The sequence below is a fragment of the Ursus maritimus genome, unplaced genomic scaffold, assembly GCF_017311325.1.
Source record: "Ursus maritimus isolate PB19 unplaced genomic scaffold, ASM1731132v1 scaffold_1, whole genome shotgun sequence".
Lineage (NCBI taxonomy): Eukaryota > Metazoa > Chordata > Mammalia > Carnivora > Ursidae > Ursus > Ursus maritimus.
In genome coordinates, this window is record NW_024423343.1 from 97,005,259 (window position 1) to 97,075,509 (window position 70,251).

Here is a 70,251-nt window from a genome sequence, read left to right on the forward strand (position 1 = left end):
AACTTGGAAGTCTTTAACTTCCACAAAATGTGTGAGTAGTTTAAGGGTGGGAGCTTTGGCTAATTTAACTTTATATTGCCAGCCCCTGGCCAATCACTGGCCCATCATCCTTGATTAATGGTTGCTAGATTAATTCTTTGCCATTAAAGAATGAGTGAATGAATGGAAAGTTCTTCGTCTGGGTGGTCCCAGATGAATTCATCCCAGGTGAATAAAATAACAGTCCTGTTTTCAAGAAGGCAAAATTAGCTGAGGATTTAAGACCCAAACAAAAGATGGAATATGGACAGATAATTTGATAAATTGCATAAAATCAGTTGGTGAAGAATCAGACATTTTGCAGTTTTCACTGTCGTAAAATAGGTGAGTAGAAGGTTGAGGGGTGGCAGCTGCTTTCCTAAATTCATTCTCTAAAAGTAGTCCCTTTTCAAAAATGTTTATGGAAGTAAGTTGACCTGGTGGCGGTTAATATGACTACTAAGGGACTGTTATGTGAATCCCAACACTATTACTCTGGGAAATGCGGTGAGTCAGCCTGGGGAGACGGGAGATCTTGAGCTGTACACATATAAAATAATGAACTAGGGAACCTGCATGGCTCAGTCAGTTAAGTGTCTGCCTTCGGCTCAGGCCATGATCCCAGGGTCCTGGGATCGAGTCTCCCATTGTGTTCCCTGCTCAGCAGGGAGCCTGCTTCTCCCTCTGCCTGCTGCTCCCCCTGCTTGTGCTCTCTCTCTCTCTCTGACAAATAATCTCTAAAAAAAATAATAAAATAATGAACCAGTAAAAATGACATGTTGAGAACTACAGTGTGGACTTACCAGCTTCTGGATGATAGCCACTCCCCTCGTTTAAACCCTCACACAGAGTGTTTGGGAAACAGTCAAAATTACATTTCAGAAAATTCTCTGCATGTAATATAGTATCTTGATTAGGATCCTGGGACACAAAGGACATTAGTGGAGAGACTGATATTATCTGAATAAAGTTCAGTTAAAAGTAACTAGTTTATAGTTAATTGTAATTTATCAAAGTCAATGTCTTAATTTTGACCACTGTCTCACGGCTGAGTTGTTAACATTAGGACAAACCGGGTGTAGGACAGTATTTTTGCAATGTTCTTGTAAATCCAAAATCATGTCAAATAAAAGTGTATTAAAAATAAATCCCAATTCTGAAGTCTTATCTCCACAGTATACGGAGAAGCAAGGGTCAGTCTGTGATTCAATCACTAGTGGTCAGACTGGAGGACTTGGCAGGGTTGGTCAAAGGAAGTTGTCTTTTTGAAGTTCTCCCCTCCCCCATTCAAGACACATTCCCCAAGCCCAGCCGAGCCCTGGACACCCCCCTGCACAGCTGCTCCTGTGGTCCTGCATTGTTACTTAATGACATATAAGGCTGTCTTTGCCAGTCTTCTTTCTGACCCCAGGGCTTTGCTTGGCGGTTTCCACAAAAATACCTCTAATACTGAGTAGCATGCTGCCCTGCCCCCATCCATCTCTCTCTATTATACTACATCATCGTTTTAATGTCTTCTCAGATTTTAGCTCCGTGTAAGTTACCTCATTGACTTACTTGTGTACCTGATTAATATCTGTCTCCCTCTCTAGGCAGTAAGCTCCCCGGAAACTAAAATCTTGCCTATCTTGTTCACTGCCTGACCCCTGGGGGCCCAAAATAGCACCTGGCACAGAGTAGATCTTTTTAAAGTCATACATGAGTGTAGTTCTTATGGGAAAGGCTTTTGTGATGTACTTCTGTACCCTTTCTACCTTTTAGAAGTACTGCACCAATAATGCCATGGAGAATTATAGCAGTGCTCCCTGAAATCATCTCTCCTTTTCACATCCATCGGTTCACTGAAGAAGACATTTCTTAGGCACCTGCCATCTGCTTAGTACAATCCAGAGAACCAGAGTGAAGCCACCTGAAGGGAGCAACACCCACTTAGTTATAGTAATGCTGCACTTTTTAAGTTCCTACACAGGACAGAATGGTTAGCCTGTAGCCTGTCTCTGGAAAAAGACATCTGGGATGGGGACCCCAAGCAAGAAATGGTTAGCCTGTAGCAACTAGCATTTGAAAGTTCCCGGAAAATCACTTGAGTCTTAATGCAGCAGTTGGAGAGAGGGGGAGTCAGTTACTTCTTTTGCAAATTCTAAGGAGTCTGTGAAATAGACTTTTCTTTTCCAAGTGAAGTGCACTTTTTATTTTGTTTTGTTCTAGAGAAGAAGGGGGGGGGCGTTAAGGGCAGAGGGAGAGGGAGAGAGAGAATCTCAAGCAGGCTCCACAGCCATAGCAAAGCCTGAATTGGGTCCTGATCCCACAACCCCAAGATCATGACCTGAGCTGAAATCAAGAGTCAGATGCTTAACTGCCAGGTGACCCAAAGTGAGGCTTTTTAAAATTATTTGAATGAAAAGAAATTACACACAAATCTTCTTTTCATTATATAAACACTTGTCTAAGGTTTAAGGATCTCAAATTGTTACTGGACCGAAGGAGTCGGCTCCTTGGTAAGCTACAGACAGAAACTGCACCAGGGGATTGCCTCACAAGGACACTTTATTTGTTCCATAATTTCCAAAGCATGACTCCCTGAACAAGGGAAAGCAGGCTCCTTTAATTAGGGTTTGGAATGATGATCAGAGGTTATACCAAGGCTCAGGTTAACTGTTGGTCACTTCAGGCACTTTCTGATTCATCTGGGCTGGCCTCATCCTCAAATGTTTCTTTCTCTGCTTTAGCAGTTCGTTAGTTAGTTTCTAAAAAGTTAAGAATAAACTTCTAGGAGTGTCTTGGGTTCAGGAGGTCAGCCCTGAGTTCAGGGAGTCAGTCCTGAGGTCAGGGGGCCAAGGGGGCTCACAGGTGACAAAACAAAATTGAAAGAACAGGATGGGTGGGGCATGATCCATATTAGATGTAAATATTTAAATGAAGGGATCATCTTCATTCTCTGCTCTGCCTGCTGCTAGCACAGTGCATACACACAGGGGGTATGGAATGACAGATTCCATCCCCATCCCCACATGAGGGTGCTGAGCTGTCATGTGCTTCCCTCATCACTGTGTAGTTTACCACAGCTGTTTAATTTTCTATCCTCTCCATATGTCAACTCTGTAAGTTCCATGAACTGTGTGCATCTTATCCACCATTCTGTTCCCAGGACCGAGCACACACCTATCACATACCCCTAGCATAAATATGCTGAAAAAATAATTACTAAATGAGTGAATAATTGATGAATGAATATATTCTGGAAAAAGAGACATCTGGGATGGGGACCCCAAGCAAGAAATTCCAAATAGTTAAACATATATTGAACAGATAATAAGAGAGGCTCTAGGAGTGAGGGACAAAGGAATTTCAGAAGCACATACATGATTAATTTCCACTTCCTCAAACTCCCTAGGTGTTTTCTGAAATCTGATCTAATGATACTGATTTGTTTGCTAGACCTTGTCTTAGAAATTCACTCTGTTAAAAGTGTTGGACTTTGAACCGCAAAGGGGGAGTGCAAGTTTATAAAGGCAAAAGCCACAAGGTTACATAACTTGTTTCAAAAGAATTACCTTTACCCTGCAGAGTTAAACTATCTAATATACCATTGTCAATTCGGCAAGCAGACATTCCATTTGCTCTATTTCAGTGCAAAGTAGAAGAAAGTGTCCCAGGAGGTAGTTCCAACTGACCAGTTGCAACTGACAAAAGTCAAGAGTTCATGGTGTTCCAAGAATTGAAACAGGAGACATGCAGAGACCCCCACTTCTCAATATCTTCCCAACCCTACTTTGAATGACTTTTTCAGCAATGCTTAACTTCGGAATCTTCTTTCACAACGTATAGATGAAATTTAGATTTTATTCAATTTTCCAAATTGTCCAGGATACAAAGAGGCCAAGCACATAAAACTGGAGACTCCCTAAGGCTCCTTGCCCATCCTTGTCTCTTCAGCCTCCTCTGGGGAAGAAGCTCCCATTCCCAGGACCTGCAACGGCCCTAACACGCGCAGCAGCGACACACTGTGAACCTGGGTCGGTCTTCCACTCCTCTAGAGGGCACTGCATAGAGTCCGGTCGCCGGAAGCATTTCCATCCTGGACGCATTTTCCGGACGGCAGTCCTCCAAGGGTCCCTGTGACTATTTCCGGTTGGCCGAGCTACGCACGTGCGACCCAAGAGGAAGTCGCGTCAAGCCGGTAGCGGAGTAGTGGCGCCGCAGTGGAGGCGCTTCACCGACAACATGTCCCATCTACCCATGAAACTCCTGCGCAAGAAGATCGAGAAACGGAACCTGAAATTGCGCCAGCGAAACTTAAAGCTCCAGGGTGAGATGCGCGGAGCTTGGGGGCTGGGGGCCTCGGTAGCTGCGGGAGCCCGCCCCCGGGTCGCGGCGCCGCTCTGCTCGGGAGTCACTACCTCCCTGAAGTCGCGCGGCCGCTTCTCCCGTGGCACGTGTGCTTGTTGAGAGTGAAAGGCAGCCTGGCGCGGGTTCCAGTTGGTCCCGCGCGGGTGCCGCTCTCCGCGTGCTCCAGATCTGCCCCTGATCTTTCTGAGCCTCAGTTTCTCCGGACAGAGTCAGAGAGCAGGAGCGGGCCGCCTGAGTTTTCCTCCAAGGTCTCCAGCCGGGGCTTCCAGCTAAACCAGCTTTTTCTACGTCTCCCTCATTCAGAGTCCCTCCCACCTTTAGGTCCCATCTCATTCCCCATCCCAACCCCCTGGCCCATTTCCAATCAGACACGTGGAACTTGTCATCTCCACGCGCCTTCCTTTCACATCTATTTCATGCCTACATTGCTTCAAAAAATCTCATTGTCTCTCTTGTCGCAGAGTTTTCCTTGATACAGTTGCATTCCCCTGTCCACGTCCGCTCTCTCTCGACTCCTGGAGCATATCCTATCTTCAGTTCTAGAAGTGCCTTTTGCACGTGTCCAGTGCATGCCCTCTCTTCACATTGCTCCTGACTTTAAGTTATGAATTCCTCAAGCACTTCCAGTTATTTGCATGCTTAATAAATACGTACCTGAAAAGGCTGTTACCTGAATGTCCATCATTCTTACCCACCTGCTCTCGCAGTCCTTAAGTTCCTAACAGTGAGCCAGAGATCTTGAAGTTAGCTTATCCTTTTTTGGATCCTATGTAACATATCAATCCTCGAGGGCAATGTTGGAGGCATAATTCCTTACCCTAGTTGGATTCCAGCAGATGAGTTGCTTGCAAGTAATCCTGAAGAAGAGGACAGGTTTGTGGGTTTTAGAAATGGTTTTGAAGTTCCCTTGTATTTCCAGTTCCTAAGAATAATACAGCACTACTGACTACTTCTTGGTACTTAAAAGTAACAATTAAAATAAAAAAAAAAATTTAAGAGTTGTTCCTTTTTATTATATGTAAACAAGGAAACTTTTAAAGAAAACCCTAGGCATATATATATACACACACACACACACACACACATACATACATATATATGTGTGTGTGTATATATATATATATATATATATATAAAATACTGGGACCAGTAAGTGAATTTTCAATTCATCGCTGCTTAAGAAAGTTAGGTTGAGTGTTTTGAAGTTATAGGAAAGCAGTACAATGTGAATAGATGATAGTCTTTCCTAATTTATTGGTTAGCCATATATTTATCAAATGCTTGATACTAAAATGTGTATTTGTAGGTACCGTTGTCTGGCCCCATCTGTTTAAATGTTTAACTTCACTGAAGTTTTTCTGTCCCCGATTCTTAACTCCATATGGACAGAGATGTGGTTTTTTTTGAAGTTAAGAAATCAGTGTAGCTTTCCTTTTTCTTGCTTTTTTCATTAAAGGAAATTGACTTGTCCTGTAGTAGAATGCTATAAATTTAAGTGGTTTTAATAATGTGCATGAAACGTAATTAAAAGCTAAATCATTTCACTCATGGACACCCTGAGATTTCTCATCTGGGATTCCAGCGTTTTTAAGCAAACCTTCCTTTCTTTGTCACAATGTATGTTCTGTTTTTAAACAGGGGCCTCGGATGTGAGCTTATCAGAAACGCAAAATGGAGATGTGTCTGAAGAAACAGTGGGAGGTGGAAAGATTAAAAAATTCCTTAAACAGTCAATGAATGTGGGCTTGCCAGAAGCCCAGAATGGAGAGATAGCTAAAGAAACAGTGGAAACTGTACAAGTTAAAAAAAAAAAGAAGAAATCTACCATAATAATCAATGGAGAAGCAGCAACACAGCCTCCCAATTCAGAATCAAAAAAGAAGAAGAAGAAAAAGAGAAAAATGGTGGATGATGCTGGGCCTGGTAAGTGCTTCAGTTTCCTTGAACTTCAGGCAGTCAAACAATTTTCACAGTTTTACCTTTTTTCTATTATTATTGTATTAATACAACAGGCAAGAATCCCTGTGCTCACTAGTATATCAGAAAATAGTCTAGTAGCAAAAAGAAGCAACGTGGGGGCTGGGGTGTGACATTTTTATTTGTATTAAGACACTGAGAAATGTGTCGTGCTGTTACATTCCCTAATGACTGAAGAAAACCTCACGCTTCAATAAAAGCCTCCTTTGGATTCTAGAAATTTGCTCTTCTTGACAGTTGGCTAGGCTTTTAAACAGACTATATTATGGCAGAGGGTTTTAGGTTTATTACCTGTTTTCAAACAGAATTGTGGCATTACACTAAAGAGATCGAGGTCAGTATATTCCTGTCTTCTCAGGCCTTTATTTCAGGGGACTTTGCATTAATGATACTTTTTACTTACCCTTTTTTTGTCCCAATTTTTTTTCCTACTGTAAATTTCTCCTCTTAAAAGGAGACTTAGTATTAATTTGGATATGCAAAGTGTATAAAAATACCAGGTAACTTTTGTATAAATGGAACATTAATTCCCAGGTGAGCAGAATGGCCAGGAGGGGGAGGCCGGTTTCTTTTGGAGGATGGTTGGATTTGGATGGGCTTACATGAAGGATAGGCATTTTAACTGAGATGTGAGCAAGCAGCGATTTCAAGGGAGAATACAACAGCTGTCAACAAACTATTCAGCCCTCTGCCTACTTTTGGAAATAAAGCTTTATTAGAACACGGCAGTGCCCATTTGTTTACTTGGTCTTTATTGTGACAAACCCTGTGCCCTGCAAAACCTGTAATGTTTACTCTCTGGCCTTTATAGAAGTTTATTCTAATCTGGGTTAGAACCTCCTATTCATCTAACTTAACTGAAATGAAAGTTCCATTCAGAAAGGAGCTTTGAAGTTTTCCAAATATGCATAGCCAGTCTCATGCTGCGCGTAGGTTGACCATTTCCCAGAAGGGTGGTAGTCAGGTGCAAGGAAGAGGCCAGTCCTGGGCCACAGAGAGTCCTGAGTTCTGGTCCAGGTCGAGTTCTGTTCTAACTCACATAATTACCTGCCATGAATTTATAAAATCCCAGCGTAGTAGTTAACCCATTGGACCCCGAGTGGAGCATTCAAGAGTGTGATGGGAGGTAAGGCTGGAAGGGTAGTGGAGGGCCCTGTTACGAAAGCTGTATGTAGAAGTGAAATGCCAGGAGGCCTTCCCCCTGCCTCCCCTCGCCACTTGGTTTCCAGGAGCTGCCAGTTTCTGTCTCCCGCCTGAGGGAATTGTGCTTTGCACTGAGGTCTCTCTAGGAACATGAGGAACCTTTGGGATTTCTGCTCATCTTTGAACCAAAGCTAGTTTTTATGGAAAATTTATGTTTAATGGCATAGTAGGACAAATTAATGCTTTGTAAGAGTTCAAAAAACCATTAATCACAGCCCTTCTTTTCCCCCGTGGACTACATAAACTTGATGTAATTAGTGTACTTAAATTATTCAACTTTTCAAAAATGTCTTGGTCACTTAGGATGCTGCAATAGGCCTAAAAAATAAAGTTTTGTTTGCAAATCTGCATGTCCCCATGGGTTTTTACATATAATTAAATCTTTAGTCATGGAAAGGGACATTCTTAGCATATTGAAACTGGAAATGTGTTCAGCTTTCGGAAGAATGCCTCTGCATTATACATCTTTTTATTTTGTCATCCCATTTGGTATTTTATTTTAACAAAAAAATTCGGGGGGTGTTGTCCTTTAAAACCAAAGATACCAAAAAAGTGAGAGCTGAAGACAAAGGGGACGCTGAAGAAGGGGCCCAAGCTCCTGAGGAGACAGAAGACAGTGTGGAGAAGCCAGATGATGAGGAAGAGGACAGTGAAGTGCCCAGCCTACCCCTGGGACTGACAGGTAACTTTAGAAAGTTTTCCAGAGAGACCTTAAACATGGCATGCCTTCTGGATTATAGGATTTGAAGTTTCAGTTGGGATTTTTAATTTACCTAGAAAAAGTATTGACAAGAAATATTTTCTATCCAGCTGCTGCTTTATCCACTTCGTGTGCTTTAGTTCTAGCCGTTTCTCTCTCTTTTCCTTTTCTGCATTCCTAGCATTAAATATTTTGATAAACACACGAACAGCTTCTGGGGTCCTCTCTTCCTTTGGTTTGTTGTTTTCTAAAGCTCATTCCGTTTTGTAGTAGGGAAATCATTGGCCCAGAAGTCTGGAGATCAGAGGTTTAATACTGGCCCAGTTACTAGTAAGGAAGGATGGAATTCACATTATTGAGGGACTTTGGCCAGGGTAAATTCCTTTGGCCTCGGTTTCTTTATAAGGTCAAGAGTTTGGCCAGAATCACTTGCTCCAAACCAGAAATGTCTAGGAGTTCCTGGAGTTGTTCACTGTGGGTTTTTTATTTGTTACCATACTGAGGTCTAACCCCAGGCTTGCTTAATCAGAATTGCAGAAGTTACGGCAGTGGTTCCCAACCAGGGCAGTTTTGCTTCCTTGGAGGGGTGACCAGGTCATCCTGGTTTACCCAGAACTTGACCAGTTCTAGTTTTAGCATCCAAAGTCCTGCATCCCATACACCTCCTCTGTCCCAGGCAAACCGTGAAGGTTGGCTACCAACATGTTTGGTTGTCAGAACTGGGGGCACACTACTGTCATTTAGTGGGTGGAGGTCAGGGAGGCTACAGAACGTCCAGTAATGCATGGGACGGCCTCCCACAACACGGAAGTATCCCGCCCAAATGTCAGTAGTGCCCCGGTGGACCATAGCGGGCTGATGAGCAGGGCAGGTTTGGGGGGGGTTCCCCAGGTGAGTTTGATATCTTCCCCTGCTGAAGAACCACCGCACATGCGATGTGTGTTCCGTCTAATGGTGTGTGGCTGTGCCTGACCTTCTCAGTTGTCTTTTTGGGGTGAGATTAACAGCCCTTTTGATTGACTTTGCACTCATTTCTATTATACGGGATGCTTTCACTTTTTATTTCAGATTTCTTAAATATTTCATTTCTCTGTGCATCCCCCACACGCTTGACATTTTCATTTGACACAAGTCCCTTGATTATACCTACTCTCCGTCCTTTACTGTTTTGTTACCGTATAGGTCCTAGACTTCGCACAGCCGTTAGCAGGAGAAACTTCAAAAGTCGGGGTCTTCGTCTTAGTATTACGTAGGAATGGTGGGGGTCTAGTCTTTCTTACTGAAAGAAGCTCGTGTCAGCTCGATTCCCACCCAGTGTTTTCAAACAGCAAAACTAATTTACATAGCCATAGCAGTATTAACTACTAGAAAAAGACAAATCGGTAATGATAAACTGTCTTTTCTTTAGGAGCTTTTGAGGATACTTCATTTGCTTCTCTTTCTAATCTGGTCAATGAGCACACTCTGAGGGCAATAAAAGAAATGGGTTTTACAAACATGACTGAAATTCAGCATAAAAGTATCAGACCACTTCTGGAAGGCAGGTATGATTAACATTGATGTTTGGACATTAGTACCTATTTTTAGTGCTGGTCGTTTAGAAAGAAAATGCCAACGTGTTCTGTTGATGTTTGCACTGTGCTTTGGGTTGATAAATCCACACTTCATTAAAGGCTTTAAGTTACTGATGTTTGAAGAAGAGTGTTCATTTCTGTTTTATAGCATAATTCTTATATCTGAGTTAGATATTTAACCCCTGTGATTGATCCAGTAATAAAGAAGCTAGGGACTTTGTTTTTCTTACTCATGTTCTAGCCTTGCTGCCTGAAAGGTGGTAGTTCGTAGTAGGTATCCAGTAAATGCTGGTTGACTAAGTAGACTAAGTGTCTCTTTTCCTTTCCGTTTCTAATATTTAGGGATCTTCTAGCAGCCGCAAAAACAGGCAGTGGCAAAACGCTGGCATTTCTCATCCCTGCGGTCGAACTCATTGTCAAGTTAAAGTTCATGCCTAGGAATGGTGAGTCTCCGATCCGGGTGTTCTGGCCAGTAGCTCACTGGAAGTGTATCGTAGCTGTTACGGACTCATGGCGATAACTACACCTGGCCTTTTACCGTGTATCATTTTTTGCTTTTTAGGCACTGGAGTTCTCATTCTCTCACCTACTAGGGAACTGGCCATGCAGACTTTCGGTGTTCTTAAGGAGCTGATGACACACCACGTTCACACGTACGGGTTGATAATGGGCGGCAGCAACAGATCTGCGGAAGCACAGAAGCTCGGTAACGGGATCAACATCATCGTGGCCACCCCCGGCCGCCTCCTGGACCACATGCAGGTGAGGCAGCGCTGCCGTGGGCACCTGTCTCCTCGCCTCGTGGGAAGCCTAAACCGGAGCTAAGGAGTTCCTCTTGGCCTTTGTCTTGTCAGAATACCCCAGGGTTTATGTATAAGAATCTGCAGTGTCTGGTTATCGATGAGGCGGATCGTATCTTGGATGTTGGGTTTGAAGAGGAATTGAAACAAATTATTAAACTTCTGCCAAGTAAGTAAGCGTAATCCCTGCACGTGCTTTGCAAAGTAGCTGTTGGAAGTAGGTGAGGCTTGTCCCTCAATGGAAACGGTTCAGACTGGAATTTTCATCAAGCCAGACCAGTCAGCCCGAGAGGTGGTTTGCAACGCAAGTGTCAGACTTAGCAGTAACTTAATGCAGTGGTTTTGCCACTTCAGAGGTTATAATGCAAGTTAGTCCTAACATCGGTCTCACTCCCGTCTGCCCCCACCACCCCATCTTACTTTTTCTCACCCACCCTGCCATCTCCCGGGTAGCCGTGCATGTGTTGCCGGCCGTGTGCTCCTGAATGTACATACCTGGGCTGTAGTACTTGCAGCGTTGCAACCGTCGATGTCTCTGATAAGGCCGTGATTCCATTTATCATATGGTTTTCTAATGCTTTATTGAAGTATAATTGATACAGTCTGTACATAGTTTAAATATACAATTTGTAAAGTTTTGACATGTTTACACCTGTGAGACCCATCACCCCGATCAATAGAGAAAACAGTCTTCACCATTAAGTGTGGTGTTAGCTACAGGGGGTTTTTTGTAGCTGCCCTTTGGTAGACAAAGGATGAGAATGATCCCTCTTGTTCCTGGTTTGCTGAGGCGTTTTTGTTTTTGTTTTTTTTATCTGCACATACTAGCTGTTCTTACTGTTCCAGAATGGCATGCTGCAGATACCGGACAGTATGTACTTTTATTCATTACAAAATGGCTTCCAAACCATCAGCCATGAAATTGTAGTAACAGCATAAAACAGAACAGTAACATTACAATCAGAAGTAGATGTTAAATTCTATCACATGCTTTTACCGCGTCAGTTAAAACGATCAGATGTTTGTTTTTTCGTTAAATATTTCTTTAAATTTTAAATTTGTTAATATAGTAAGTTATATCGGTTAATTTTCAAATATTAAACAACTCTGCATTCCTGAAGTAAACCCCACTTGGTCATGGTGTATTATCCTTTCTATATGCTACATTCACCTTTGCTAAAATTTTGTTTAGAAATTTTGCATCTGTGCTTATAAATCATTATTGGGTTTTGGTATCAGGGTAATGGCTGGCTTCAAAGAATGAGTTGGGAACTAAAAACTCTCTTCAAATCCTGGAGAGATTGTGCAGACTGGGTAATATTTTTTTCCTTAAATGTTTGCTAGAATTCACCAGTGGGAAGTCTTTGGGGCTGGAGTTTTCTTTCCACGACGATTTTAACTACAATTTCTGTCATAGATACAAAGCTGTTCAGGATTTTGGTTTCATCTCAAGTAAGCTCTAGCCATTTGTCTTTCAAAGAAATTGTCCATTTTATCTAAGTTGTCAGATTTCTGGACATAAAGTTGTCCGTGATATTCCTTTCTTAATATCTGGTCTACTCAGTATTTCTAGTGGTGAGGCGATGCTAACGATTCCTTGAAATATTTGGGTTCTTCTTATGTGTATCTGTTTCAGCCCGCAGGCAGACCATGCTCTTTTCCGCCACACAAACTCGAAAAGTGGAAGACTTGGCGAGGATTTCTCTGAAAAAGGAGCCGCTGTATGTTGGTGTCGATGACGATAAAGCTAACGCAACCGTGGACGGTCTCGAGCAGGTACTTTGTGGAGATCTCACACTCACGGGTCGTCTCGGGCGTGTCCCTGTAATAGTTCGGAGGCTCATCCCGAGAGCAGGTGGATTAGTGAACTTTTAACCCAGATACAGTGAGTGTGGGTATTGGCTGTCTGGCGTCACGAATCCTGAATTCCGAATAATGTGATCAGCTCTCTTTTCTGTCTCTTGATACTGCTTGCCACATGGGAGACGTTAGTCACTACGGATTGTAAATGCAGTACGAAACAAAAGGTGTTATTTAGTGATCTTTTGCTGTAATATGCAAGGTGAGTTAGCAGATGGAGAGGCTGGTTTCAGGCACATTGCTGTGAAAAATTGGAAATGAGGTGACAGATCCAAACTAGGTGGATTGAAAATAGGACTCTTGAGTCTTTTGATGAATAAAATATTTCAGATAACGATCTTGCTTAAAAATTCCGTTCGTTGTGTATTTTAAGACATGTATTCCCTTGGCTTTGTTATCTTGTTGAGGACACCGCACTTAGGCTGTAGTTATCTGAGATCTTGCTATCGAGGACCTTTGGAAAAATGAAGCATTGCTGTGCTTTGAGGGTTCCAGCGCATAGAGTTGTTACTTTATGATGACTGCACAAACTGGGTAGCGAGAAGTCTGTAACCTCAGAAATATGAAAAGTATTTAGTGATTGCATCCAGTAAAAGGAACCAGAAGAGCTAAAATCCGTCTCGGGGTAGGGATGCTTTGTTGTAACGAAGGCAGTAATTTTGTTATAGGTGAGTGGCACGATGGGGCATATGCGGTGTGTATCTGTGCCCTCCATCAAATTATATTGGTTCATGAAGCTGAAGACGTCTGATTATTTTTCTGTTCACTTGAACGACTTCTAGGGATATGTTGTCTGTCCCTCGGAGAAGCGATTCCTCCTGCTCTTTACATTCCTTAAGAAGAACCGGAAGAAGAAACTGATGGTCTTCTTTTCATCCTGTAAGTCCGTGAAGTACCATTACGAGTTGCTGAACTACATCGATCTGCCTGTCTTGGCCATTCACGTAAGTGATTATCATGAGTTTATTAAAAAACCGTGAACACTTACCAAGTATACGGATTGTGGGGTTTGCAGTATCGCGCTCTCTAAATGGAGAATGATCCGTGTGGAGGGAGCTTTGCTGGGTTTGGAAGGGTGAGGACCACAAGGGGGTAAGAGATACCATCCACTTAGGAAATGAGATCTAGGCCAGGGAGTGAAATGGAAATGAAGCAGGTTAACAGCTCCGCAGCTGGGGGGTCGTACACCCAGACCTCCCAGAAGTGACCTCACGTTTCCAGCTCTGAGGCATGCTTTGGTCTGATTCTAGGGAAGGCAGAAGCAGAATAAGCGCACGACCACGTTCTTCCAGTTCTGCAATGCAGATTCGGGGATATTGTTGTGTACCGACGTGGCAGCTCGAGGCCTGGATATTCCTGAAGTCGACTGGATTGTTCAGTATGACCCTCCTGATGACCCCAAGGTAACCGGCATCCTCGGAACTTCTCCACAAGGGCTCTGCCTTCAGGAATGAGCTTTCCGGTTTCCCTGAGACCCAGCAGATTTCCTGTTCAGAGGTTGATCGCGTAGTTTCCGCACGCTGACCGCAGTTGTTCTCTGGCCCTGCTAGTAGCTGGGGCTTTTACTGGACCAGAGGGGGTGTGCTGAGTTTGAGAGGCCTCAGTGAGGATGAAGTTAGGGCTGTCATGTGCTTGGAATGGTCTGTGAAGAGTAGTAGGTGTTAGAAGAAAATAAAATTTACTTTCAGTAATAGGTAAGATTCTGTACCATATGTAATAAAATAAGTTTTATTAAATATTGTCAACAAGCAATAGATGACGAAAATTGTCAGCTAGCATGAAAACCTGTTCGAAAAAGTTATTTTGAAGACGAAGCACACTTAGTCGTTAATGCGAATATCACGTCGAGCGGCTGTCAGGCCTCGGTCCCTGCCCTGTTAACCTCTCTGGTCACGGTCCATGCAGAAGCAGGGGGCGTGGCCAGCAGGTGTGTGGCACGGCCCTGGGGGAGGAGCACCATGTCATCCAGATGTGCTGACACGCTTCTGTCCACCGTGCAGCTCCTCGAAAGGCAGGTTCCCATGCAAGTTGGTCTGTTAATTCAGGTTTTCTCTCTCCACCAAAGGAATATATTCATCGTGTGGGAAGAACAGCCAGAGGCCTAAACGGGAGAGGGCATGCCTTGCTCATTTTACGCCCTGAAGAATTGGGTTTCCTTCGTTACTTAAAGCAATCCAAGGTAAAGATCTTGGTTTAGAAAATCTGAAGCTGGGAACAGATTCCTCTTGGTTGGAATTGTGTGCCAGTGCCGATGGCCTTAAGCACCATTTCTGGATGGCTCTGGGTGTCGGGTGTCGTTGCCGTGCTCCGGGAACAGTTAGAACAGTTAAGTTGGGCAAGGGAGATTAGATGCGGGTCTGGCCTGAACCGTGAACAGCCCTTGGCCCCTCTGGCTCAGCAGTGTATCTCAGTGTCCCTAGGCACTGTCCCTTTCCCTAGCCATTTGAAACCACCTCTGCCCCTTCTAAGCTCCCTCACACCTGGTCGCCTCCACATGCCCCCTTGCTGCAGCCTTGTTTTCACGAGGACTCCATTCACTCCTGTCTCTCCCTCCTCCTCCTCCCGTCCTGTACTCCTTGACTCTGTTTTGCCTCCTTTCTCTCCCAGTACCGTCTCAAGTCTCCTACTAAAAAAACAACTTCGACCCTGAACCCATTTGCCTTCCTCTCCCGTCGTGGCTGCTGCTGATTGCCTTTCTTCCTTCTACTGTTTTGGAAAGGAGTTTTTCTTTTCTCTTTTTACTGTCCACTTACCCTGATCCCCAGCCTACCCTCCTCTGGCTCTGGCCTCACTCCATCTACCAAACCTGAATTCATTAGAATCCTGACTGGCCTCCGATCCTGTGCACACCTGTCAGGCCTTCTCTTGACATTTGCCCCCTCTCTGGCCTCCCTTGGCACAGTCTTACCAAGTGGATTTTCCCCTACCCTGCAAGTTCCCGGAAATGGCCTTTATGCCTTTTCTCTAGAATACCCTTTTCTGCATCTTACAGAATGATTACGGTTTCAGTGAACTGCTCTGTCTCGTGGGACGCCATCACTGATCTCCTGTCGTTGGCGTTCCCGCAGCACGAGTGTTCATCCAGCTGCCTTCTTACCCGCTCCCTGTCTGCTCTGCAAGACTGCAGACTCTGAGAGTGGGGTCCAGGACTTGGGCAGCTGGTTTTCCAGCACCTCTCCGAGCTCTGGCATTTTTGCACTTATCTAATACGTGATGACTGGTGAGAGATCCTTCCTGTAGTGGGGTGTGGTCATCATGAGTTCTGGTATCACAGACCCTAGTCACAGGGCAGGGTGGCTGTGGGCCAGCTCTCCTGACACGGAGGGAGGGGCTAGTGGTCCTTCTGACTAGAAGCATCGGGCTGCCTTATGTTGTATCTATAGAGATCCTTCTGTAGAGAAAAGGGCTTCGTTGACTTACTGTCCCTGTCTAGTCCCTCGCCTTTCCTTTCAGGAAGGGTCCTCAGCACAATGCATGTCAAGGTAGCCGAAGTAAGCTAAGACTTTTCCGTTGGTTGCGGGAGACCAGAGGAGCAGCTGTCTGTCCTGAGGGAGTCGCACAGGCCTGGCTGTCCTCCTGGTTCTTCATGGGACGGGATGCTTGTCACCGCTCAATCATCTGCATGTCCGAATATCAATCCATCCTGGTCTGCTGATTTTCATGTTTTTGTTTTCTAGGTTCCATTAAGTGAATTTGAGTTTTCCTGGTCCAAAATTTCTGACATTCAGTCTCAGGTGTGTTTGGTATTTTATTTGTATGTTTTTTGGTCTTTTGAAACACTTGTGAGGAAGAGTTGGCCTCAGTTGGTAATCGTCCTCTGACTCTCCCCTTCCGTGAACCAGGTTTGGACTGTGTCATCTCTTAGGGTTCTTGCCATGCTGCTTACCGTGTTCCTGTGTTTCCTGCCTTGTTCCAGTTGGTACCTTATAAGAACTTTGACATTCTTCTTCCTGCACCCTGCGCTTGCAAATATTACAAAACTTGGAGCAAGTGTACTGGAACCAACGTCTTTTTACATAGGGTGGTTTTGTTCTGATACATGTGAAGTCTGCTTTTGTATTTTATTGAGACCAGTGTCTTTCATTCCAGCTTGAAAAATTGATTGAAAAGAACTACTTCCTTCATAAGTCAGCCCAGGAAGCATATAAGTCCTACATTCGGGCATATGATTCCCATTCTCTGAAACAGATCTTCAATGTTAATAACTTAAATTTGCCTCAGGTGGCTCTGTCGTTTGGTTTCAAGGTGCCTCCTTTTGTTGATCTGAGTATCCTTTTCTTTGTTGTCAGGAATTCATCTGGGAACCGAGGGACAGAAGGTTGACAGAGGGGCACTTGGGCTTAGCACTTGGTTTGGTGTGTGCTCTGGCTGCGGTCTGGAAGCCGGAGAATTCATTCTGGTCACTGTCTCTCTGTCAGTGCTGGCACATGGTAGGCACGGGTTAACTGTCACTGTGGGGGTTACAGACACAAGACAGCCTGTGCTTTAGGCCTTTGGGAATTTGACAGGCAGTGCGAGCCAGAGAGTCGTGCGTTCCGGAGAGAAGCCCGTAGGGTTACAGTTGCAGGGCTCGGGCGGTCGTGAGGCTTCCCCGTACGAGGTCATGGAGAGCAGCTTGCCCTGGAGCTGAAGAGAGAAGATGGGACCTCAGAGTTTTTATCCCCCCAAAGCCATGGAAGGATTTCGTGCAAGGAAGTTTTAAGACTAGCAACAGAAAATAACACTTCAGTGCTACTCAGGCTAAAAGGCCAAGGAAACGCCTCCAGTTGCTTCTGTTGCAGTTGATAATCTGTACTTTATCCTCGTGTTTTCCACCAAGGAAACAAACAGCGCAAGTGAGGCCTGTGAGTTAGCACGAGACGGGGGGTCACTGTCCGCATCGTGGGCAGTGAGTAAACGTCTGTTGTGATGAACACTTATGAACTGTGAGGAGGGAAGAGCACCTCCTTCAGTTGGTTAAGCATTCCTGAATCCACTCTGAGCCTCGGTGAAGGTCCTTTGTTTTGACATTGAGGGTGGTTTCTAATGTGGTTCTATAGACATGCTGATGTGCCTCTCAACTTGTAAATAACCGTCTTCAGTTTCATTCGGCAGAGAAAACAATATGGCTGTTACATTGGGCTTACAAGTCACACCTGCTCATTTTAGTCCATGATCACGTGACCACTCCAGACTTCCTGGAAATGGGTCACATTTATGGTCGCATTTTCGTGGTGCGGGAAGGGGTTGTGGGAGCAGAGCAGCAGAGGACATACTGGTTTGTTCTCTGTATGGATATTAGAGCTCATGGTCTTTGAGTTGCTTGATTTCCTTAACCTTCGCCTGTAGACGTGAATAGCAACGACGGCAAGCTTAAAAAGAGAGGAGGCGGCGGCGGCTTTGGCTACCAGAAAGCCAAGAAAGTCGAGAAGTCCAAAATCTTCAAACATATCAGCAAGAAATCCTCCGACACCAGGCAGTTCTCCCACTGAAAACACGCCTTCCTTCGTCTTAAAATGCTTTGTCCTGAAATGGATTTTTTTTCCCTTTCTCTAACAAAGGAATTGTTGTGGCTTCAGGATTGGGACTGACGGAACAGGAGTATGAATTGATGTGGTTGCAAGCACTGGACACTGATACTTCCAGGGCATACTGCTCTTACTTGGGGATGTAAAACAGAGTTCAGTTCTTCTAGGTTGTTCAAGGGCAAAGCAAGGGATCTTTTGGATTCTGTTGTGACGATAGAGTATTTTAAATCTTTTACTTCTAAATTTGTTATTGTTTGGGGGTGGGGGCATTTTTTTATTTAAAATCAATTAACATGTATTACTGGTTTCAGAGGTGGAGTTCGGTGACTCATCAGTCTTGTATAACACCCATGCTCATTACATCACATGCCCTCCTTAATGTCCGTCGCCCAGTTCAACCCGCCTTAGAAGGCAGTGGCCTGGTACACTGAACGGGTGCTGGGGTGGCGATGCAGCAGATGGTCTCAGGTTTTTTATTTTTGTTTTGGGGTTTGGGGGTGGGTTTTTTTTTGAGGGGGGGGGTTTCGGTTGTTTCTTGGACCTTAACCATAGTTCTTGACCTCCCCTGAAAACGCTACTGTGGCCAGGAAGCACGTTACATTAAAGGTGGCGTTGGCTTTTATATACTCCAGATTTTAAAGCAGTGAGCCTTTCCCATTTTTTTTTTAAGAGCACAAAGTGTGGGTTATTTGTCATTGTTATTTGAATAAAGCACTCTTAGCATTCCGAACATTTGTTGGGAACAGTGGGAATCTGAGAATTTTTTGAGTCTCATTTACACCAATATAGGTGTAATAATCCGCTGTTGTCCATTTAATAACTTAGGAAAACCTTTTTGAAAAAGGCACAAAGTGATGACACAGCTCGTTCAACTTTGTCTCAAGTGGTTTGGATTTTGATGAACTCTTCCAACCCTGCAGAGTACTCAGGAGGCAAAGACCTTTTTGAGAAAAATTGCCCCCCTTCCAGATCTGTGAAACAAAAATAGGTTTATGATGAAAATTGGAAATGAACAGGGGTCAAAAAGAGCAGCAAAAGATGGGGGTTTCGTCCCGTGGGGTTTTTGTTGTAGGAACTCTTTTGACTTTGGAGTATTTCGTGTGTCTTATTTCCAGTGCATTTTATAACTATAAAATGGCCATTAACTTTTGGTCAGTTGGAAACCAGAGTTGCTGGCATCCTTTTGCTGTTGTGCCAGTTAATATTCATAGTTTCCTGTTCAATATAAATACACTGAGAACATCAAATGTGGAGGAAACAGCCTGATATAAATAGCATGCCAGTAGTAAAGAAAACGTGATCCTCTGTGTCTGGGCTCAACCACTGTCCCCCTGGCCAGACCTGTCCTAGGGTTCTGGCCTGACTGCTGGACTCCTGGCATTTAAGAACGCTTCATCTGAGACATCCAGTAACTTGTTTTTCTTTTTTGTTTCAGAAATAATCACGTCTCAAAAAATACACAAAAACAAAGGGAAGACTATTTAATCACAGAGCAGGAGTAAAAACTGTCGATATTTTCATACATAGCCAGGAGGGGTTTTGTAGACAGACTTTTAAATTTTCTATCAGAAGTGAAGTCATCCTTTACCCCCTACTTGTAACCAACTTGTTTCATAACGTGTTATTTTTCTGTGTCATTAAATAATTATGTCCATTTTATATTTCACTTATGACTACGTTTTGTTAATGACCCTTGCTTGGTCTGCCTAGACCAAGGTTCTAGGTCCCTGCTCATGACAGAGGGGTGCTCTTGTTTGACCTGCCGTGGTTCATGTCCAGTAGGAGTAGAAGTCAGTCTTGCAGAGATTTTATGAGTTAAGTATATAAAAAGAAGGTAGAAAGATTGTGCTTTCTATAGTAATGGCTCATTCCAGGGACTTGCTGAGCCCAGAGGTTCTGCGGGCAGGATGGCCCGACGAGGGACCTCCAGCCAGCCAGTCTTGACCAACCTGGCCAGGATTCACATGTGAGGGAGCCAGTGACTAGAATCAGATACAGGTCAGGGCAGCACCGTGATCCTTAGGCTTCTGTGCCGAGAGCACAGCTGCTGGTGGCAAGTGTCGGGGCCGTTAACTTGACAAATGGGATTAGGTGGCTTCAGCCAGGAAGGGTAGGCAGCGTGGGCAGGGAGCCAGGCAGGTCACTCCGTGCCAGTGGAAACCTCTGGGTCCTCTGGGATGCGAGGGACAGTGAGTCATTGCTTATCTAAGTTTGTTTTTGTCTTAACTGGCCATGTTGGTGTGAGTAAAGCCAAATTCAAGATCCGCATAAAGGGTCTGTTGACTGAAAAATAGGTAGTGGTTAAGAGTGAGCGCTCTGGAGCCAGACTGCCGGCCTTCACATTCCAGCTGGGCCCCTTTTCCAGGTCTCCTAAATGAGTAAAGCCAAGGAATCAAACCTGCAGCATGAGGTGGTGAGAATTGACTGAGCTAGCGGAAGCACGTGGGGGAGTGCCTGGTGCGCAGCTCCGGACCCGTCGACTCTCTGGGCTCTGTCGGGGAGCGCATCCCCGGGAAAGCTTTCCCGTTCCATAGCAGCGGGTACAGCGACCCATCGAAAATCCGGAGCTAGCCTGGCCTTTTGGAGGACAGACAGGATTTCTGGCCGTTCAGTCCCCTGTGATCTGCCCCAGGTTTTAGAAAGGGCTCCAGTTCGGCATCTTCCTGGGACAACTGTCCGATAGATGAAAGCAGTTTTCAGGGCTGCTCTCCGTTGTGCTAGGTGTTAGGTGGAGGCAGTGTTCGTGCCTTTGGATAATCCTAGGTCGTCATGAATCGAAAGCCTGCTAGATGCCAGAGGACAGGAGAAAGGACGGCCAAGCTCCTCTTAGGAACCCGGTTACGGTATAGAGGAGGGAAAGGCGTGTCATACACAACTGCAGTATGGTTTTCCAAGTCATGCAATGGATGCAGATACAGATTCCAGCCATTTCTAAGCCTGGGAAATCTGCGTTCTTGGATTCTGGTAGACATTAACTGGTGGAAAAAAAAGGGAACCTTCTCTGCCTGTAGAAGTTAGCCTTCTGTTCTGGAACGGGAGTTCCCAAATGCTGGTTGTGCCAGACTGGCTACTTAAGAAACAATGACGTGTTTTAAGATTTTCGTGCTTGGAGATTGTGATTTACACCTTAGGTGGGGCAGAAGGACCTTCTGGGTAGTTCTCACATACGGGTAGGTTTGGGAACATCCATACGCATACAACCTCTTATTAAACCTTGTATGTTCTCTCATCTTGCAGGGTGAGAATGCCCAGTACAGGAAATGGTGTTAGGATGGTTAGTCATCCACAAACAGGTGGCCCAGAGGAGGCAGGAGGCACACAGACCCGGGCTTTCCAGAGGGAACAACTATGAGTTCGTTTGAATGGCTTACATGGAAAGAGGCACAGTGTAGGTCAGCCTAACAACCATGGCTCCCTGCCTCCTCCAGCCGAAGCCTCCAGATCCCCCCACGGCGCGCCATTCATTGGAACGCAGTTGATGGGTGTTGGCACAGGAGAGGGAACGGATTTGCCTTGGCCACTTGTCTAGTACTCTGTGTCCTCATCTGTGTTTAAGGGGGAGTGTGACCATTTTTACTGGATGACACTCGTGGACAATTTTTGTTGGAGGCGCTGCCCGGTGTCTAGCCTTCCTGCATTTGGAGACCATGCCATTTAAACCCTGCTGGGTCTTCAAAGCACTTCCCGTCAGAAAAGTCCCCTGCAGCCAGGACTGGCCTGTGGCCTCGCTTTGACAGATGAGCTCCGCCTGCCCCGCCTCGGAAGGAGGTACTGGTGAAGCAGGTGGCAGCTTGGCCAGCCCGCTCCAGAGGCCACTGCGTCGGGAGCAGACGGGCTCTTGCTGAGCCACCCAGGCGGCAGGGCTGGAGGTCAGCCTGACTGTGGGGCGTGACCTGCTCCCCCAGCCATCTACGATTGCCAGTGTTTCAGTTCGCTCCTTTTTAGTGAATCCAGAGTAGCTCTCTGCTGCTCGTGACTGAGAAGCCAAGGCTCCTCTAACATGTAGTGATTCTCAGACTGGGTTTCTGTGTCTCCATCTGTGGGTAAGATGTCTGGGTTGCTTCCCATCCTTCAAGTTCTCCTTGCCCAGAGCTGCCCTGTTCCAGCACTCAGGGGAATGGCGGGTTTGGAGTGAGGCGGGGACTGGAAACATGCAAGGATGTGTAAAAGGAAGAACGTGTGGTAAGCTCACCAGCTCTCGGGACCCATCCTGGAAAAGCTGGTGTGGAGCTGGGGGTGTCGGAGGCAGGAGAAAGTGGTACCCCTGGCATCGGTCAGTCCACGGGGAAATACTGGCCCTGGAAAGGGGCACGCTGACAGTCCTTGGATGGCCCTGGGCAGCAGTTTCTGGAGGGAGGCAGAACTGGGTGCGATCTCAGTTCCACTGCTCACTGAGGCCTTGAACAAGTGACTTCCCTCTCTGTGCCGTTTCCTCAGCTGCAGAGGGAAGCAGTGGTGTCCACGGGAGTAAATGCAGGCATGCTGGAGAAGCATTCAGCAGAGTGAAGCAGTCAGCTATTAGAAATGACAGCTGTTGCGGCACCTGGGTGGCTCAGTCGTTAAGCGTCTGCCTTCGGCTCAGGGCGTGATCCCGGCATTCTGGGATCGAGCCCCACATCGGGCTCCTCCGCTGGGAGCCTGCTTCTTCCTCTCCCGCTCCCCATGCTTGTGTTCCCTCTCTCGCTGGCTGTCTCTCTCTCTCTGTCAAATAAATAAAATCTTTAAAAAAAAATTGTTTAAAAAAAATGGTAGCTGTCGATAACACTTCCAAGAACATCAGGAAAGGGGGTAGACGGTCAGAAAGACTGTCACGACTCCAATGGCTTTAGGCTAAGAGACTGGCGGTTCTCCCTGTTCTGATTCTCGAAGCTCCCCAGCAGAGGGCCCTTAGCCAGGGCTGGATGGGACAAGGCTTGGCAGGCCTGCTGCTCTCCCCCTACACCTCTGCATAAATTCCTGGGGGTGGGGGTTGACTAGGCTCGGATCTGTGGTAGAGGAGGGCTGCAGGGGCCTCCTCTCCCGCTAGAGAAAGGGGGACAGCGTGGGGGAGAGCAGGGACAAACGCTTGCCAGGCTCTATCATCCTCCAAGAATGCGTTCAGGACGCTGAGCTAAGTGACCCCCGAGGAGGCCAGGCTCTGACCTAAGAGCTCCATAGACTTGAACTCCTTTACACCACTCTCGACAGCCCCGAGGAAGGACGGGTATCCTCCCCACGTTACAAAGAGGAAAAGGAAGCTCAGAGAGGGTCACTAATAGTGGCCTAGCCACGTAGGTCCGGCACTACCTCTGTGCTGTCCCGCTCAGCCTGAAGCCAGGGCACCGTCCTTCCCCGACTCCTAGGCCGGCTGAGCTGGGCTTTCCTCCTGCGGGAGAGGGAACGCGGGTGTCCGCGGCTGCAGACGGGAGAGACGGGTCAGGGCCCGAGAGCCCGGGGCCTCACAGCGCGGCCGGTCCGGCCTGCAGCCCCGACACTGGTCCTCACGGCCACCAGGGCTCCGGCTCTGAGAACAAGCAAGGTCAGAAACCACGCGAGCGGCGGCCTCGAGTTCGTTCTGTGTACCGTCTCCCCCGCCCCCATTGCCAGTTGAAGGACTTATTTGTGACTTATTTGTCGGTGTGCACGTTTCTCAGGATTCTTGGCAACCATCAGAAAGAAGCTGCCACCACCCGGGCTCCTGTACTCAGCCTTGGACCGTGTTTCACAGCCATGAAAACTGGGGTCGAATGCGAACGGAAGTCCCCATGATGGAAGAATCTTTAAGACAAGCTATGTGTCGACCCCCAGTTAGACATTCAGCGGCCTCATGACAGATGATTCTACAAACCCCGATGTGGCCCGGAATTAAATTCACCCCCACTCCCTGCCTTAGAGAATTGTCCTCTGACAAATCTGATTGGGGTACCCCTTCCTCATCCACCACGGAAAGCACGGCAACTTCCCTTTACGTGTGCGTCTCCCTTAACGCTTTCCAGGGCCCGGGGGCCACAAACGGGGAGCGAATGGCTGGAGGACGCTGCTCTCGTCCATCTTCCTCCTCCGTCTAAGGACCCCCCTCACGGCCCGAATAGGTTTCCATAGCAATATTTTCTGAGCAATAGGTGAACTGAATTGCACTATGGAAGAAGCCCAGGAGAAAATATTAATAGCCTGAGAAAGTCCAAATTGTTCCACAAGCCTCGAGGCTGTTAAAAATGGGAGGGGGGTGGAAATGGATGCTTTCCCCGGGGGACTGGAAAGTGCTGGCCTCCCGCTCACACCGCACACAGCGTGGAAAGCCACAGATCACCCCCATTTCCCCACCTCCTCGCCTCCAAGCCACCCATCCCCAAAGCTCCGATGACAGAAGACAAATGTAAACGGGGAGGGAGGGAGATAGCTGAAATTCCTATCCAAGAGAAGTGCTGCGCAAAGGCCTCCTGCAGGAATTCTGGGAAGATGGTGCCAGCGATGCCAGGACCATTTGGGGATTTTTCTGAACCCCCACATAAAAGTGGAGCACCGAGAGAGCAAAGCTAAAAAGCCAAAGACAATAATTACAACAAACGTAGGTGATCAGTGTTCCCAGAATCCAAGCGGGAGGGACAAAGCACCGAACAGCCACGAGACCTACTTGTTCTCGGCAAAGGGCAGGAGGAAATAATGTAGCAGCTGATGGACCCGAGGACAGGAGAAGCCCCAGAATCCCCACCCAAGTGGGGCCAGCTGGAGGACAGCAGCCGAAAGGGGGGTCCCACTCTAGGGTGAGCGAGGGCACAGGCCCACCAGACGGTCTGAGGGGCCGGAGGAGTCGCCTCCCTTTGAACTCTTTCCAGTACTTTCGTTGAGGTCTGTGTTACGATGTAGCTCACATACCATACCATTCACACATTTCAAGTGGTTTTCACACGCAGACTTGGGCAACCCCATCGCAATCAGTGCGAGAACACTTCCCCTGCCTGTAAGAAACCCGGCACCTATTAGTAGGTCCCCCTGCCCCAGGCCCTGGCAGCCACTATCCACATTCCTGTTATCGATTTGCCTGTTCTGGATCTTTCACCAAAGTGAAATCACACAATAGGAGGCCCAGTGTGTCTGGCTTTTTTTCACCTAGCGTGTTTTCAAGGTTCATGCATATTATCATACAGATCAGTACTTCATTCCTCCTTGTGGCCAAATAATAGTCCATGGTGTGAAGATAATATTTCGTTTATCCAGTTCTCCACTGATGGACACTTGGATGGTTTCCATGTTTTGATTATTATAACAATGCTGCGATGTCCACAAGTTTCTGTGTGGACATAGGTTTTCATTTCTCTTGGGAATACACGTGGGGGTCGAATTGCTGGACTGAGATAGGTAGAGCTATCCCTCTACCTGCCTACGTATCTCGAGAGGCAGATTTATTACAGAAATTGGCTCACCCGAGTGTGGGGGCTGAGAAGTCCCCCATACGCCATCTGCAAAGTGGAAACCCAGGAAAGCCAGTGGTGTGGTTCGGTCCCGTTCCTGAGGTTGGAGGACCTGGAGGCGATCCAGTGGTGTTTGTCCCAGGCCACGTCGGAAGGGCCGAGAACCAGAAGCACCAAGGTCCAAGGGCAGGAGAAGATGAATGTCCCAACTCAGAGGGGGAGAGAGGATTCACTCTACTGCCCTCCTGTTCTCTTTGGGCCTTCAGTGGATTCAATATATGTTTTAAATTTTTTAGTTTCAGATATCCTTGGAAGGGAACGCCACCAAAGTATTGTGGAATATTTTAAGTTTTATGTTGTCTTAATGAAAATAAATGTATTGGGCTAAGAATGTGGGGTCCATCTGCTCAGGCCAACGCAACCTGCGGAGAGAGACTAGGTTTTCTGCACCGTGAGTCCATGGAGGGGACGGAGTCGAGACAGCACCACTGATGAGAGGAAGCAGACAAACGCAAATATCATCAGGAGCCGAGCCCCATCTGCTTGTTTTCACACCTGAAGGAGGACCCGGGAGAAGAACACTGACTGGAGAAGTCTCACCTCCTCCTCCAGAGCCTCCGGTAGTGCGCATGCGCCCTGCTTTGGTAACTGCTCCGTCCTGGAAACCCAGCGTGGCTGCATCCGGGTGGCCACCCGCGGTCGGCCCGTCGCGGCTACGGCCTTAAAGGGACTTCGGGGCTGGAAGCTCATCCTCAGGCGGACGCAGGCCGGGCGGCCCCTCCGGGCAAGGGCAGCGCCCTGCTGGGCAGGTGGGGAGAGCCGAGCCAGTGCCCCATGCTTGATGCGTCAAATGCTGAGTGTCCCGGAGTTTGTATTTATTTACTTACTAGGGAGTTAAAAGAACAATTTTTCATTATCTTCTTTAGCCATCTGTCTGCTTTTTTCTAACCCTTTATTTTGAAAAAATTCGAACATATGGCAAAGTTCCAAAAAAAAAAAGTTTCAGTAATACCCATCAATTTACCACCTATATAGTACCGCTAATATTTAATTATACCTTCGGTCTGCTTTTATTCAGAATTTCGCTTTCTTATTTGTTGCATCACTTTATCGATTAGCATTAACCCTTTATTTATGATCACATGTTCTAGCTCCTTCTTGATGGAAGGACTTCCTGTAGTTTGTTGACTCCATTCCATACTTCTGCATATGTTCCTCTCTTCGCCTTCTATGTTGGTTCACTTTCCTGCCGACCAAAATTCAGGGCCCGGTGGTCTGTCTGCAATTGTAACTGCTTCTTTATCATTAGAAAATTTGTATTTTAAGTGAGGCGATATACCAAAAATGCAGTAATAACTTCATCTACTTATGAAGCAAGGCACTGGGCTGGGCATCAGGAGTTGTGGACTAGTGTGATTTGGGGTTTCACCATTTTGGCCTCCAGTTCACTCATCTACAAAGTAAAGAAAGAGGATAAAGTAGACTTTCTAGATCTGCCTTTTCATTTTATGGAAAAAATAGAGTCAGAGTGGGATTACATTTTAAATAGAAATTAGATTCCAAATTCAGGCCATAATGTGGAAAATTTATATAGTTAAAATTTCCCTAGAAAATTCATTGAATCACCCCAAAACTACAGCATCAGTGTCTCTTGAGTGACCACTGATGGCCGTCAATGCTACGTTCATTTTGGCCATATTTGCGTGCCTGATTAGAGATTTGACATAATACTTCTCAGTAAATCCAAACAAAACTGTTTCTCCAGAAACAGATTTCTTTTCTAAGAGGACGGGTGAAGTGATTGTCTTTTTTTTTTTTTTTTTTTTTGAAGATGACAAGTGAAATGACTGTCTTGACTTTAGAAGTCATTTCCAATGGGGGAAATGCTACTTTCACAGTCAAGTGAGATCCTCACTGTGTGATAGAAACATGGAACCTGACACCAGCTTCAGATGCAGCAGGTGGACAGCTCCCATGTCACTCCCTCTTCCTCCAGGGAGCACACTCAGTGGAGAGTGGAACTGTGTCTGTTAGGGGGCTTTCATCTGTGATAGGACACTCAACCCCCAAAAAGGCCTAAAATATAAAGGGCTTTTCTCTGTCATCTAACGAGAAATCTAGGGCTTGGGAATTCAGGGTTGGTCATTAAGGGCTCTGTATCATATTCTCTGTGATTTCCTTTGTATTCTCCTCATGGTGGCAAGAAGGTTACAGCAGCTCCAGAAATCACAGCTTCACGTGACAATCTCCAAAGGCAAGAAGGAAGGCAAGTTTCTCTTTCAGTCTCTCTCTCTCTTTTTTTCCTCTGAGAGGTAAATATCTTCCTAGATTACCCTAGCAGTTTATCATTCAATGTGTGGACCATGGACCAACAACACTTGAGAGCTTTTTGAAATGAGAAATTCAGACTCCACCCCAGACCTATTGAACCATGATCATTTTCCACAGCAGCTGGACCATTTTACGTTCTGGCAGAAGAGTGTAAGAGTTCCAATTTCTCCACATCCTTGTAATACTTGTTATTTTTCGTTTTTTAAATTATCGCCATCCTTGTGGGTGTAAAAGGGTATCTTGTGAGTTTGATTAGCATTTCCCTGGTGACTAATGTCTTTAAGCCTCTTTTCATGTGCTTGTTAGCATGTGTGTATCTTCTTTGGAAAAATGGCCATTCAGATCATTGCCCTTTTAAAAAGGGGGTTGTTGGGACACCTGGGTGGCTCAGTCATTAAGCCTCTGCCTTCAGCTCAGGGCGTGATCCTGGCGTTCTGGGATCAAGCCCCACATCGGGCTCCTCCCCTGGGAGCCTGCTTCTTCCTCTCCCACTCCCCCCGCTTGTGTTCCCTCTCTCGCTGGCTGTCTCTCTCTCGCTGTCAAATAAATAAATAAAATCTTAAAAAAAAAAAAGTGGGTTGTTTTGTGGTTGGTTGTTGTTGAGTTGAAAGAGTTCTTTATTTTAGAATCTAGCCCCTTATCAAATATGTCATTTGCAAAGATTTTCTCCCATTTTGTAGGTTGTCTTTTACTAGTGTTCTTTGATGGACAAAGAACACTAATTTTTAATTTTGATCAAGTTTAATTTACAGATTTTTTCTTTTGTTGCTGGCCCCTTTTGTGTTATATTTAAGAATGCGTAGATCATGAAGATTTTCCTTTATGTTGTCTTCTAAAAGTTTTATAGCTTTAGCTCTAATTTAGTTAATTTTTGTATATGGTGTGAGGTAAGGATGTAACATTTCTTTTATGTGTGGAGACTTAATTGTCCCAGCTTGATTTGTTGAAGACGATGCTTTCTTCCCCATTGAACGGTCTTGGCGTTGTTGTCAGAATCACTTGGCCATAGATATATGGGTCTACTTCTGTACTTTCTATTTTAATGGTCTATTGTCCATCCTCCTGCTGGTACCACACTATTTTGATTATTGTGACTTTGTAGTAACTTTGAACTTGAGAATTAGGAGTCCTTCAGCTTTGCTCTTTTTCAAAATTGCTACAGCTATTTAGGATCCCTTAGATTCAGTATGAATTTTAGGATTAGGTTTTCCATTTCTGCAAAAAGGTCATTGTGATTTTCACAGGGATTGCATTGAAACTGTAGATCACATCGGGAAGAAGTTCTATCTTAACAATATTGTCTTCTAATACATGAACACAAGATGTCTTTCCATTTATTTAGTCTCTTAAAATTTCTTTCAGAATGTTTTGTAGTTTTCATTTACAAGTCTCACACCTCTTTGGTTAACTTTATTCCTAAATATTTTATTCTTTTTGATGCTATTGTAAATGGAATTTTTCTTAATTTCCTTTTTGAATCACCCAGTTGTTTGTATATGGAAATGTAACTGGACGACTGGGTAACCTCAGCAGGTTATATGCCTGCCTTCATCTCAGGTCATGATCCCAGGGTCCTGGGATCGAGCCCCACATGGGGCTCCCTGCTCAGCAGGGAGTCTGCTTCTCCTTCTGCCCTTCCACCCTGCTCATGTGCTCGTGTGCTCTCTCTTGCAAAAATAAATAAATAAAAATCTTTAAAAAAAGAAATATAACTCATTTCTGCATGTTGATATTATAACCTGCAACTTTGATGATTCATTTATTAGCTCTCAATGGTCTTTTTGTGGATTCTTTAGAGTTTTTTACATGTAAGATCATGTCATCTGTGACTTACTTCTTTTCTAATATGGATGCCTTTCATTTCTTTTTCTCACCTAATTGCAGTGGTTATAACTATGGTGAACAGAAGTCGTGACAGTGAGCATCTTTGTCTTTCTTAATCTTAGGGGGAAAGCTTTCAGATTCTCACCATTAGCCGTGGGTTTTTTTCATCTCTATCCTTGATTATGTTGAGGAAGTTCCCTTCTAATTCTAGTTGATTGTTTTATCTTGAAAGGGTGTTAGATTTGTCAAATGCTTTTTTTAAAATTACATGCTGGTATAATTTTTTAAAGGTTTGGAAACAGCACCCAAAGGTCATCTTTCCCCCATTTAATATTCAAATATTCAAAACATGCAAGAAAGAGAAAGAAATGAAAGCATGTTTTATTTTCTTTTGTGATTAACTGCCATTCCTGAAGTCCTTAGTGGAAATAATGGCTCGTATTGGGGGAAGTTTTTAAAAAAAGACATTCTGAGAATTTCTAGAATTTGTCATGGAGTCAATCATGGCGGGATGAGGGTGGGTCTGGTTATAGTGATCTCCATAGCCCTGTATCATTTCATCCTCAATAAAGAACACTGTGATCCTGTGAGTTTCATATCTGGCCAACAGAATATAAATGTTACCTCAAAAAGACAACAAGATCTAGCAGCCTTCTTGGCTAGATGAGTTCAAACTATCTGATTGCTCAGGAACCAGAAAAATCTCCATTGGACCTTACAGGCATAACATAAGACACTCAAAAGAGAAAAACAGAGAAAGTAAGAAAATCTTCCAAGACAAGATCATCTGGGAAATGAAAAATGAATTTTTAAATAGATTTTATTTATTTGAGAGAGGGAGATCGAGAGAGAGAGCACAAGCAGAAGGAGGGGCAGAGTCAGAGGGAGAAGCAGATTCCCCGCTGAGCAGGGAGCCCAATGAAGGGCTCCATCCCAGGACCCTGGGACCACGACCTGAGCCGAAGGCTGACACTTAGCCAATTGAGCCACCCAGGTGCCCTGAGTGAAAAGCAATTTGAATGGGGAGCTGCATATCACGAAATGTGAGCTCCTTGAAAGCAATTAAGTCTTTTTGTATTTTTTTTACTTTGCTCCTTTGTGTGTTATTTAAATTTTATCTATTTCCAAAAAGATATACCCTAAAAAACCAACAAGACCATGAGTAAAAGAAACAGAGCTAGTTTATTGAAATTATTGTAAAGAAAGGAAAAAGAAATATGCAAAAAATAATTTCTGCAATTAAGAATTAAATATTAGCTACAATGAGATACCACTTCACATCTACTAGGATGTGATTTATAGTTTAAAAAATGGGAAATATCAAGTGTTGATGAGGATGTGGAGAAACTAACTCATATACCTTGTTGCTGGAGAGCGAAAGGGTGCAGGGCCTGTGGACCGCAGGTTGGTGGCTTCTCGGTGGGTTACACACAGGATTACCACATGACCCAGCAGGTGTATATTCCACCCCCAGGTGTATATCCAAAGGAATTGAAGACAGAGACTCAAACACTCACTCACATGCCTATGTTCACTGCAGCGTTAGTCACAACAGCCAAGAGGTGGAAACAACCCAGCATCTGCCAACAGATGAGTGGTTAAACAAAATGGGGTTTACACATTTCAACTGCATATTATCCAGCCATAAAGAGGAATGAGATTTTTTTATAAGATTTTATTTATTTATCTGACAGAGAGACAGCCAGCTAGAGAGGAAACACAGCAGGGGAGTGGGAGAGAAAGAAGCAGGCTCATAGCAGAGAAGCCTGATGTGGGGCTCGATCCCGAACGCGGGGATCACGCCCTGAGCCGAAGGCAGACGCCTAACAACTGCGCTACCCAGGCGCCCCAAAAGGAATGAGATTTTGATCCATGTTGCAACACTTGCTCCAGCCTCAGTCCCAGCTCCCTTTACCCCCCACTTACATCAGGGAAATGGTCACCCATCTCGTTTCTTCCCGCCAACCTTGTCCCAACGCTAACCCATCGTATAAACCGCTGGCAAAATAATCTCCCTAAACACACACCCAGGAGGGGGCAAGCTCGGTGGCTCATGCCCGCTGCTCTCTCTCAGACGCCCATCATAATGTGCCCACAGCCCAGGAGGGGGAAGTGTACTTGTAATGGAATGGTCAGAAGTTCAAGACCAGCCACACATGTCATGAAATTTGGGTCATTGTCCTCCTTTACAACAACTTAAAAATTAGTGAATTTTTGTTAAAATTAAGGCAAATTGGGAGTGATTTTCAACTGCTGGCGTCAAGTATTACGAAATCTCTGCCCACCCGGAGCCAACAGTCAGGGTCACCTGTACCTAAGGAGGCTTCATGTGTCCCGATCCCACTCCGGCATGCCTGCTTCTTCCTCACCACTTGTGAGCATTGGGTGTCTCTGTCTGGTGCCCAGAGTTCCTCCAAACCTGATGTCTAACCACGGCCGAGCTTATCCAAGCCATATACCCAGCTGCCTCCCACCCACAGCAAATGGTGTCCGATTTGCTCATTACAACTCCTGTTTCACAAACTAGGGATGTTCCTTCTCAAATCACTCGAGCAATTTCCTCTACCTAAAGCCTCCTGTACCATTCCTGGTCCATTTCAAATCCTACCCCTGGGCAAGTCCCAGCTCTTACTACGCCTCCTCCAGGAAGCTTCCCCTCATGCCTTGCAGCCCAGGAGTGCTTTCCTGCAAATGTGTTGTTGGAATGGTAGCTCATGATTCTGTATTAGTTATCATCTTGTGAGGCTACCCACCTGTTTCCTGTGTATTTCTTTTTTGTCCATCAAATCGTGTCTTCCGCACCCTACCTCCTCACGGCTGCTGCAGGTGGGGTCCCCGAGACACAGGCACTGAGGTGGCGATTAGTGTGCAGGGGGTTAATCGGGTGTGACATGGGGGAAACATCTCCTTTGGGGATGAACAAAGGTTTGGGCTGAGGGAGCCGCTGAACCTTGATCTCCGCTAACGTCATAGCTAAGCCTATGGCGAGGTTCGGAAGCTGTGGTGGCCCTCCCGAGTCTCAAGTTGGGCAACGGCGGCCAGGACTCGAGAGTCTGTGTTGATCGGCGCTGAAGGCTGCTCCCGGAGGGGGCTGCGGCTTCGGGCAAGGGACTCCCTTCAGCAGAGACAACTCCAGAAGGAGCTGGGGGTGGAGGCCCATCTGTGGCAGCAGCCCCAGGGGAGGGAACAAGTCCGTCAGGCCAACAAGGGGACCTGGGCATCAACTCTGATAGCTTAAAGAGGAAGTGAGGGAAGAAAGGGGGGGAATGGAGGGGGACAGGAAGGGGAAAGGAGTCCACCGCACTAACTTGTCAGGTGTGTCCTTTGGAGCAGACAGTGACGAGGCGGTCACTCCCTTATTAGGGGTGCAGGACGATTGCTGGGCAGAGCAGTGAGGTGTCCTGACAAAAGGGTCCTCTCCTGCCCACCACTGAGCCGACGCCGGTGCCCACATCTCCAGGCTCCAGAGATCCCACTTCGTTCTTCGCTCAGTTGGCAAACCGAGCCTCAGGTCAATGTCATTGCTCAAGAAGTATGTGGAGAGGCTGCAGGAAAAGTGGGTGCCAAACAAAGAAAGAGAGCCTTGAAAGCCCTCTGCTTTCTCTGTAACCCAGAGAGAGGGAGAGAAAGATTTCATACATGGAAAATGATCCAGTGCATAAACTGTGTTTTTCAAGGTAAAAGTCAAGTTTGCCTAAAGTTTAAGAGTATCCAGAGACCAGACTCTCTGTAAAGGCCAGAAAAAAAGTTCAGACTACAGGAGATTAAAGTGTGCCTGAAATGTGTTGGAATCAGAAATTATCACCATCAGGGGCGCCTGGGTGGCACAGAGGTTAAGCATCTGCCTTCGGCTCAGGACGTGATCCCGGTGTTCTGGGATCGAGCCCCATATCAGGCTCCTCCGCTGTGAGCCTGCTTCTTCCTCTCCCACTCCCCCTGCTTGTGCTCCCTCTCTTGCTGGCTGTCTCTATTCTGTCGAATAAATAAATAAAATCTTAAAAAAAAAAAAAAGAAATTATCACCATCAAAGGAGGTCCGTGGAGGAGGTGTGATAATGACTCTTGCACCACCCACAGGAAGTTGCATTCCAGCAAAGAGAGGGATCAAAATGAGAGGGGGGGGGGGGGGGGTGGACACAGCAGGGGGGCCAGAGGAGGCCGGTCAGTGTGATCCCAGTGACTTGAAAGCATTTTTCCCTGTTTCCCACTTTGGACATTCATTGAGGCAACTTCCCCCTCTTGCCACCCCCACCCCCCACTTCCTCCCCTGCTTCCTGCCCCACTTCCCCACTACCCCCTACCTCCTCACAGCGGGAACATAGGAACTACAGGGGCCTCTACTGTGGCAGGAGTCTGAGGTCATCTCAGAAACAGCCACTGCCCCCCCCCCAATGAAAGTCTAGGGCTTCCAGAAATCATAATACCTCTGCCCTCAAGGATCATGAGCAGAACTGGGATTTTCATCCAGGAGTGTGATGCAGAACAGGGAGTGAGATTTTTCTGAGAGTCTGTGCTTTTTCCAAATAATTCCTGCTTTTCAAAACTGTACAGCTTAAATTCACCAACAAGGGGCATCTGGGTGGCTCAGGCACAGTTGGTGAAGCGTCCAACTCTTGGTTTCGGCTCAGCTCATGGTCTCCGGGTGGTGGGAGGGAGCCCCAAGTCTGGCTGTCTTCTGGGCACGGACGGAGTCTGCTGGAGATTCTTTCTCCCTCTGCCCTTCCCCCGCTCGGGCCCTCTCTCTCTTTTTTTCTCTCAAATAAATGAGTAAAATCTTTAAAAAGATAAAAAAGAAAATTCACCAATAAGCAACAAAATTGGTAGGACATTTCCTTATGGCTCTCTGTATTCATCCTATAAATCGATATATTAAACTTTCCAGGTGTCATCTTGTCTTGATCTGTTTTTCTCATCTATGCTTCATGCCATTTCCTAATTCACCTTTCCACACTAAGAGCCGTGAAGTTCTTGGATTCATTTTGTGTTTAAAGCGCTTTTCTCTTTTGCTCCTGGGCAGTTCAAAATTGCCACCATTGGCCCTTCTAGAGCTGAGGGCTCAGTTACAGGATCTGAGGCGCAGGGTGTGGTATGTAAATTAGCCTACGGGGGAATGGAGGTGATTCCAGACCTCATTACAGCCCTCCTTCTCGATTTTGCCTTCCTGTGGACTGCTTACCACTCTCTTTCATGCCTGCCTCTGCTGCCCCGCCTTATTCTGCTTCTATCCCTTCTTCTGATGAAGGGCCCAACGAGGGGCAAGATGAGTCAGAGGGAATAAGACTCAGGTGGGAACAGACCCACGAGCCCCGAGACTGTTCAGCTGCCTGTCCGCGGCGGATCCAAGCTGAGATGAGAACGGTGTGCACGGGGTCCTGGGGGTACTCGGTGGTCTTTATTCTCATCATTGACTCTGGAGAACTTCCAGCTCCAGACCAAGGGTCTTTGCCAGAAGCCTTTGCTTTAGCGAGAGCGGTGGGATTTTAAGGGTTGAGGTTTGAATGCATGGAAACGTAAAAACAAAAAACAAAAGCACCTACCTTTGGTCCTGTAAAAGAAAGTAGCTGGGGGAAAAAAAAGGAGCCCATCTGCTAATTATGACTCCAAGAGTAGTGGGAGGAACAATTATTCTAAGGCACCGCCTCTCCCCACATTCCTGCAAACAAATTAGCTCCGACACCCACACAATGGAAAAACAAACGCCAATTATGCCTAGATGTTTCCTGGAACATGTTTTCTTTTCCCCATCACCATCTGATTATTAACATTATTTTGATAGTGGGTTGGAGATAAGCCCATTGCTTATGCGGAGAAATCATTTTCGCCCACTTTCATTCAAAAGCAAAGCCACAGTGGTGGGGAGGCTGGGGCCAACACAGAAGCCAGGGCAATTTCTCCGTGGGTGGGAGGTGGGAAAGACCACCATCTCCAGCCCCACGGAGAACGCCGGTGTGGAGGGCTGAGGACCAACGGTGGTGGTTAATAGCAGAGAAGAGGCTGTGCTTTTTTAAAAAGTATTCAGTTTCAATGTAAGATGTAAATGAAAAAATGTGGTTAACAATCGTTTTCTAAAGGCCGATGACACTATGGTTGATGTTAACATAGAGAGGATATGTTTCTGGATTTATTTCCAACTCTCGATGTAACAGGGTACCTGGCTGAGACTAGCTTCGCTTTTTAAAACCTTGATAAAGGCAAGCAGTGGGCGTGAGGGGGAGAGGCGGCTATTTTAAAGTTGCAGGCAGCTCTTTGGTGTTTCTGGAGGTGGAGGCCTGAATTTCACCTTTGTTGGCAGGCAGCTCTTTTGAGTATTTTGGTTATGCCAAGGCAAAGGGCAATCCTTTCTGGAGCAAGAGGTTCTGGAAGCACAAGGAGAAGATTTTCCCTCTGTGTGGCTGTTCTTCTCTGCTGATCATGTTCCCTCAGGGGAAAAACATTCCTCCAAACGTGGATTTAGACTATAATGTCCCTAAAATATTTGTGTTTGTTCCTGAGAGGTGTGTGTGTGTATGCAAAAGCATGCTTGTTTGAAAACTTAACCATCTGTGACAGGGGCAAAATGGCGCTGGGACTGTCGCAGGGAGCAGGCAGCGTCTGTCTTCGTTTCATCCTGTCTTCTTAACGCTTCACATCAAGCATTGCTGCAAATAGAATCACTCTGATTGCAGGGAATGTACCTCTTCTGGGGTTTCAGCTAGTATCTGTCTCGCCGACGGAAGGACTCAGGCAAGGCCTGGGGAGGAACATTATTCTGGGTGGGAGTAGACATTCTGGGAGCTGGACACCCCAGAAATGGGCTACGGGGTGTGAGGACTGAGGGGTTGAAGCTGGACCTCTAGAGAGGGGAGAAATGCTCGAAGGCCGTCACGTGGAGGGAGGTGGCTAACCCTTGCAACATGGTGATTCCCAACAACTATATCCGGCACCTGATGGTTTCCTCAGTGTGATTCCTTGTAAAGAATGTAAGCTATCACGTGGACACCATGCCAATGTTGGGAACCTTTCTCTGGGAAACCACAGGAGGGGTACCTAGAAGGACTCAGAATTCCTGTGGTCAAGCAGGACATTCCAGAAGGGAGATGCCAGCTAGAGAGAGACATCCGATTGGCCTAAGTCAGTGGTTCTCAACTGCAGGGGACATTTGGCAATGTCTGGAGACATTTTTGATCGTCACAGTTGGGGAGTGGCTACTGGCTTCTAGTGGGTAGAGACCAAAATGCTGCTAAACATCCTAGAACAACAGCCGCCCCGCCCCCACCACCCTACACACAGCAAACAATCATCTCGCCCAAAATGTCAATAGTTCTTCCGTTGAGAAACCCTGACCTAGACGGAGGTAGTAACTGCATTTAGATATTTATATGCAAACGTAATAAAAGCTGAATCTCCAAAATACGAATAATGTTGATTTTAAAAGTAAAGGTTGTCTGGCAAAGACAACACAAGATGTATTTATTGAGGGTCAAGCGTGTGTCAGGTTTCGTTCTGGGGTCCCAGCAGCCAACAGAACACATTTCTTGTCCTCATGGAATCTGTGTTCTAGTTGGGTAAGTAGACCCTTAAGAATCGTGTACATTTCAGATCATAATTCTAGTGATAGTCCTTGTGAAATAACTCATTTAATCCAACGATCCTCCGAGATATGTGCTACTCTAATCCCCACTTATTAAGACCCTGGGGCATCGAAGTAACAGCTTGTCCATGACCCCACAGTTGACAGTCAGACCCAGCCTGGCTTCTTGATAGCACTGAACATTGCTTACAGTCAAACAGACTTTGGAGCTTAACGAGGGACATGATTCTGGTACAAAAACTTCCTCTGTTTTGCTGCTTCCTGCACGTGTAGAATGGACGTAGTAAGAGTATCTCATAAGATCCTCGTCAACATTAAATGTGTTAATGTACAGAAAGTGCTTGGCATTCAGTGAGGGTTAATGAATTACATAGAGCAGATGGCGAGCAGACAGAGAATGGCTGGAAACCTACTTTAGCCCAGTGTTTCTCAAAGTGTGGTCCCCGGACCGGCAGCATCAGCTGCTTATAAATGCAAACTCTTGGTGCCCAGCTCAGACCTAACCCCAGGGCAGGGGGGTTGGTGTCCCAGCAGTCTGGGTTTTAACAGGCTCTCCAGATGCACGCTCAAGTTTGAGAACTAAGGAAGCAGACCATTCTGAGGCGGTGATGTTTGAGCTGTAACGCGGGAATCCTTCTAGACCCTGCCCTGACTTCCTCCCTGGCTACAAACTGGTTTGCTTTTCTTCTTTCAGTCGTTTGGAAATTCTATATCGTTTTTCTTTTTTTGTTGTTTCTTTACTTCCTCTTAGCTTCGTGCTTAGCAGACGCTTTCTCTTCACCTTCTACGATAAGATATTTTCCCTGATATCCTTAAGCACCCCCAACTGTTCTCCATCTTCAGTGAAATGGCCCTCCCTCCCTCCCTCCCTCCCTCCCTCCCTCCCTCCCTCCTTCCTTCCTCCTTCCTCCCTCCCTCCATCCTTCCTTCCTTCCTTCCTTCCTTCCTTCCTTCCTTCCTTCCTTCCTTCTCTGGTCCCAGGACGGGCTCCCAGGGCCAGCCAGAGCAAGGGCAGCAGTGGGGTCTAGGGGTGCAGCAGAGGCGGGATCAGGACAGCTTCTCAAGGGAGGTAACGCTTGGCTGAGACTTCATGAACAAATAGGAAAAAAGCCTGATACGATGATATTAAAGAATCATCTGGAAGAACACAAGGGCAATAATATCAAAGAATGAATGCTTTTTAATAACAGCACAACAATCCAGAAACAAAATCATGGGAGAGGCATGAAAGTAGTAAAGAGAAATAGAAGGATCAGCTGACTCAAGATGATAGAAATGTTCTCCCTGCGTTTTCATTAAAAACAAAAACTGACAAGCCAGCACTGAATAAACTCTCATTTAGTCAATGTTGGGCACTTCCTGATCATTCTCTGCTGGTGTGTTTGGTACATTGTTGCTCTTTGTTTGACTCCAAGCCTTGGCCCACCCTCCTCCTCCACCTACCCAGCATTCCCTTCTCCTCCTCCCTCACCTCTGTCTGTAAAAATCCTCTAGGCTCTTAGTGCCCAGGTCAGAACCTGTCTCCTTCAAGAGACCTTCTCTGCTCTTCCTCATTGGCGGTGATTTCTCTCCTCCAGCAAGCCCAGAAACCCTTGTTTATACTTCTAATCAGCTGTTGGCACACTTTGCTGTATTCAGGGGATCAGATTTTCTTCTCCGGTAGCTGGAAGGGATCCAGGATCAGGACAGCATCTTACCTGCCTTTGTACCAACACCATGTCTTGCTCTCAAGAACCCAGTCTGGGCTCCCTCGGACAGGATTACACACAGCCTGGGGAGGAGATGGCCCGGACCCGATTGCCTGCTGGGTCCCACATGACTCCAGTGGAATTAGAGTAACATTTCCAAATCTATTCATAAACTTTAATAGCAGAAGTCGAGAGCAGGAAAGCCACTTATGATTACAGAATAAATTAAGGACATTGATGAAGGCAGGATCGACGTGTCCTACTATATAAAAGAAAAACTTGTTCAACAAAATGTAATAGAATAAATGCAAAGAGAGGAATGACAGAGGAAAAAGTATGTGACAACAACACTGATGAAAATCTGCTCCCTAATTACATTGCAATTAATCGATACTCATAGGTTCAGTACCCAGATTCCTGCATTAAGTAGTTAAAATGGGATGAAGAGTTCTACGCAGCTAGATGATAAATCACCATATGGAAAATGCAGGATTTTCAGCCATTGAGGAAACGCAAATTAAAGCATGTCATAATACACCAATTAAACATTTTTCTTCTAATGATGAAACATTGATCTTGCCTGGGTTGTCACTCTCTCTCCCATTTCTCCAAAGCCCGGGCCTAGAACAATAAATCCATTAAATGTCTCTGAGGTACAATTTGGAAATATGTAAAAAGAACAATCATACTGTTCCTTTGTTTCAGCTCAGTTATTAAATTTGGGAGAAAAAAATGCATCAAAGAAAAGTCCCAAAGGGGCAAAAGAATTCTGCTCATTGTAATTTGAAACTCAGCAAATGAACTGCCTGTCAGGTGCTGTGCACGGCCGGGGGTCTGACGGTGCCTGGTACTTGCAAGCAACCAGCGACCCGCTAACTGTTCGCAGATGCTGGCGGAAGACATGACACAACGGGTCAGAGACAAAAGACGTTATATTTCCCAAGTCCCACGGGGGTTACGGAAGGACCCGTGATGGACACCTGGACCTGAACGGGATGGGGGAGGGATGATTATGTTATAGGAGCCGAGTGCTGGGCTTGGGGGATCCTCGGCCTTCTATGGGGAGCAGAAGCAAGCTTGCCCTGTGCCGAGGGGGAGAGTCGCCTCATCCCTTAAGGCCACCTGCTGCAAACCCAGCCCTGTCAAGCGGCCTGTGTGGGGAGCAGTCAGGGCCCCGTATTCTTGGCGGCCCTACAGGACCGTGTGGGAGTGCTTGGGGCCCATGGATCACCTCTCCCAACAGGGCCTCTTTCGTTCGTTCAACACATCCATTCAAATGTATCCAATCACTTTCTGCGTGCACAGAATTCGACGTTAAGAGCAGCAGTGAGAAGATTCTCTGCCTGGGAAGAGCCTAGATGTTAGTGGGGGAGGCAGGTAAGGAAAAGGAATGAAATTAAACAACAGGATGTCACGTAGTGAAGTGCTGTGAGGACAAAGAAAGCAGAATAGTGGCAGAGAGAACACCTTAGTAATTAATTTAGCTTTCTGATAAATTAGATTTATTCATTCCCCCCAAAAGCTTCTGCTATTAACATTGCAAAATCTGAAGACATTTGGTTTATTTTTTATATCTTTATTCAAAAGGCAAAATTAGGGTATTTAGAATCTCCTTTTTTAACGATGAGCCTCTTTCCTGTTGGAACGGATAGTTTGATCCAGAGAATCTCCGTTGCGTGTTTTTCCTTTTATTTATTGTCTTCATCAAAAGTGTGTTCCTGTGTGTTGTCCGAGCTTTACATTCGTCCACCATATTTCAGAGTTACTTTCTCACTTTGGTTTAAGCAGAGAGAACACCTCTAGAGAGAGTGAGAGACTGTCAGTTGATGGTCACGGGAGGCCGGAGCAGGGACACTGAAGCTGACATCAGAATGGAGTCAGCAAATGAACCTGGCCTGAGGGAAGAGCATCTGGGGAGAGGGAACAGCATACCCACTGAAGCGCTGAGAATGGAACGTGCTTGCCCTGTTCAAGAAACCTGAGGCCAGCATGGCTGGAGTGGCGTGAGCAGGACGAGAGGATCTGAGATAAGGGTGGAGAAGCCCAAGCCGACCTGTAACTGAGACAATAGACTTTTCTTTCTTTTTTTCTTATATAGAGAGAAAGCATGAGACTGCCCTCGCGTCGGGGAGGGGCAGAGGGAGAGGGAGAGGGAGAGAGAGAATCTTAAGCAGGCTCCCCACCCAGCAGGGTATGGGGCTCGATCTCATGACCCTGACATCATGACCCGAGCCAAAATCAAGAGTCGGACCCGTAACCGACCGCACCACTCAGGCAACCCAGAGAAAATACAGTTTTCTAACAGAACAAACTGGCTTTTTATAGAGAGAAATTTCTATGAAAGACTTAAAGGAAAAAATCAGACTGCCCCCCAGTGCAGTGTAGAGAGGGCAGCTTGGCTTCATGCACACACGGGGTTGGGGGGTGGGGGGGAAGCTGAGTCCCAGCTGTGAGGCACTAAGCAGGTCCACAGACCTCTCCGTCCTCCATCTGCAAACGGGAATGAGGCCTAAGGGATGTGGGTCAAGCCAAGTGAAATAAAATGTGTGCAAGGGTTTTCTTGTTACAAATGTTCTAGAGATTGCAATTGTAAAAACAGAATCTATGTCAAAAGATCAAAAGAGAACTGAATGGAAGGCTTAAACTCAAAGTTAAATAGTAGCAACTAGTCACCATGTACTTAACACTTCCTCATTTCTGGGCTACTGGCTTCCTCTGTATACGTATATATAGTTCTTTTTTTTTTTTTTTAAGACTTTATTTATTTGACAGAGAGAGAGGCAGCCAGCGAGAGAGGGAACACAAGCAGGGGGAGTGGGAGAGGAAGAAGCAGGCTCATAGCAGAGTAGGGAGCCCGATGCAGGGCTCGATCCCAGAACCCCGGGATCATAACCTGAGCTGAAGGCAGACGCTTAGCAACTGAGCCACCCAGGTGCCCCATAACTCTACAGTTCTATAAACAGCTCCTGACATGTAATTAGCCTCATTTTTGAAATGAGGAAACAGAGTCTAAGTTCTTCAAAGTCTCTCAAGTAATAATGGTACAATATAAAAAGTGCAACTATGAAGAGAATATGTAGCAACATGGAAAGTGTTAAGCGAAATCTGCAGAAGAAAAATATTGATTTTAGGTTTAAAAAATGTATGTGGCTGGGAGCAAAGGCAAGAGACCAACAGCGAGCCAGGCATCTGACTGGGCAATATGAGTGCTTTTACATTTTTGATTTTCATTGTTCTTGTTACAATTTTGTCCAATAAAGTGAGGAAACATTATTGTGAAACTATTTCAAAGGCTAGTCCCCGTTTTCTCTTAAAAGACTGCCCTCAGGGCGCCTGGGTGGCTCAGTCTTTAAGCATCTACCTTCAGCTCCTGTCATGATCTCCGCGTCCTGGGATCGAGCCCCGTGTCAGGCTCCCTGCTCAGCGGGAAGCCTGCTTCTCCCTCTCCAGCTCCCCCCTGCTTGTGTTCCCTCTCTCACTGTCTCTGTCAAATAAATATATAAAAAATCTTTAAAATAAATAAAGGACTGCCCTCATCATGTGAGTTTCCTCAAAACTATTAAACATCCAGCATTTTCCAAGACCAAATGCAAAAACCCTGCACTGGCATTTACACCTGCATGTTTGTCTCCTTGACCCCAGGCTTTCATGCCAGGTGCCACCCTCCATTTGGTTTCTACCTTTGCCCAAGGGTAAAAAAAAAAATAACGGCCCCTTTAACCTGGATGTGAAGACCTGGAAGATACAGAATAGGGTCAGGGCTGTGCAACTGCACAGGGGGCCGCGGTGGGAAGGACAGGTGCAGCGGCAGGGTTAGGGATGGGCAGACAGGTTGTAAATGCTCCCTCTTTCTCTTTCGGGACCTCTGCCAAACCGCCTAGAGGCAGCGTTCTCTCCTCCCAGAGCCAGAGTGAACTTCTCAAGGCCCCGCGGAGCCCCTGCCAGACAGAAGTGTCGCGGGTGAAGCGGCGGGTTGGAGCCGGCTCTCGGAGCTTCCTGTTCGGTGTGCCTCAGTACCTGAACCTCCTCGTTCAGGTATACGGAGGATCCTGATTCAAGGAAACCAGAACTCCTCCGTCCCGGAAAGGGGGCGCGCGCCTCTGTTTCTCGATGTCAAACCGTGCCACCAGGCGGGTCCGAGGGATCCGCGAAGGTGGCGGCTACGGAATGGCTGCGCGATCGTGAACCTTCTCCGGAGACAACCGCTGGGTTCTCTCCGCAGGGCGGAGGCGGGGAGACAGGGGGGGCGGCGTGAAGGCCTGGCTGGAGTCGTGGCAGGTCCTCAGGCCACCCCCGCCTGCCCTCCCCGGTGCAGCCCTGCTCCTGCGGCCGCCCGCTGGGGGTGGCGGCACCTCTCCAAGCCCGCCCCTGCGCGCGGACACTCCGCGGCGCTCCCGGATTCCCAGCCCTGTGACAGCGCGTTGCCCCGGGGACGGCGCGGAGAGGTGGGAGGGACCGGCGCGCCGAGCCCAGCTGGACTCCCGAGGGGTCCCACTCTCTTTTTTCCCTCCACTGGAAAGGAGGTCCACGAGGGCTCCGGGCAGAGGAGCCAAAGAGGGGCTGCGGCCCAAGGAGGGACAGGGTAGGGCGACCTGGACCCCTCTCTGTCCTCCCAGGGCACGCAGCGACCTCTTCCACGCCCGCACCCGCCGGGTCCACACGAGCCCCGGCCGGCGCGCCTGTGTCCCCTGCCAGGAAGCCGCGATCCCGCGCGCCGCGCGCCATGGAAGCCGCTAACCTCTCGGTGGCCGCCACCGCCGTCGCCCTTCCCCTGGGATCCGAGGCTTGCAGCATCCGCCCGAGCCCCGGCGGGGTCGTCTGGTCGACCCCAGGCGGTGCCGCCCTGCCGGGCCGGGAGCCGCCTTTCTCCGTCTTCACGGTGCTGGTGGTGACGCTGCTGGTGCTGCTGATCGCGGCCACTTTCCTGTGGAACCTGCTGGTTCTGGTCACCATCCTGCGCGTCCGTGCCTTCCATCGTGTGCCGCATAACTTGGTGGCCTCGACGGCCGTGTCGGACGTGCTCGTGGCGGCGCTGGTGATGCCCCTGAGCCTGGTGAGCGAGCTGTCGGCCGGGCGACGTTGGCGGCTGGGCCGGAGCCTGTGCCACGTGTGGATCTCCTTCGACGTGCTGTGCTGCACCGCCAGCATCTGGAACGTGGCGGCCATCGCCCTGGACCGCTACTGGACCATCACGCGCCACCTGCAGTACACTCTGCGCACCCGCCGCCGCGCCTCGGCGCTCATGATCGCGCTCACCTGGGCGCTCTCGGCGCTCATCGCGCTGGCGCCGCTGCTCTTCGGCTGGGGCGAGGCGTACGACGCGCGGCGCCAGCGCTGCCAGGTGAGCCAGGAACCCTCCTACGCCGTCTTCTCCACCTGCGGCGCCTTCTATCTGCCGCTGGGCGTGGTGCTGTTCGTCTACTGGAAGATCTACAAGGCTGCCAAGTTTCGCTTCGGCCGCCGCCGCCGGGCCGTGCTGCCGCTGCCCGCCACCGTGCAGGTGAGGGGCGGGCCGCCTAACGGGGGGCGGAAGGAGGGGGCAGCCGGGGGAGGAGGCAGCTTGGCCGTCGGGAGAGTTGGCGGCGGGAGCTTGCACACTTGGGGCGCGCACCTGGAGCGCACAGGGAGATTGTCGCCTGCTGTCCTGGCGCGCGCACCGAGGGGCGCCTCACCTGCGGCTGGCGTGCGCGCCTGGGGCCCCCAGTGCACTGGGGCTGCCGGGGGCGCTGGCACCGCGGATCCACGAGGCTGAAGGGGACTTGCAGGGGCAGCGTGGGGAGTGGTGAGGGCACGACTGATGAGCCGCGCGCTCGTTGCTTTCCGCAGGAGTGATTGTGTCCCCGTGAGTCCGGCTCCCTGGTCCTGACTAGACAGAGCGGGGGGGTGCGGCGGGCCAGGAGTGCTTGCTGCGGGGGACCACATTCCCGACTGTTCCCTCTCCACCGCACCCTTGTCCACCCTCCGCAGTCCAGAAACGCAGTCCCCAACTCTGTCGGCCAGCTCCGGGTCAAAGAAGGAAGTGAGCGTAAAATATAGCCCACTTTCCTCTTAGTACCCCAACCTCAGTGCTTTCCTCTAGCGACTTTGGAACGAGATAGAACAGTCGGTTCAAATCCCAGCTCCGGACATTTGGGGCAGTTAGTAGCTTAATCTCTGCGGGCCTCTTTTCCACATCTTTAAACAAGTTCATCCCTGCTTCATAGGACTCTTGGTGAGGAAGGATCTCACGAGATGGAGAATGTGAGGTGCCAGCACAGTGCCTGGCACCGGGGAGGGCAGAGCTGGCCGGAGTAGGGAGCAACAGGGTGCCCACAGTGGGCCAGAACATAACCCTAGAAATGAATGAGATGGAGGAACGAGCATTTGCAGAACTTCTCTGATTGCATTTAGAACTGGGCCAGACCCTATTAAACGTCAGCAACCTCCTCCCCCTAGAAGCCCCAAACTTTCCCTTTTTTTAGGGGGGTGGTCAGGCTCCAAGTCCTGGAGACTAATAACAGGACTTATTGCCCCTTTCCAAATACAATAGAGTAGTTGCCCTTTGTCCACAGGCATATCTTCCAAGACCCCCAGTGGATGCCTAAAACCGCAGAGAGCACCGAACCATATATGGTGTTTTTTCCTATACATACATACCTAAGATAGAGTTTAATTTATAAATTAGGCACAGAGGTTAACAACACACCTAATAATAAAACAGAACAATTATAACAATATACTATAATAAAAATTATGTGAATGTGATCTCGCTCTCTCAAAATATTTTACTGTACTCACCTTTCCTCTGGTGACGCTGTGAGATAATAAAATGCCCACGTGATGAGACGCAGTGAGGTGATGATGTAGGCATCGTGACGCAGTGTTAGGCTACTACCAACCTGGATGAATCAGGAGGATCATTTGCTTCCAGACCTCAGTGGATCCCGGATAACTGAAACTTCGGGAAGGGAAGTGAAACCATGGATAAAGGAGAGGGGGAGACCACTGTGCATGGCCCAAGGAAGGACTGCCGGTGGGAGGGGACAGGGAGAAAGAGACAGTAAGTTTCCTGTTGTTAGTTTCGTTTTAATTTTGGAAAGTTAACTCAGCTACGTAGTCTACTCAAACATATGTGCTTTAAAAAGCAGGCTTTTCCCCCTTCATTAAATGGCAGAGGGATTTTGTAGCATAAAATAGGAATGTCAAGACTATAATTGGGAAGTGTTGGTAGGGGAGAGCTTTATTCAGAATTAATGATGTTCTTTGAAAGGTCCCTTGGAAATGCCTGGGGTGGTTATAGCTTTTCTGTCTGATTGCGGAGGTAGGGCTGACTTTTAATAACTACGTCAATCCAGTGTGCACCTAGAGAAATCACGGAGCAATGGGTGCCAGAAAGGCTTGCCAAACCTGAGTTTGGTGTTCATTTTTGAAAGACCCCATTCAGGCAGGTGATACCAAGACGTAGAGAGGGAACAGGGGCCTGCCAATCCGGGTGGCCATGGGTGGGGAGAAAGAGCTCCAGGAGGCAGGGCCAGTGCTGTGATTTTCCGCTTGCCGGCAGTGGGACCCTGGGCAAGCCCTTCCCCTGCTTTGGGCTGCAAGTTCTCTTCTCTAATACACAGTATCGGTCTAGGTCTAGGCCACGGCTGGGGCTCTCAAGTCACGTGATGCTGAGATTGTAGATGTGCTGAGGTTCCTTAGGCTTCAGCCAGCCCTCACTCAAATGCCTGGGTAATGCTGCTTCGTCAGCAGCTATAAGCTTTCTGGCCACAAGACACCCAAACGGAAACTTAAAATAATATGCCTGGAATACTATCTCTCTACCTCCCCCCTCCCCACCTGCCGTTTCCTGCACTCTAGGGAAAATGAGTTGAATTTAGGTCCTGCAACATGTCTGTACTGCTTTCTGTGGGTGACAGAAGCGCTTATGAAGTCTGGAGGCTCTGGTAATGGGGCTGTGTACGTCCTTCAGCTTTCTCGCCATTCTGTGGCTAGGTCCCAACACTGAGATATGATCAGAAAGGGACAAGCAACAGTTCCTGCACAGTGATTTAATTCTCTGGGGGCAAAATGCAGTTTTTTGAAAGTAGAGCCGGAAACCAGCATTTACTGAGTGAGTCCTGTCGTCCAGACACTGCGTTTGATGCCTTCTATCCATCCTCTCATGTCATCTCCATGACCCAGCTGGGTTGGCCCTATCGTCTCTCTCAGTCCAGGTAAGCTAAGACACGCTCAGCCACGTATGACCCTCACACGGACAGCTCATCTCATGCCAAAGGTCAGCGTGGGTCTGGGGGCCGTCCTGCAGAGCTCTCCGCCAGGCAGCAGCTCCTGGCTCTGGACCCCTTGCCATCTCTAGCTCTGCGGTCTGGAACGACTGGCTTCCAAGGCTGCCGAGCGAGGGGAAGAGACGGATGGAAATATAGCAGCTTTTACCTGCCTTCCCCGAAAGCAGACACATGTCAGCTCTGTCCTCGGCCCATTGGCCAGCCACTGGCTGCGACATCCAGGAGAGCGCGTGGCGTAGTCGGCGAACACCGTCTCTGCCACCAGCCCTCATTTTCCAGTTGATAAAGCTAAGTCGCCACAAAGTCCATTCATCTCAGACCACAGAGTTACCGAGTGGAGAAACGGGGGTCACTGTTCCTCCACGCTGTCCGTCTGCAGGGACTGAACTGCTGAGCTCTGTCCCACGGCCCGCAGGCGCCTCTCCTTCATAGGAAGGAGGCGGCCGTATCCCAGTCAGGTGGGGCAGCGTGGGAGCAGGGGCTCGAAACGATGCTCGTGCACCCTGTCCCTTCCAGGAGAGCTGACCACAGCCGAGCACCGAGGCCCTCCCCCCTTCTCTCAGGAGGCAGGGTTCCTTCCTACCCTGCCCTCCTTTCTTTCAGCTTTCTAGAATGAGCACCACATATAAAGTATGTTCTGCTCCCCCCGCCCCACAGTAACCCCGCGTGGCTCATGATTGTTTCCCACTGACCTGTGCCCTTTGCTACTGAGAAGAAGAAGAAAGCAAAATCAATGGAGATGATGTCACTGGCTTTTAAAATGTGACATCAAAAACTTTTTTTTCTTTTCAATTGTTTGACTGCCGTGCACAAGTTGGTAAGCAGGGTCTAATTACTCAGTAGGCACCGTGGACACACTGCCCAGAACCACAGTGCTTTTAGGGGCCCATGGAAATGGTTTCATTTTCGTTTCTTTTAAAATTAGGGGAAGAATGGATATAAGAGCCATGAATATATAATACTGTATCCAGCCTCGATTATATTAGTCTTCATAATAATATGGTCATAAAATATAATTTTTTAATATTTTTTAATGGAGGAGGGGGCCCACAGAGGCAGAGATGCCTAGGACTTGTGAATGCGATAATGCAGCCCGGGCTGACACCCTGCACTCACTCACTCACTCACTCAGTCAATAAACATGTGGTGGGAGACAGTGTGCCCAGTGGTTAAGAGCATGGGATTTGGAAGCAAGGAGCCCTGGATTTCAATTCTTTGTGTGCCGCTTATAAGCACTGTAGCTGAGTGACTTAATCTAAGTCTGCATTTCCCCATAGGTAAAATGAAAATATTGCCACCTGCCTCATAATATTCTTGTGACAAGTAAACGAGATAATGGTGTATACGGAGTCTCTAAACTAGTAAACCATAAATGCAAGCTGCTGTATCATCTTCAGTATTATTCTTAAAAATTCCTCTTGTGAGTTATAAATAACAAATTATGATTTTATTCCTCTTACTGCTCTTACTCACCATGCTATGTAGGGGAGTTACTTTTTGCTTGTGTAACAGATTAGCCCAAAGCTTAGTGGTGTAAAACAATAAACGTGTATTTACTCATAGTTTCAGTGGGTCAGGTTTGGGAATGACTTTGACTTCTTGGCACAAGGACCTTCTTAGCCAAGATGTCAGGTGGGGAGCAGTCATTCGCAGGCTTGACTGGGGCTGGAGACTGCTTCCAAGATGGCTGACTCACATGGTTGTTAGCAGGAGGTCTCCCCAGGGCTGCTTGAGTGTTGTCACAACATGGCGGCTGGCTTCCCTCCTGCCTGGAGAGCACAGCAAGGAGAAAACTGCAGTGTCTTTTATGTTTAGCCTCAGAAGTTACATGACATCTCTTCTATTCACTAGATGCGAGTCGCCAACTCCAGGATGCACTCAAGGGAAGCGGAATTAGGCTCCACCTTTGGAAAAGTATCCGTGAACTTGTGGACTGATTTTAAAACCATCACCATAAGACACACAGATGGTGTTCAAAATTCCTTGATTGACTGTTACTGACCTGCATATCAGGCAATGTGGTAGCCTCTGAAGTTTCAGAGAATGAGCGAGCATGGTCTCTGCTCTCAAGGGATTAATTTTAGTAGACCACGACTATAGAATTAAAAATTCAATAAAATGTTACAGGTGATCTGCTAGAAGTCTGTCCAGAATACAATGAATGGCCCTGAGAGACTGAAGAGTATATGGGAAAGCACTTTGTACACAGTAAAGGACAAAATAAATGTGTAATACTGAGCTGTAGGGTCTGCGACAGCTTGGATCTGAGTGTTCGATTATGTTGCATTATAAAGTATTTGCCTCTCTAAGCTAACTCTCTGTATTAGCATAATAAGTTTTTGTGTTGTAAGCAAACAGCACATAAGCCTTGAGTGACCTGAAATCTGTAGAGCCCTTTATGTTTTCGTCACTTGTCCAATGTTCAGTTGTCATCTGGACCACCCCAAGGACTAAGCTGCTGGTGGGCCTGAGGGCTTGTCAGAGCTTGGGTACGGGCAGAGGGTGGTGGAAAATCACCACCCTCGTTCTCATTCCATCTATTAAAAGAACTGTGGGCTCAAACACATTCTCATGCCAGACTGCGAGCTTATTTTAACTTCAGGAAAGTACATTTTATGAATCAAATTGTATCAGTGGTAATAAAAAATCTGGTTTATGGTTTGATTCTTTTCAGGTTGGCACCTAAGAGTCTGAGAGTTTCCAGAAGTACTTGGATGTGTCAAGGAGCGTTTTCAAATCTTCAGAAATGCCTCCGGCCTTCCTGTCTCTGTAACCTTCTCCCTTGCTGCTCCCCTTACATTGTTATGTTCATTGTGTCTCTTTGCCTCTACTTCCATTTCTCTTTTCTCTCTGATTGAATTGTTGGAGAAGAGTGGAGGGGAGAAGGAGAAAGTTGGGGGTAGGCAAATATGGTGCAGGGATCATGTGTCTTCGCCAATGACCTTGCAGTGATCTACTCCTCAAATCTGTGTAATTCTTGGAGAAGATTGAGCTTCTCAGTGGAACACTGAGATCCGAACTCCATGGTTCTTAACTTTTGGTAGGCTGCAGATGCCTTGAAAATTAAAGAAAGCTTTGGACTTGCTGCCCAGAAAGGTATGTGGGTGTTTAGTCACCTGATTTGCAGAGGACACTCCCTGAAGCCCATCTCTGCAGAGCGACGCTGAGCCGTCCTTCCCCCTGGCTTTTCTGAGACATGGAACCCACAGTGTACTAGTAACTGTGACTCTCTGAGAGAGGGCTGTAGTCCTCCGGGCATGGCCCCCAAGGGAGGCAAATCAGAACAGAGTCCGGACAATACCTGTGCAAAAGGGAAAGCCTCCCTTCTTTCCATCACTCCCCCCGCCCCGCCCCGCCCTGTTCCAAGACCTGGGCTTCCAGGGATTTCAGGGTATGAACTCTTGCCTCAACAGAAGCCCTTCCACTGGCATCCACTCGTAAATGGGTTTGACTTCAGATCAAATGGTATTAGAGCAGAAAACACAGATGTAGTCCCCTTCTCAGCATTAGCTCCGGTGGATCCTTAGCCAATCCGCGGTGACCAACCTCCCCACAAAAATCCATGTTCTCCAAAGACAAGAATGATAGCAATTGTACCTTATGTTATGATCACACCCAAAGTGAACAGGAACTGTCAAGCATGTCTGACAAACTAGATCAGGACATTTTCTGTACTCTGTACTCTGTTGTGAATATGATTACACTGAAGGAAAAGTCACTTTTTTTCCAAGCCCAGCATGCTCTGCTTTTTTTTTTTTTTGTAAAAAAGCTTCCTGTGTTTCGTTTTTCTTTTTTCTTTCTTTTCTTTTCTTTTCTTTTCTTTTCTTTTCTTTTCTTTTTTTCTTTTCTTTTCTTTTCCTTTCCTTTCCTTTCCTTTCCTTTCCTTTCCTTTCCTTTCCTTTCCTTTCTTTCCTCTTCTCCTCTCTTTTCTTTTTTCTCTTCTCTTTTCTTTTTTCTCTTCTCTTCTTTTCTCTTTTCTTTTCGCACAAGAGAAGCAGCTGAGAAAATTTCCTGATCTAGTTTGTCAGACATGCTAGACAGTTTCTGTTCACTTTGACGGGCTATTTTGGCTACTTATCTCCTTAGAGTGCCCTTGGGAAATGCACATGGAGCTTGGTTATCTCAGTGAACCCTGGGCAGAGAGATTGGAGCCCCAGCTATTCCAGGTCCTGACCTGCCAAGCTCTGGTTAGAAACGGGGAATTCCAGTTATAATCCAGATGGCCTTCAACCTGAGTCAGAAATCTCTCCATGTCCTCTCTCCCTCTCAGATGTGGTAGGGCTTGCTTCGTCACCAGGATCAGTGTGGTCGCCCCAACGCCAGCCTTGCAAAGAGTCTCGCCGCCGTGCTGGATGCCTGACCCGTGGGGTCACAGCGGAAACTGCTATGTTTGTTCCACAAGTAATTAGGGTCACCTTTCTTCTTTTTGCTTCCCTCTCCTATTTCTTATTAGGATGTTTAATTGACAGCATTAGAGGACTACAAATGTTTGTGGGTTCTTTCTGTGGCAGCTGGATTATTTTTTTATTAGAGAAGAAGGAAGGGACGAGGGACAGGAAGTTGAGGTTTAGGCGGTCCTCCCACGTGCTCCTCACAGTCAGCCCACAGCACAGACAAGGCTCTGCATAGTTAGAGACGCAGAAACGAGGGAATGGGGCCCTGATCAGAATCCTAGCTCACCACAAACTTGCTCTGAGCCTGGCTTCCTCGTTCCTCCCTCACTGGTTGCTGTTCTTACTGAGTAAGAGGGTGGGGGGAGCCGCCTAGTCACGGGCCAGACCTCTGTCAGGAACCGGGAAGGTCCGAGCTTTCACCCAGCTCGCAAGCGAACAAGTCAGCCTGCGACAGCGTGCTGGGTGCTGGCAGGAGGCAGGGGACTCCTAATCAGAGTCAGAGGGCTTTATTACTCATGGTGCACAGGCCCACAGGAGCTTCATTGTTACACCAGTTCCCCTTTCCCTCAAGCTCCCGTGGGAGTGGCCTGGAGCGGCCCAGATGGATTTGCATCACAGCAGAGAAGCTCCTAGATGAGAGAGCTCCAGTCGTATTGCCCAGTGTTTGACAGTCAATAAACCTGCCTTCTGCTCTTAGGAAAGCTGCATCTTTGATAATGGGCTGCAAGCCAAGCTGCCTGCTTTTCCACTGGGAGACACTATCTCTATCCTCCAAGGTCGTTTGCTTTACAAACATCCGTGATAAGCCAGTCTTCGGTAGCAAAATGTGCAGAAATGCAGGAGACTTGGAGAGAATCATCTCCCTCAAGCATCTCCTAATTCAATATAAATTTTGTTTTTACTATATGCCATACATGATGCTAGGTGCTAGGGACTCTTCAGGGGACAGGACACTCATGGTCCCTGTCCTCCTGGCCTGTCGGTGATGACACAGTATTCTGAACAATTCAGAATCCGTGCCCTGGCCTTGGCGTACTGATGGGAACAGTGGGACAGAATATTTCAAATTGGGACTTGATGGGAAATGCTACCACAGAGTCCCCATACACACAGTAGGTGGTTAATAAATGTCTAAACATATACAGTGTGGCAGATTTGGTCCTTAATTAATTTTGGATGAAAAAGCCTTAGATTCTATGGAGATGTTAAGGTGAACTCATCTTTTGGGTCCCATTTCGGCATGGCAGACAGAAGCCATACAGCCCTGGAACCAGCCCGACCAGGCAGGCACCTTGGTTCTGCTTTCCCCTGCTTGTGTGGCCTTGGCCATGGCATTTGGTGTCTCCAAACTTCTGTGTATTCAGAGCACCTTTCCTTTTACTGCAGGACCCCAGAGTGCCAGGTACTCCCGGGTGTGTTCATCCAACAGCCTGTACCCTTCCCTGCAGATTAGGGGGGATTCTAGCCAGAGATCAGAGGCCCCTTTGAGCCTGGATGGTCAGTGTTTAGACAGCTGTGCAGAGGGAAGTCGGGGTAAAGTGGCTGAGGAGAGAAAAGACCAAAGAGGAAAGATGGAGAAGCTCAGGGATGGCCCCAGAGCTGGTGGCCAGAGACCCTAGAAATCGCCAGGAAGCCATACGTGTCCATGCTGAAAAAATCTCAAGCATAAATATTCTTAAAATAGATTCTGTTGGGGCACCTGGGTGACTCAGTCAGTTAAGTGTCTGCCTTCGGCTCAGGTCGTGATCTTGGGGTCCTGAGATCCAGCCCCACATTGGGCTCTCTGCTCAGTGAGGAGTCTGCTTCTCCCTCTCCTTCTGCCCCTCCCCCCCACTCACGCTCACTCTCTCTCAAATAAATTAATAAAATCTTTAAAAGAAGAAGGAGGAGGAGGATGAGGGGGAGGAGGAGGAGGAGGAGGAGGAGGAGGAGAAGGAGAAGGAGAAGAAGGAGAAGAGGAAGAAGAAGAGGGAGAAGAAGGAGATTCCACTGGCACCCATCCAGATCAATCACCTTTCCTGAAGGTGCAGAACAACAGGTAGGGATTCAGAATGTGGTCTCTGGTTCAAAACACTGCCATTGGACTTCCAGCTCTTACCATAAGCAACTGGGTGATCTTGGACAAGGTATTTAACATTGTGGAGTGTTTTCTCAGCTCTAAAATGGAGATAACAGTACCTCAAAAGTTTGATGCGAGAATGAATTCAAGTCATCCCTTATGAGACTCTGCATAGTGTCCGTTGTATAGTAACTCCTCTGGGGCTGGTCTTAGCCTCCTTTGGCTTTCTATTGAATATCCCATTTCAAACGACAAAAGCCAAGCTAGTCAGTGTCCTTGCAAACCTGAATCATCATCCCAGGCTGACTCGGTTTCTTTGAAGCCGTTTCTGGAAAGATTCCACAGTCTTCCAGTGTCTCTGTCTGCACGGGGGGTAGCAGGCTCAGGTGGAAAACTAGGAACACAGGCTTCTAGCAAACAGATGCTGTGCTGGAGTGGAGCGAGGCCAGGTCCTTAAACCAGCCTAATCAGTGAACTTGCCTTTTCTGTTTCTCTTCCCCCAGGAGACCTTTTGAACTGAAATCACCCCATTTCTTTACCTCAATAGCATAATAAGGCTCTGGAATTTCCCTTACCCAGGAGGAAGGACTCAAGTGCCTGGGAGGCCATTTAGGTCAGCAGAGAAGTGGCTGGAAAAATGCCCATGACTGAGCCTGGAGGAAGGAAAACAAACACGCCACCTTCCGCTTCTGCTCCTGCTCTGGGGACACTGTTTCCTCCCCAAGAGACTGCTCAGTATTTACGAGGTGGTTTCAGGGTGGCACGTTTTTGTGGCTCCGACTTGTTTGGTGACTTGATGACGGTCCACTAGGAGGGAATCGGTCAGCGCGGTCTCTTCTAGAGGGGAATGGGGACATGGGGCTCACACCTGCCTGTGGGGCCGAGCAAACCTTGGAAGGGCTCATCAGAGGGGGCTCTGGCTGCCTCTATGGGGGTGCAGGGCGGGGAGGGGCAAAGGCTGTCTCTTCCTTTGCTGGCATCACTTGCCTTATTGTGTCTCCAAGGGGTGGGCGGGAGGAGGCCAGGCGTGTGCTGGCAAAGGAGAGGACTCTTCTTTGTCCACATCTCCATGATCTGTTTTCAGCCTGATGCAGTGACTTTCCAGCTAAAGGAGCCAGGGTGGTGGGGGGAGTAGCAGAAGACACTGAACTCCAAGGCCGAGGTCAGGCCACTTGGGGGCCCGGCCTCCTCTGGGCTCTGGCCATCCTGACCCAGTGAGAGCAGCCGGTGAGCGTGCTGCGGGCCCATGTAGCGCTCCACAGCCATGGGTCGTGGGGCTGTCCCGCCAGCTGCTCCCAGTGTGTCTAAGCCAGATGCCTCTCAGCCCCGTGTGCCACCAGCGTCTGTGGCCATGGCTGGCAGCAGCTGGGGAGGAAGGGAAACGCAGGTGCAGCCTGTGCTGTTGTCCTGATCACTGGTTCATTCAGCAGCTGTTACCCGAGCACCGGCCAGGCGCCAGGTGCCGCTGGGGGGCAGGTGTGTGTACAAGGATGCCACAGTCCCAGCCCCGGTTCAGCTTGGCCCAGCGTGAGGGGACAGGTGTGATAGTCATAATCGCACAAACTGCTACGGACAAGGAGACAGGGGTACCAAACAGGGAGACGTGTTTGAGTTTGGAGGGTCCGAAAGGCCACTCTGAGAGGGTTGGTGGCCTCTAAGCTGAGACCCGAGAGGTGACAAGGACTGACCGAAGGATGGGGGTGATAGGATGGGTAGCGCACCGCAGGCTCCTTGAATGGCACTGAGTTATTACCACAAAGGCATTTACTGTTGTCTTTTTAAAGCTCGGCGGTACAGAACTACTCTGGAATCTAAACGGAGTCCCTTTAGCACATCGTTGTCTCACTTCTTGCAATATTGAGGCTTATAGGCTGCCTCTCCAGCTGCAAACTTCGGGCCTGGGCTGGGCTGGGATCTGTGTTCTTTGGGGTCCTAGTCCCAGCCCCCAGCCCACTCCATGAGTATCGAATGAGTGCGTGTGCCAGGAGCTGTGCTGGGCATCCCTCACATTCCTAGTGCACTTCCACAGCGGCCTTACCGCGGTGGGGGGAGAGGACTTTGTCCCCCAGCTTCACAGATGGGGAAGGGGGTTTGGCCCCTGGGGCTGGGACTCGAGCCAGAGTCTGACACTGAGGCTCCTGGTCTTACCTGCCTCCCTCCCTTTTTATATCTTATTATCTGACATTGTGGAGACCACCACTCTCAATCCAGGAAGAACCTGCAGGGCTTTTTTTTCTTTTTTAAGATTTTATTCATTTATTTGACAGAGAGAGAGCACAAGCAGGGGGACTGGAAGAGGGAGAGGGAGAAGCAGACTCCCCGCCGAGCAGGGAGCCCCATGCGGGGCTCCATTCCAGGACCCCGAGATTATGACCCAAGCCGAAGGCAGGCACTTCACCGACTGAGCCTCCCAGGCGCCCCCTTCAGGGCTTATTTTAACCTACAGTTTCAGGACGGTTTCAGCTGCCATTTTAGGTGGCTTATGTAGTATCCGAGCATCCTGAATGAGGCTGCGGGAGAAGTGTGGGCCACCCTGGAGCAGCCCCGCGCTGCTTTATCACCCAGCGTCAGGTTTAATGTGTTAACCGCCCGTTTCCTTTGTTCCAAGGTGAAGGAGGCCCCTCAGGAGGCTGAGATGGTGTTCACGGCGCGTCGCCCGGTGGTGGCCTTTCAGATGAGCGGGGACTCGTGGCGGGAGCAGAAGGAGAAGCGGGCGGCCGTGATGGTGGGCATCCTCATTGGCGTGTTTGTGCTGTGCTGGATCCCCTTCTTCCTGGCGGAGCTCATCAGCCCCCTCTGTGCCTGCAGCCTGCCCCCCATCTGGAAGAGCATCTTCTTGTGGCTTGGCTACTCCAATTCTTTCTTCAACCCGCTGATTTACACTGCATTCAACAAGAACTACAACAACGCCTTCAGGAGCCTCTTCAGCAAGCAGAGATAAACCCAGGGCTTGGAGAGACACACAGGTCGGGGTGTGGGCGGGGAACTGGTATTTCTCCCCGCCCCAGGCATCTGGGAGCCTTGCGCCACCGCAGAGTGTTGATGACGGGGAAGCCGCGCTATGGGGCCTGGCCTGTAGGAGCCGCAGTGCCAAAGGCTCCCCGGGAAAGATCGCGCATGCGCGGCAAGCGTGCATTCGCTCGTGGCACGTTTCTCCACTGAGCAGGACCTCTGCCTCAGGATCCTTTTCAGACCGCGCTCTGGTTACTGGTCGGAATGGACACAAGACTCGAAGATGACTTGCCTTTCCTTTATTTAATACCCTATTCCTCCGAGGGGATCCGTCAGCACAGAGCCCCAGTGGCCTGTTTTGGGGCCCACTCCTTTGTGAAATAGCCCCCATCCCGTATCCACCTGATTCAACTTACCTTCCCCAATGTCCAAGGTGGTGTATTCCAATTTGGGAGATGGGAATCATGTGAATGTTGGCCTTTTAAAAAAGTGTCTAGTGCAACCCATACCTACTGAATGGGACTTTCAGAGAAGTCTGATAATTTATGTTATTGAGTTCTTTCTTCATCAGTGAGAGGCCGTGCTGGATGCTTAGAATGTCCTTTGGACCAATTACACTGGCATTTCTGGGGGGTGAGACCCAGGCAGGAGTGCTTTTTAAAGCTTCCCCATGTGATTCCACTGTGCAGCTGACCAGTGTTGAGGATCCCACCGGGGTCCTTTCTCTGCTTCTGAACAAGAGAGAGCAGCTATGGGAAATGTTCCCACCACTTCACCATATGCACTTGTATGTGTAATAAAAATACTTTTGCAGCATTGATTTCTAGGCTCAAAATCATTCATATGCATGATTGATCTCACACACACAACACACACACACACACACACACACACACACACACACTCACATATGCCATTGAGACGGGGATGACTAACACAACCCCCAAACTGTCATAGTGAATCTTGGCCTTCCTGAAAATACCAAACGTGGCCCACGTATGTAGGAGTCCAAAGGCCTGGATGAGGGGGATGCCCGGACTAAGTCATGCTGGCCACAGTCCCCCTGGTTTTGGAGAAGGGCTGCTTGCCTACTGATTAGGTTTTTCAATGGACACAAAACAGTCCACTCCGCCATCGGCTCACTGGATGTCTGAGGTATGTAGACATTCTTTAAGCTTATACTATAGAGGACATGTACTTTGGGGGTTATCAGAGAATAGAGGTCCAAAGTGCCTTTTCCAAAAATCTTAGGGGCCAGATGGGCTTTGGAACTTAGACGCGTTTTTAAGTGTTACAAAGGCAATATGGTGTATGTTGCATAAATTAGGTAACACCCCCAGCTGGGTTGGGGGCAGCAGTCTCTACTCCACCTGTGCAGTAAAATATATGAATATTTACACTGTGAGAAAAACTAAAAATAGCTAGCAGCACTGAGATCACATTTTGTCACTGAATGAGTTACAAACCACCTGTTTACCAAACTTTGTGTTTTTGCAATTGAGGACCTGTACAACCTCAGACCATCCACAGTCCGAACTTTGCTCTGTGTCAGCCCTGTTGAGGGGAGGGATTCTGAAGGCGGGCTGGGAAGAGTATGTAGTCCAACTGTTCCTTTGTGGCTAGTGGCTGGGACAGCCTTCTTGGAGTCATATTTTGGAATTTTATTCTTTCACTGGAAGATACTTCAAGAAACAGTCTTATGAAACATGTCAATGCATTTCACATAAAAATGTAAAGTCATCTGTTCCACTCTTTGTGAAGGCATGTTTTCTTATGATGATGAGGACTTTTATTTTCTTTCCATTTTTCCCTTGATCAGGAAGAACAGAACCACATTTCTAGCCCAACTTTGGAAGCTGTAGGAACTGGCATCCTATTGATTTGTGTTGAAGGTTTCTAACCAGTCTATAATTCCAATCTTTACTTAGGTTTTCCCTATCCTAGTGTTTTCTGTTCTGTTTGTATTTTACTATCATCTTCTGTGAATTTCCTACAAGCCATGCCATATCCTCTGTGAACCAAGGCAGGGAAGAAAGGAATGGGCACATTGTTGTTTGAAGGCCTAGAGCTCAAGCCTGGGGCTATTAGGGATTTTCCCCCATCAGTTGAAATACACTAGGTGGTGTTAGAGATCTTCTTCCGTGTGCCTCTCTTCATGCTATTCATCGAGCATCTACTATGCGTTGCTGTTGTACTAGGGATTTATAAACAAATGCTCATTTAATCCCACATCTATCCTACGAGGTAGGTATTGTCCTCATTGAACGCCGTTCCAAGAAGGTAAGTAGCTTGCCTGTGGTCACACATGAGTACATGGCAGAACTGGGATCTGGACGCAAGTCGGCCTGCATCCAAGCATGGGAAAGGAAGGGAACTCAACGGGAGTTGGCCTGGACTCCATGTTTCAATGTTTGCTTGCATTTTCCAGCACAAGCCCTGCACCTGGTGTAGTGGGTCTGCTTGCATTGCTCTAGTTGGGTTCCAGGCAGGAGATTTAGAGGAAGCATCTAGGTAGAGTTGGCGGGGTGCACCTGTGGAATTTTTTGGTTTACTCTTCCTACTGGGTAGGATGCTTTATGGTTGTGTTCATTTGGCCTGGGCTTTGACTTAATGTAGGCTCATGATGGCAGCATCCCAGGTGGAAGGAATTATGGATGTGGAGCCCTTCCTAAAAGGAGGTTGCTTGCTTGCTGATTTGGTGGCAACTTCTAGTGGATCTTTCAGACTTGACCCTTTTCTTCAGTTAGGGAGACCTTCCCTGACCACCACTATAATTACAAAATGCTTAATTTCTGAAACAGATCAGTTGATGACTGACTCTATGTAAGGCTGCACTTGTAATTCCTTTAAATAAGAGTATCAGAATAACAGTCTATTGACAAAGTATCTGATTTATAATGAACATTGCAGGAACTTCTTTAATAAGCATAAGTCTCTGCTCTGCCTCAAGTCTCTCTGCTTGCAGTACCTGACCAAGACGGGGGTGGGAGGACGTACGAGGAATTAGTCTCTTCCCTGTCAAGATTCATTTGCTAAAGTATCTTCATGTCAGAATCCAATTTCACAATGTTCCAGGTCTGCAGGATGGATGGGGCTAACCCAATTGTATTATTTTATAATGTAGTCATGTACAATGGATAAAGTATGCTCCTTTTCTCCCCTTTAGCATGGCCTCCATGTTTCTTCAGGCATGTGGGACGGGAATTTGGATTCTGACCATGATTACTGTCCAGCATGAGCATCTATCCCCACGCGGGTACCATCCCTAGAAGACTGCTCTTCTGGCCTCTGACCTGGTCCCTCTACACTAACGCTGGGTAGTACAGAGAAGTGTCTGAGTCTATGAGATGTCTGTGAGTTGGCTGGGATCTCACCGATCCAGGCTGGACTCTTCTGGGTCCAGCTTCAAGAAGCAGTTTGTTTGGGTCTAGGTCTGTTCCATGTGTCACTCAACCTCCTTGGGCCAGCACAGTATGTGATTTTCAAGAGAGGCGTGCAAGTGGGCAAGCCCGACCACCCAAGCACACTTCCAAACCTTTGCTCATAGCAAGTCTGCTAACAACCCACAGACCAAGCAAAAGCCCAAAGTCAAGCGATGGAGAAGAGTATTCCACCCACCAGGACACAGAAGATGTCTGTTCTGGGGGAGTGAAGAATGGCAACAAATAATTCAGAGGTCCATATGTGAAACAGAACATGAAAAATCAGGTGGTTTAAAATCAGGTGGTATAAAAAGGGTAAGCACAGTCTCTAAGACTTTCGTTTCTGGTCTATTTTCTTCTGGATTATCAGCCATCCCTTATCTGGGCTCCTGCTGTTGCCCCTGCTTCCCTGGTCTGTGGTCAGCACGGCTCCCAAGGCATCCCTGTTGACATCTCCAAACCCTCCAGTGATTTCCCACACAGGTGCCCTTCATGCCCCTCAAAACTCATGTGCTGGGCCTGCTTCTACCTCACGGACTTTACGCTCTGTACCCCCGCCGCCTGGCATCTCCCTCACACTGGTATCCCTCACCAGGTGGCTCATTCCCTCACTCGTCGTCAGTTTGGTGTTTATATTCATTTAATACTAAGAACACAGATATCCTAAAGAGACAAACAATGGAGAAAGTTCTTTCCAAACTGCATTCTGACATAAAAACACTAGTGATTCAAACTTCCGAAACAAAACAGCACACAAATCTAGGAAATGCAAAACATGTTTTATTTCTTACCTGAATGAAGCTGAAAGCATGTAAACATTATCTTTAAAAGATATCAATATCAGGGATGCCTGGGTGGCTCAGTCGGTTAAGTGTCTGCCTTCGGCTCAGGTCATGATCTCAGGATCCTGGGATCGAGTCTTACATTGGGCTCTTTGCTCAGTGGGGAGCCTGCTTCTCCCTTTCCCTCTACCTCTCCCCACTGCTTGTGTTCTCGCTCTCAAATAAATAAAATCTTTAAAAAAATAAAGGATATCAATATTAAATTCACGCAGAGAAAACCACCCATAGTTTTTAAACCATAGAGCCAATACCTGGTTTTTCACGTGACAAAAATAAAAGCATGTAAAATAATGTGCTGTTTATAAAGACTTCAAAGAAAATCAGGGTGGCTAAGACTCAGGTGAAAGAGGCGATTAGGGACAGGAGACATTTTGGGAGGCGGATACACTGGGGACATCTAGGGCAAGCCTGGATGGAACCAGGAGGCTGACACCGAGCAGGCCCTGACAGGAGGTACGCCAGCAGGTATCTCCGGCAGGCAGCAGGTTAACTGGCGCTCTGGTAAAGTTTCCAGAATGAAAACCCAGGTAGCTCCCAGTAAAGAATGTAAAGGTAGTCCCTAACTATTCATTATAAAATTGCAAATCACCACCAACCCAGACACTCCCGATCCTTCCTCCTCAATCAGCATGCTGAAGCGACACGCGCTGTAGCTTACGGTCGGACTTACCTTGCTTCTGGGTCTTCCCCGCTGGAGTGTAGTGAAGGCAAGTTCTTCTGTCTGCTTTGTTCACTGCTGTATTCCCAGCGCCTGACCCACAACAGAAGCTCAAATATTTGTGGGTCGAATGAACGAGTTGTCGGGGATTTATTTTTCTCACGGAGTAAGAAATATGGGGGCGAGCGGTCCCTGGGTTGGTTCAAGAGGCTCGCCATGCCTTCAGGGAGCCAGGCTCTTCCCATCTTTTCACTCTGCCAGGCTCAGCATGTCAGGATGTCTCTTCCCATGGTCTCAAAATGGTGAAGGCTGCTCCGGACACCCTGTCCTTCCCGAACAACTTCAAGAACAGAAGCTCTCCTGCACCTTGCGCTGATTACCAGCAGCAACGTCTCCATGGCTCAGGGGTACTGTCTCCATCTTTTGTATCCCCAAAGCCAGAGGAACAGGGGTGGTGCTGTGACCCTCACGAGAGAAGGGCGACTCCACTTCACAGTCCACTGCCCCCTCCCCGTCCCCCTCACTGCCACCCAACACAGGCACAGTCAGAGCAGAACTGTCCTTACTACTTCCTGTCCCCACAGCTGTTCTGCCAGGACAGGAGAGCCCCCTTTCCACTTCCCTACTTCCCCCAAGACCCAAGAAAAGGAGAGATCAAATACTTTGGGCATAGGGCTTTAGATTCCTAAGGAAAGCAGATTTACCAAACAAGACTCTCCTGTCATGTTTCTATTTGTAGAAAATTAAATCAAATTAAGATTTAAAACATTTATTTTCGAATAGATCATACATGTACATGGTATAAGATGCAAAAGGCACAAAAGGTGCACAGTGAAAAGCCAGTCCCATCCCCCTCCCAGAGGCAGCCAAAGCGGTCAGGCTCCTGTATACCCTCCCAGAGACAGTCGAGGCACATGCTAGCAGGTACGCATGACATATGTGCGCGCACGCACCACACACGTGTGGGTACCCAACGACACATTTTGCTCCATCCCCTCCCCCTTTCAAAACAAACACTAGTATCCCAAGAGCCTCTCGTCCCCCACTTAGCCATGCGCCTCAGGGATCATCCCATGGCAACACATACAGAGTGACTCTGTTCTTCCAAACTGAACAGCCCATTGAACGGATTCCCTATGATTTACTTAACCGTTGCCCTATGTTGGTGGTAGTTTCCAACTTTTTGCTAGTACAAATAATGCTGCGGTAAAAAACCCTTGTACATGAGGAAAATTCCTAGAAGCAGCATTGCTGGCTCAAGAAGTCTGTGCATTTGCACTGTTCATAGATATCGCCCAACCGCCCTCCATGGATTTGTACAGTTCGTACTTCTGCCTACATGGCATCCCGGGGCTAATCCCCACTTCCTGGGTTCATGTGGCTGAGTCATTTCAACCAGTCAAGTGACCATTAGGTTCATAACATACTTTGAGCCAAAACAGACCCATGACCTAATCCCTGACATTAGTGTGTTCCCTTTCTCTTTCCCCCTGTCTGGGGAGAAAAAAACCCATGTGAAAGGTAATAGCTTTGAAAGGTTTGAGACCTCTGACACCTCTGTCATCCCGACCTTCGAGGTTAGAGTCTAACAAAGACACTCTGAGAGACCCTCTCAAGCTGCTGAGTCAAACTGTCCACCTGTATGCAAATTATACAAAAGTTTCAGTCTAAACTCTGCTAATACAGGGATGCAAAGTTGCAATCTAGAGAAGTTCTTTTATTCGACCAGAATTTCCTGGCCATTTGCCCACGCCAGATTCTGGGGAGACTGCAAACTTGGCTCCTGCTTTCACTGTTCTCCCACTCTGGGGGGTAGGCACGCAACAGACTTCGCAAAGGACAAAGAGATCAAACAGTAGCATGTGCCACCAAGAGAGATAGCGGGGGAAAGGGCAGAATGTGATCAGGGCTGCAGGCTGACACTGAATGGGTCTGCAGCAGATCAGGCTGTCCTGGAAAGCCACTGCCCGTGACCTTGGATGGACGGTGGTCCAGGCAGAGACAGCAGCAGGGACCACAGCCACGGGCAGGTGTGAGCTCGGCACAGTTGAGGAACTGATGTAAGGCTGATGCGGAAAACCCACGGTATTCCCCACATTGTCAAGCGAGCCACAGACCAGCTACTAGATCCCCTCAATGCTTTTTACACATTTATCGTGAGAAGAGTGGGGACCATGACAACATGATTTTTTTACATGGCGTTTTTCAGCCCATCACCATGTGCTATGAGAAGAAATGCTCTGGACTTGGGGAAAAGGACTGAGAAGGCCTGGGTGGCTCCAAAGATGCTTTGCGTAAGGCACCCCACCTGACTAGTGCCGAGCCACACAGATGGACGGCGGGCACCTCACCTGCTGGGCTCTTCGCTGGACTGCTATGTGGTAAGATGTGCTTGTACCTTGAAGCCAACACTGGATGCAAGTAAAGCGCTTCCTTAACGTTCTTCCCCAAAGCAAGCTTCAAGCCAACTCTCGTCTCAGGCTCAGCCGAAGTACCTGCTGAAGTTTCCTGCTAGAATGTCTGCTTCCCTCATACACTGATCATCAGTCGCATGCAGAGAGGGCAAGACAAGGCCATGCCCAGGAGACAGGAATCAAGGTGGCCTGGGTTTCCAGGCCACTGCTTGCGGTCCAAAGTGCCTTTGCTGGCGGGCCTGCTTTGGTCACTACAGATGTGACCTGGGCCGGCAACAGGCAGCCTGAGGTCATGGGGGTGGCGCTTCGTGAGGTAGTACAGGGCTGCCTGAGGCCTTCTCCGTCCTCTGCTCCTGGTTTCAGGAGCCCCCAAGAGCCACGCTGTTTGTCAAGGAGTGCTTCCTCAGCCTGAGAAAGGCCTGCTATCTGTCGCAGCCCCTCGGCCTCCTGGTCCTGCTTCAGTAGACACTGGCAGGACCTGGCTACACACAGAAAATGGGCAACGGACCAGAACCCAGTGAAAACCATACACGTGAGACTCTAACGAGAACTTAGGCCTGACAAACCTGGAATGTGCTCTCTGTTCAAAAAGGAAACAGACCCCGACGAGTCATTTTGAGAACATTCTCTAACATTCGGCACCTCCCTCTAGCGCCATAAGCTGACCCCAGGGACCCATGAGACTGAACCCAGGCCAAGGACAACAAGAAATACGTCTACAAGTCTCCCCACAAGCCTCGTGGTCGTCTAGTCTGTACTGCTCAGCAGCTCTGATTTTGGTTTAGACCAAGGCAGCCCCATGTACTCCATGAGACGCATGTCAGGGAGGGCGGCGCCCCACCCCGAGGCTGGTGGAGAATGCCAGGGTACTGGGGCAGCAACCTCATGGCTCTGACCGAACAGGGGCAACTGAATGCTTCCTGAGGAAGCCTCACTCCTCCAGAAGCACACGTTTCATAAAAGTAACTTCAGCATGTTTCCTGCTTTTTTGGTTTTTGTATTTTTTTTTTAACTCCAGAAAAGTCTGTGGGCTTAGCCCAATACCCAGCCATACTCTGGGCACACAAGATGTCCTGGGAAGAACTCTCGTGAGTGGCTTCTGAAATGAAGGGGGCCTCGGAGCATCACATCAGCCTCTAAGGCCTGAGTGAAAGGCACGCTTACGGTCCTAATTGCTCACAAAGGCACCATTCGTTCTGTGGGCCATCGATGGCGAACACGGAGCTCTCAGAACTGGCTCCTGCAGTCTAATCCAAGATGAGTCCAAGGAACAGGAACAAACTTGTTATCTGTACTAGGCCTTGTGGATTAAAAAAGGAAAAGAGATCTTCTGAGACCTCCCTATACCGAAGCCAAACCAAAATGGAATTCTTTGGAAACATAGCCCAATAAATGCCCTCACTTTTAAATTTGGATTAGTCAGTGCTGTACTTTCCTCGATAGCAGGGAGGTGGGCTACCGAACCCCAAAATATAACCCACTCCTCCTCCCTACCACCTTTGGAAAAATAGACAATTTCATAACGGCTCAAAACGTTGCTAGGGAGTGGGTCCAGGAGCTTCTCAACAAGAAAACACAGATGTTTCCCTGAACCTGAAATAATCTGCAGTCAAACTGCTGTCCTCCCTCCTGCCCTCAGAGTGCCACCTGCTTTCTGGCTGTCGCTTGCTTCAACTTCATGGGGCCCTTTCAAAAATCAACCCGCAGATGACCGTGGCCGTGGGAGCAGCTGAGGGGAGATGTACACGGCCCAGGAAGGGCACACTCGGCACAGGGGAGCGCCACTCTGGGAGCAGCCAGCCTCTCGCACAGGCCTCCCCGCCCGGCCACAGAAACCAACGGCTGCTGCTAATCCAGCATCCGATTTTTAAGTCTGTCTGCATTAGATTTGCTTAATGCACATATCAGAGAACTAAGAATGAACGTGATGTCCTGTGACTGCACTGAACGCCCCAGATGCCTGCCATGTGTAAGCTTCTATGTGTCACGTCGGAATCTGCCGACTAGTACGTGTGCAAGGTTCACGCAGAATGAAGTGCAAACCTCACTCGGGGGGTTCACTGAATAGGGCTGAGCTGCTGGATCCCTGACAGCCAGGGCAGGAGGGGCTCCGCATCTGGACAGCTCATTTCCGGAGGAGAGAGTCTACTGCTCTGGCTTCCTTCAAGGCTCCCCAAAGGCGGGTCCCAGCCTGCCCTTCCTGCAGAGACAGGCCTGTCCACTCCTTTCCCAACAAGCACGCTTGTCCTCTCCCTGCGCCCTTTCCAGTTGCTAATTACCATCATACTTTATCCAAAATGGCCTTCCCATCTCCCTCTGCCTATTCAAATGCAACTCCCCGTTTGGATCCAATTTGAATCCAATCCTACCTCCCCCACGAAAACTCCTGGATCTCTGCACACCTCACTGCTCTTCCTCCTGCAATGCCCTCTGCTTTCTGCTCACGACTGGTCGCTCGGGCATTTATCACGGGCTGCCCTGGAGCTCGGTGAATGGTGCATGTGTCTCATCTCTGTGCTTGGCCCAGGACCTGTCCAGAATGTGGAGCTCATGGCCTGTGCACATCAAGGGGAGGGATACACAAGACCAGCACCATCCGGCTGTGACTCACGTGGGGGACAGGGCATATTAAGGGGTCATTCTTGTGCAGGGGTCCTCAACATGAGGCCCCCGTCTTCAGTTTTTGGTGAAATAAGCTCGAGTCGTGTCGAAGCATTAAACCAACGGCCGCCACTGAGCTTTTCATTCTTGTGGCTACAGCATCAGGACTGCGGGCTGGCATCTCGAGGAGCCAGGAGCAAAAGGCACCAAGGGGAAGTGAAGGGCCCACGTGACCAACACTCACATGGGCTGGCCATTCAGCTAAAAGCCTTTGTTTACTTAAAACAAAAACAAAAACATTGCAGGCGACCAAGCTCTGGGGTCTAGTGGGCTATTTCTGCTCCCCGGGCCACGTGCCGGCTGCCTGAGGGGCAGGGCCTGTGTTTAATACTTCACCTCCCTCAGTGCTTACTTCTCACTGGTTGCTCAATTAACATCTGCTGAACAAATGAATTCCTTTTTATTCAGAGAGTCCATACAAATACAGGTACCTTCATATGTGCAATGTTACTGGAAAAATTAAAGTTGACCCGACAAGAACAAACACGGCCTGCATTTCTTCATAGGCTGATGGGTGTTTTCCAAGCCATCGTGTTTACACTGTCTGATTCCATCAACAACAGAGAGATGAAATGGAAGCAAATGGGAGAAAGAAAATATCCGGGTGCTGAGATTATGACCCCTGCGTCTCTCTACTGTAGTGTTCAGAACCATTTCACCATCTTGCAGTTGATATATGGTGTTAAAAAAAAAATCAATGACATACGATGTCTGGGAACTTTCAGGAGGCCTTGGCTTTCACCTTGGACAGCAGCACCTCGTTCTTGCGGCCCTCCTGGAAAGGAAGCAGAGAAAGTGTACATCAGCTTTCCCCAGTCCCAGGAGACACAGCGACGGACTGACTAACCAGCCCCCTTGCACGTTGCCACCAGCACGATGGAACAGCCAGGACGGGTTCACCTGAACTTCGGTGCCTAAATAACTGTAACGACAACTGGTTTCTGGACTGTCAGGCCGAGAACAGGATGAGGATTAGGCATTGTCATTCCAAAAGACTTCATGAAGCCACTGCAATCCTCAAGGGGCCAGAAGCAGCCAGCAGACACTTAGGAGCCAATCTTGGACCACCACGACAAGGGGGAAGGTCCTTGGAGCCTGCAGCCGAAGGGGTGATGAAAGGCAGACCTAGTTCACAAGCAAGCAGAGCCGCTAAGTTCTTACTCTGATAACAGTGAAGATCAAGAATATCCTTAGCTTTAAGAAAGAAACTCACAGAAGACCGGGTGAGAGACATGCATTGAGGGATACTTCCCTTTTTTAAAATGAGATGTATGAAATCCATGACTGCATGTATGGGGGGAGGTCACAGGTCCCAGCCCGTGTGTGTGGCATCTGGTATCCAGTGGGGCAAGGTCACCTGTACATTCCAGAGCTTCTCACTATGCCTGCTCCTTCCCTCTTGTTCCCACTGGCCTTGACAGCTTAGGATACCTCTACCTGCTGGCAAACAATGTCCCCTCCTTCCTTGGGCCATGTCACCAGCAGCCCAGTTTAAATGGAGAGGTGAACATGGTAAGTGGAAAGGGCCTGGAGAGGCAAACTGGAGGGCCCCGGCCCAAGAGTGAGGTCAGGCCTCCAGGAGCCATGCTTCCTGGGAGATGCCCTTAGTATGGAAGAAATTCTTCCACCTTGAACCCTCTGCATCCCAAACCCCCAAAGTCAATGTTTCCATCTCCCTGGGTCTGGCTAGGTGCTCCCAGCTGTCTGGAGGCCCTTTGTTCTTTCTGGCAGTGTCACGGCTCATGGCTGCAGTGGCCCTGTTTTTACCAAGTGCCAGTTCACCTGCAGGTACTTAGCCTTCTCCTCTGAGCCGGGGAATAGCTCGGCTCTGGGCCGGGAATAAGGCTGAATGACTGTCAGAAGCAAGGTACTCTGATACTTTCTGAGCACATGTTTCTGGAGGGGGAAGCAGTTAATTGTTCCTGGGGCGTGGGAAGAGAAAGAAGCTGAATAACATTTGTTATACTACGGAAGAAAGTTTTCCTTTTTAAAATGAGTTATTGAAAATAAAATAAAATAAAATAAAATAAAATAAAATAAAATAAAATAAAATATAAAATAAAATAAAATGAGTTATTGAGATTTGCTTGGGGAAAAAACCTCCAGCCAAACACCAAGGGTGGGTGTGGGGGTAAAGATGGAACAAGAACAGGCAGACAGTCATACTATTATGTTATTAAATTACTTCCTCTACTTCTGTGTATTTTTTGAAAATTTCCATAAAAAAAGATAAAACAACAAAACTGAATAAATACATTCAGTTGTCACCCACTTCAACTTTTAAATGAGGCAAAAACAACTCAGCAGCATCAGCATGCTCCTGTGGCAGCGTCCCCAGCAGGGGCAAGTCTATGGACACAATGCTGACCTGACACCTGAACTTCTCAGTAAAGGTGTCCTCGGCCATCACCTGCTACGTGTGAGCACTGATGAAGTTCCATGCAATCTACCGGAGGCCTTTTGGGAAACTACAGAATGATATCGTCCATCTGTTCAAAGCAAATACAGAAAGGGTCCTTTAGGCATTTCTTTACAGAAGAGAAGGGAAAACACTTCCTTGCCTGTTTCCTTCCTACTAGAGACCATATGGGGCCTGCCATGCGCCAGACACGGTACTTCATCCCCCTCGAAATTATGTACTCAAAGTCAGCCTCATGAAAATGCATGGTCTGCATTCGTCAGTGCTAAGCTAGCATTTAAAGCTCACTTTGGTGACCTTACGAGAGACCGTGGTCTAGAGACATAATTAATTAACGTAATGCAGCAATTAAAGTGATTTCAGAGTATGTGTTGCTCCCTGGCAGAGCTGCTATTAACAAACCCTGCTGCGATGAGCAAGCCAATGGAAATCTGGAGATCACTGGATGTCTCTAACCAGCGTCTCGGTATGAGAGGAGGCTGGGAGTCAGGATGAGGGGGCACCACTGGGGCTCAGTGGACATGGAGTACCCCAAACCTGATGAAGGGAACGACTAAGGGGGCCAGGGCCGTGCTCTGCACGAGGACGCTGCACTCTGCCTGGACAGTTACTGTTGCCAGCACGAGTGCAGACACCAGGATACGGTGGGACATTAGAACCCAGGAGGAGAAGAAGGCAGCTGGGCAGAGGCAAGGAAAGAAAGCAGAACAGAGAGCTTTCTGGAAGACCCTGCCCTGGGATGAAAGTCTCCTCTTTCAAACTGATCTTCTACCCCACAGGAGATCTTATCAGGTACCACCACTGTAAAACAGCAGAATTACTCCGGCTGAAGGAATGGGGTGGAAACTGGGGGGCCGCAAGCCTCTGCTGCCACTTCTTCCTCAAGCTGCGGTGGCCCCAAGAGGGGCCAAGTCACCTCGGAGGAGCAGGTGGAAAAAGCTTAAGATTTCGGAACAGTGACATGCAGTTGTTAATTTTAAATTTTTGCCACGTAAAATGTTAAAAAAAAAAGGAGTAAATACTATCATTTTCATGTCAAAAAACAAGAAAATATGCTTTTTTAAAAAGGCGAATCCTTTAAATGAAATCTATTTAGTTGTCTGAAGTACATACATTCCCCTTCCCCATGTCCCCCCCGACTTGTTTTGGACGGAGGAAAATGGCATGGGCAGGCACATGGTCTAGGGGTCTCAGCAGCTCGGAGGCATGCACCCGTGCTCTCTGACGCCAGAGTCTCTGTGCCTGGGGAGGCAGGAACACAGAACGCCTGATGTTTACCATCCCTGAAGGAACCGCTGCCTTTGGGGGTCATCTTAAGACTTCAGCCCTGAGAGTGTGTAGTGCGAGAATGAGCTTTTCCATTTCACTTTT

The 70,251-nt window shown here is 47.9% G+C and overlaps 3 protein-coding genes across 4 annotated transcripts in view; 2 read left to right on the top strand and 1 right to left on the bottom strand.

The window, feature by feature from the left end:
- Positions 1–4,142: 4,142 nt before the first annotated feature.
- On the top strand, positions 4,143–19,655 carry DDX18 (DEAD-box helicase 18). Its single transcript, XM_008686122.2, has 14 exons — positions 4,143–4,327; positions 6,007–6,291; positions 8,090–8,230; positions 9,657–9,792; positions 10,165–10,265; positions 10,385–10,584; positions 10,677–10,791; positions 12,259–12,398; positions 13,265–13,426; positions 13,733–13,885; positions 14,548–14,661; positions 16,160–16,216; positions 16,572–16,749; positions 17,811–19,655. The coding sequence occupies exons 1-14, from the start codon at positions 4,243–4,245 to the stop codon at positions 17,951–17,953; spliced, it is 2,010 nt and encodes a 669-aa protein (XP_008684344.1). The 5' UTR covers positions 4,143–4,242; the 3' UTR covers positions 17,954–19,655.
- A 23,860-nt stretch (positions 19,656–43,515) lies between these two features.
- Positions 43,516–57,284, top strand: LOC121106397 (5-hydroxytryptamine receptor 5B). Its single transcript, XM_040645685.1, has 2 exons — positions 43,516–44,292; positions 56,121–57,284. The coding sequence occupies exons 1-2, from the start codon at positions 43,516–43,518 to the stop codon at positions 56,451–56,453; spliced, it is 1,110 nt and encodes a 369-aa protein (XP_040501619.1). The 3' UTR covers positions 56,454–57,284.
- A 9,558-nt stretch (positions 57,285–66,842) lies between these two features.
- The window catches only part of CCDC93 (coiled-coil domain containing 93), an 88,635-nt gene continuing 85,226 nt past the window's right edge, over positions 66,843–70,251 (bottom strand). For both annotated transcript variants that reach the window (XM_040645705.1, XM_040645697.1), the window contains exon 24: positions 66,843–67,236. In XM_040645705.1, coding sequence (XP_040501639.1) covers positions 67,183–67,236 — 54 coding nt within the window. In that variant the 3' untranslated portion in view covers positions 66,843–67,182. The remainder of the gene's footprint in view (positions 67,237–70,251) is intronic.

What these genes read in the sequence shown, in the direction of transcription:
- DDX18 (XM_008686122.2), top strand. Translation starts at nt 4,243, where the DNA reads ATGTCCCATCTACCCATGAAACTCCTGCGCAAGAAGATCGAGAAACGG. An exon ending in GCGAAACTTAAAGCTCCAGG is followed by an intron (nt 4,328 to 6,006) that starts GTGAGATGCGCG and finishes GTTTTTAAACAG; the next exon opens with GGGCCTCGGATGTGAGCTTA. An exon ending in CCTACCCCTGGGACTGACAG is followed by an intron (nt 8,231 to 9,656) that starts GTAACTTTAGAA and finishes TCTTTTCTTTAG; the next exon opens with GAGCTTTTGAGGATACTTCA.
- LOC121106397 (XM_040645685.1), top strand. Translation starts at nt 43,516, where the DNA reads ATGGAAGCCGCTAACCTCTCGGTGGCCGCCACCGCCGTCGCCCTTCCC. An exon ending in CGCTGCCCGCCACCGTGCAG is followed by an intron (nt 44,293 to 56,120) that starts GTGAGGGGCGGG and finishes CTTTGTTCCAAG; the next exon opens with GTGAAGGAGGCCCCTCAGGA.